The sequence below is a fragment of the Vipera berus genome (genome assembly GCF_964194415.1).
Source record: "Vipera berus genome assembly, chromosome: 3".
Classification (NCBI taxonomy): Eukaryota; Metazoa; Chordata; class Lepidosauria; order Squamata; family Viperidae; genus Vipera; species Vipera berus.
Window position 1 is genome coordinate 151,564,010 of NC_138204.1, and position 72,089 is coordinate 151,636,098.

Here is a 72,089-nt window from a genome sequence, read left to right on the forward strand (position 1 = left end):
GTCTGTAATTTTTAACTTGAGTAGCATCCTGGTCTTCCTTCGGAATCAAAGAGATAAAAGCTGTTCTCCAAGACGGTGGCACCTTTCCCTCCCTCTGAATTGTCTGAAACAGTTCCTTTAACGGCTTTATCATCTCAAATTGTAAATTTTTATAATAGGCTGCAGTCAAGCCATCCGTACCTGGCGCTTTATCCAACTTCAATTCCTTAATTGCTGTAAGAATTTCTTCTTCTGTAATCAGTTGATTAATCCCCTCTTTTTGTACTTGCGTAAGAACTGGGATGCTAGCATTCTCCAAATATATATCAATATCTTTTACATTAATTTCCTCTTTAGTATATAATTTCGAATAAAAATCCACAAAAGCATCCTTAATAAGATTCTGTTGAAACACAACCCTTCCTTTATACTCAATCTTATCTATATTAGAGGCCCTTTGTTTTTTCCTCAGTCTATAAGCTAACCATCTGCCTGGCTTATTAGCGTTGCAAAAAGTATTATGCTTAGCAAACCGCAGATTGGTTGCCACTTGATCTGCCATTAATTTATCAAATTGTCCTCTTAGCAGTCTAATAGCCTCCTTAACCTTCACATCCTCTGGATTCAGAATCAAAGCCTTTTCTTTTTCCTTTATTTCATTCTCCAGTTCTTTCCTTCTAATTTCCACTGCACGTCTATGTCTATTATTCATATATATCAACACCCCTCTCATATATGCCTTGCTAGCATCCCAAACCATATCCATAGAGGTACCCTTATTCATATTAATCTCAAAAAAATCCTTCATCCGCTGTTTTCATTCTTCCACATTTCTCTGATTTCTAAACAAATTCTCATTTACACGCCATGAGCGCCTGTCTCTTTTCTCCTTATCAATCTCCAACCAAACTGGACTGTGGTCAGAAATAGTTCTTGCACAAATCTTCACCTTTTTAGTTCTCAAAAAAAAATCATTAGTCAACAAAATAAAATCAATCCTCGAAAAAGATTGGTGTCTATCAGAATAAAAAGTATAATCCTTCTCCTGCAAATGCCTCTCACGCCAAATATCTCTCAATTCCAGGTCATCCTTCATTTCAAAAAAAGATTTAGGCAATCTAGCATGACTTGGAATACGCTTAAAAGCTCCAGCCTTGTCCAACTGTGCATCCAAGACACCATTCCAGTCTCCCATAAGAATAAAAGATTTATAATCCAACTGGGTAAGCTTTGTGTGGAGTAAGCTAAAAAAATCCGCTTGTTGTTGATTAGGTGCATATAATCCAACTAGAAGCGTCTTTTTGCCTTCTAACAACAGCTCAATCATAACATATCTTCCATGCTTATCTACTTCAATTAAGTCTGCTGTTAAGGCACTTTTAACATAAACAACCACTCCATTTTTCTTATTCTCTGCAGAGGCAACAAATTGCGTACCCAGTCTCGAGTTCAATAAATACTTTTGATCCAAAACTCTAATATGCGTTTCTTGCAAACATATAACATCTATCTTAAATTGTTTTAAATATTGAAAAACTTTCTTCCTCTTCTGCGGTGAATTTAGTCCATTAACATTCCAGATTAGAAATTTAGTTGCCATGCATATCCTCCCAAAGCTCTTGGAGCACAGCTTTGATAGGACTAATTTCTTTAGGCCGTGCTCCTCCCACAGCTTGCGTACGTTGTGAAGAATCTGAAGACTTTTGCTGATCTTGTTCTTTTATTTTCTTTGCTCGTTTTAAAGCAGCACGCGTTACTCTTTGCTCTCTAGGATCATCCAAAGAAGTTGTATCTTGATCTACTCCAGGGCCACTTTCCTCTGTTTCATCCTCTTGATGTTCTCCTTCTCCCGATCCCTTTTCAGCTTCCAGAAGTGTTGATGGGGTTGCTTTTAATACGTTATTGTAGAAATCACACGCTTGCTTCACAGTAATCAGCCGATACCTTTTACCTTCATGCATCACCATCAGCCCATCTGGGATCTCCCATCTGAACCTTATATCTCTTTGCTTAAGCTCATGCACGAGAAATGTATAGTCCTTCCTTCCCCTTAAAATCCTTGGAGGAATTTCTTTTAAAACCAAGACTTCTTGTTCACCAATCACCACTTTAGCATCATAGGCAGCTTGTATAACTTGATCTCTAATCTCTCTTTTTGCAAAGTAGACCACCACATCTCTAGGCAATTTTCTCTGTCTGGCAATCCATGAATTCACCCGAAACACTTTATCCATAGCTGCTCTTATTTCAGATGCTGGCTGGTTTAATACCACTTCAAGAGCCTCAGAAATCAGCTGCTTTAAATCTTCTTTAATGTTCTCTTTTAACCCTCTGATTCTAACAGCAAACTGCATCTGGTAATATTGGGCTAGGCTTAACTCCCTTTCCATTTTGTCTCTTGCATTTTCATTCTCCCGTGCTTTTACTTCTAATATAGCGTTCCTTTGAGCCAGATCATCCATTTTTTCATCTAATTCTTCCACACATCCCGCCACTTTATGCACTGAAGACAAAATGTCTACCTTCATCACGCTGTACTTCTGTTCCATCCTCTCTTCCATTCTCTCCTCCAATTTCTCCAATTTCTCCTCCATCTGTGCAAATTTATCACCGATTGATTGATTGATTGATTCCAAAAGTTTATCCAGAGCATCTCGTAAATCCTTCGGTGTCAGCACTTCAGAAGGGTGCAACGCCTGTAGTGATGATTGTTGCACCGGCGAGGATCCACCGCTCCGAAGAGTTTTAGGGGGAGGTTTCGCCGCCATCTTTTAGTCCTCAATTATGACGCACTTTCACTTAAAGTTTAAAAAGTCCAAAAAGCTAGAAAGTATAGTAAAATAATCCTCTTCACCTTTCCCTCTTGCACCGCTCTGCCTGCTCCTTTAAATCATAGTTCTTTCCTCAGGCAGGGATGGTTCGCAGACGCCTGGCTCTGCTCCAAGAAGTTCGGAGCAGAGACGCCGGCCAGCTGGGAGCAACCCAGGCTTCGGGGGAGTTCAATCCTTCAGCCGCCCAAGCTCCAAGCTCAGGCGGCCCCGGAGAACTCTACCCCTACCTGAGACCTCACCCCCTCCTCTTCTCCCGAGGAGGGGGCTTCAATTTCGCCCGAACAGCTGATCAGCGCTGTTTCGGGCGAAAAAACAAACAGCTGAGCCGCGGGCAGCCCGGGAAGGCTGTCTTCGGCGCCGCGCCGCCACCGGAAGTCCGCAACCTCGGCTCTTTTATGACTCATGGACTTCAACTCCCAGAATTCCTGAGCCAGCTTGGCTGGCTTAGGAATTCTGGGAGTTGAAGTCCATGAGTCATAAAAGAGCCGAGGTTGCCTACCCCTGGCCTAGTGCAAATTGCCATTAATTGTGAGTCCACCAGCTGTTTGAATGCTAAAAAGCCATTTGTCCACAGATCTTCCAAACAAAATGAATTTTATTAATGCTTAGCCACTTAAACAATATAATTTGAATTTGCAGTTCTAGGAGATGATTTTGCTCCAGCTATTACCAGTCAAAGGTTTTTAGTGATCTACCGACAATAGTCAGATATCTATCAGATGACCAAAGGAAAGGGAGGGGTAAATCTTGTAGGTCATTATAAGCTTAATTATGGCATAAATTACAATATTCTTCACGCAGCCGTACCAGTTTAATTTCTTCCGAATCTGGTTTAGATGTCGGCAATTTTATTTTTAATATCCCAGCAATCCACCGAGTTCCGTTTTATGTCTGTGACTTATTTTGAGTGCAAACCGGTGCCGTGTTTCCCTCTTCACTGTAAAGCAAAAGAAAAGTTCGGAAAGGAATAAAGACTGAGGGTGGGAGGCTCGGCGTTAAAATCCGGAATCCCGGCATCTCGAAAGGGAATCCCCCAACTGATGAACCAATCGGCAAGGAGAATGCAAAACAGGGCAACCCCGTGCCTTTATGACCCAATGAGAAACTGGCAAAGTGTCCAAGGCTCTCGCGATTGGGAGACCTGGCAGAGGGAGTAGACCAATGAGTTAACGATCCAGGCTTGGCACGCTGAAAGGGCGGGGCTATGCAAATCTGGTTTGAAAAGCGAGCGGGAAATCTGAGTTTCGCGGGAGGCTCTTGGCGCGTAACCCTTCTCCCTTCTCTTTATTCATTGTCAGCGGCAGCTGCCGCTGCTTCCTGGAGCCATTTTCCAGCTAGCCCCACACAGCGGGAGTGGCCGCAATCCATCCGCCGCATCTGCCCATAATGCGGGCTCCTTCGCCTTAGTAACCTTGCCTCCTAAAGCTGGCTCCTTCTCCGGGATTCGCAGCCTGGACCATTTCGAGCCGGGCTCGGGCCTTAAGTAGCTAAAGACTAGGGAAGGCCCGGGGGGAAGGGGTGGCGAGCGAAAGGGGTGGGAGGAGACTCGGCTCCGGGTGCAGATCCGTACAAGAAGGATGCGGAGGGGACTCCACCCGCACGGCCTCCCTACTTAGTCGGCTTCGCCTCCCATGGATTCCGGAGGGACCCCCGCGGTTGTAGTCAGCCTCCCAGCTCGCTTCGCTCCTGCCGCCGCCAGCGCTTTCATTCAGTTCCACAGCAGTTCCGGGGCATCCGCGCTGGGTTCCAGTTTCCCCAGGGCTGATTGTGGCACGGCGGAGGGCGCTCGGCCTAATCTCGTGGGAGGCACCTCCTTGTGCTGTACCCCGCGCGGGCCCGCCGGACGGGCGGTGCTGGTGCATCCCGCCAGTGAAAGCGGAGGCCGATCCCTGGTAATTCCTCCTTCCCTGTCTCTGGGGCTGAGTTTCCTTTCTGCGCTGCGGTACGGGGGTGCTCCCTGAAAGAGGGGCACCGTGGACGCTGTCGTCTGTGAAGTCTCCCCCAGTGCCACAAACTTTTTATCTTTTCTTTCCTTTTCTTCTGGCGGGAAGACATCATGGCCCAGCAGCCGGGGGTGGGATTTGGGACAATTAGGGCGCCCCCAACTGATTGAAATAAATCTCGGGGGGTGGTAGTTGTCCTCCAATTAAGGGGGGGACCACTGGGGGGGGAGCAGTCTCCTTCCTTTGCCTTATGGCAGGAACAAAGAGGCCGGCGTTGCAAACGGCGCACTGGAATGGGAGAACTAGGGATTAGGGGCAACTGGCGGCGTGTTCGTGTGAATGCGCGAGAAGGCCGGCCGGGTTTCGACCCTCCTCTCCCCAGCGGTGGGGTTCAGGGTCTGAGCAGGCAGCATGGCCGTGGGGAAGAGGAAGGCTCTCTGTCCCGCTGGTCGCTTTTTCTCTTCACCCCCGGACTCGGTGGTGACGTTTCGCACACGTGCGCCGAGGCCGCGTTTGTGACTGGGAGCCGGGCGAAGGAGGGAGAGAGGGAAGGAGGGGGTGCTGATCCGAGCGGGGGAGGGGGGACACACACCAGAGCCTTCCTCTGGCCTGAGCAACCACACAGAACTGCACACATAACACAACAGGGTGCGCGCCTGTGCCCGTCTCGCCGCCTCTCTCGCCTACAGACACGCGGCCCTTCCCGATCCTCAACTCTTGGAGCTGTCGGGAGGGGGGGCATTGTTAGGCTTGGAAATGCCCCTGCAGCAGGTAGGTTAAGGAAGCGTGGGGTGTGTGTGTGTGTGTGTGTCGTGGGGGCGCAGTTAAGGTGCTGGCTGCAACAGTCGCTCCCCGAAGTGTGAGCAGATTCCGCTTGCCCAACAGAAATTCCCTCAAGCAAATGCTCCCTCTTCTGTTTCCGGGGAGGGGCTGTGAAGTTGGGGTACTAAGTTACCCCCCCCCTCCAAGTGTCCCCTCGCTGCCCTAGGTATCCCTTCTGCTAAAATTACCGTTATGGAAACCCCCGTTCTTCCTCTTCCCCCCCCCTCATGTTTTTCTCTGGAGTTGAGTTCTGGCATTTCTGCTGTCACTGGAGATGGCTCCCTCAAAGTTGGCCGGTTCAAGTAACTGCTTCAGGCCAGCCACCGTTGCCTGCCTGCTTATCCTATATATTTGAAATGTCTTCGTGGTTTGGGTGGGGTGAGGTGGGTAGGCTTCGAAATGAAGCCTTCCCTTTCTTGTTCCTCAACTTTCACCCCACCCCCACCCCTCCTGCTAAGTATAATTTGATTATAATGTCTTGGCTGTTACCTTGAGGAGGGCAAAGGGTAGCTGGGGGGGTTTGGGTTTGGGGGGGAGGGGGGGAATTAGTTGAAAAACTAATGTGTGAGAATGTTTGGGGGTTGTGGAATAATTTACTCCTTGCACCCTCTCTGCTCCTTTCTGAAATGGTTCTTGGAGACTTTTTTTTTTCCTTTCCAATTCCTGCTTGTTACAACAAATACACTTGTCATCCGACCTGGTAGTTCAGAAGTTGAAATGAAAATTTGGGTAAAAGCGCCGAATGGAGATACTGGAGATATGGGGGAAAACAGAAAGAAAATAATGGTTTCCCCTTTGGGCAAATGGGAGGCAATAAAGGTAAGCAGAATAAAATGAAAAGAATAGGTGTGGTCTTGAATTCTAGGCCACCCCATCTCGGGCCTTGCTCAGAAACCTTTTCTGGGGAGGCTTATTAGATCCATGGCTTTTCACAGGTACAGTTAGAAGGCTACACAGGTTTATTTTGCAAAGCTTCTTCACAGCAAGCATAGGCTGTTGGTCGTGGGCCTTTACATTCCTTTTTCTCTTTCCCCATAATATATGGTTTACCTTTTGTGCCATACTTTGAAGCTAAAAGGCCTGTGCCTCCATATGACTGTTTTTTTTTAATTATTATACCTGTTTGGTTTGTCTTGGCTAGGGAAATTCACTCTAGAGAAGACTGTAGCCAGACTACAGTATAGAGGAAGAGCAAAAAACAAATCATACATTGTTTGTATCATAGGGTTGACACTTGAGTGAAACTGTCTTGTTACTTAAAACCAATTAAAGTAATTAGGGTTACACTAGCATCTTTTTTTTATAAAAATGCCTATTCAGTTTTATGTTTTTGTAATAAGAATAAAAACATGAAACAGTAAAAATAGAAAAAATGAAAACAAGAAAGCAGTGATTTAAATTTCTTTCCTAAAAAGTATGATGTGCATTTCTGTACATGGGCTAGAGATGTGATATGAAAGAAAACCCTGATGACACAATCAGAGTTATGCTAGTAAATAATTCTAAACATATCTAAATTGTGTTGAATATTAGAAAATTGTTTGCTTAACTCTTTCTGAATATTTATTGGCTCAATAAAAGTACTTTGTATTAATCCAAGTTCCACTTTTATAATAAACTGTGTTGTATGGGTTCCTAATATGGAGACTTTCAGATGTTACTGAATCAAGACTTCTTTCTACTGGCTGTGCTAGTTACGGCAACATCTGGAAGGATGCACATTATGCATTCATGAATGGATTAGTGTGAGATATTCATTTTTATATTCACAAGTTACGATTTAAACAACCTATGACATAGTGGATGTATAAACTTAAATCTGTTGAATAACATGACCATCTGCTTAGGATATTTGTTTCTAATAGTGGGGTTTGTGCAGATTTTTTTTAAATTAAAGAACAGTCAATTTATATTCTTATGGCAGTGTCCTAAATTGTAGCTATTAAAATTAGTTTAAAGCAAATGTACAATCTATGTTGCAGTGCTCCATCTGTTCAGACACACTATTTCTAATCATCATGGCCGCCATGATAATTTAGGTCCTGTAATGAAGAGTAAGGTATCCTTGTCCAACTTGATGTTTCCCATATATGTTGTAATTTCCATACTCAGAATTCCATTATAGTTCCATTGTGTTTAGAATGACATTGGAAGTACTAGAAATTATTTGCAAGACTATGTCTCTCCATCTCTGCTCATCTCACCAGATCTAATAGAAGGGGCATGGTCTAAATCCCTTCTATCAAACAGTATCTTGTACCCTGAAGTCATACTTTCTTAAGGAGACCACCTGCCCTATGGATCAGCATTCCCTCTAGAGATTCAGATGGCCTCCACCATGTTTGGCATTGAATACATGGCTATTTCTCCAAGACTTTGGGTCAGGAATTTAAATCAGCTCTGCTACTGCTGGTGTGCTAGTTTGTTTGTTTATCCTTGGGCATCAGAGTTATATGTTGTGAGGTATTTTTGTTCTTAACCTTTGTACCTTGCCCAGAATCACCTGTGTGATCAATGACCATATAAATCACACAAATAAATAAAGCAGTTTTAGCCATAGTTTACAGCAACAGCTTTCAAGGTACCCTTGAAGGACATGTCAAGAAAAATCTTTACACTGAGTTTGAATTGCATATACCAAGAAACAGAGGGGCCCAATGGCTCAGTGGTATGATGGTGGGCTTGTTGGCTGGAAAGCTAACAGCCTGGGTTCAAGACCTGAGCACCACACAACGGGATGAGCTCCTGTTACTTGCCCCAACTCTTGCCCACCTAGCAGTTTGAAAGCATGCAAATATAAGTAGATAAATAGGTACCATTTTGGTGGGGCGGTAACAGCATTTCGTGTGGCTCAGTGTATAGTCATGTTGGCCAAATGACCATGGAAGTGTCTTCAGACAACAGTGACTTCCTCAGCTAAGAAATGGCAGTGAGCACTGCCCCCTAGAGTCGGACACGACTGGACAGGGTATTTTTACCTACATACCAAGAAGCGAAGAACAACAGCCTCACCAAAATGAAGTATAGATAGTCCTCAACTTAAATCTGTTTGAAGTTATGTCAGATCCAGAAAATGGCCTGCCCATCCCCAAAAGCTGCCCCATAGGGAACAATGGGTTTGCTTAATGACCGCTTAACAACTGCTGCATAAAATGTTGTAAAATTGGGCACGGTCAAGTGGTCATCTACTTTACAATTGTCATGACGTATGACTAAAATTGTGGGCTCAATTATAGTCATAATTCAAGGACTATTTGCATATTAACTAGGGCATTACTTTTCTATTTTGCTATCTTTGTTGTATATATTTACATGCACTAAGAAAGAATAACTAAATATTTGGTCTTTCCATATTTTTAGCAACTGCTTCAGGATGACTTTCTGCTCTAGAGATGAATAGATGCTGAAAAAATGTATGTGAACATAAATGCCAAAATATGTCCATAAAAATGGGATTCTATATGCATATTACTTGATAGATGAGGAACAGAGGGGACATTCAGGGTCAATGTTCGAATTCATATGGATGAATTAAAGCAAACATCTACCATAGTGGTGTGACAGTTTCAAATGTTAAAGTATTTAGCTTATATTTCCTCAGATCAAGTAAAGTGCTGATTACAATCTCGCAATATGCGTTTTTCTAATTTGGTGGAAAATGATTATTGGGATCAAAGAATGTTGCTTAGGATTTTAAAATGTCAGCTTTGCAGACAATTGCACAATACATAGATATTAGCAGATCAGCAATATCAAAATTAGTCATCTGTGATACATCACTGACCGAAAAGTGGGTGCAGAGGAGAGCTACTGTACATTTTGCAGAAGCTTCCTTCTTTGGCAATCTAAAGCACATATTTGCAGATCATCAGGCAGATGGTTATGTTCATGCTTGCAATAAATTGGTGCAAATACCCAATAAAAAAGGTTCTTGATGCTGCCAATACTTCTCATAGAAATTAAAGAAGGAACAGGATTTTTGACCGTCTCTAATCTTGCATCTACCTGTATCTATGTACAGATACATATAGAACTAAGATTTCTGACTGAATGATTACAAATTGAGAGTCAAGTAGTTGTAAGTACCACTGGAAAAGTTTAATCACCCAAATAAAAGCAGCTTCAGCATCCAGTGGATATGCTTGCTTCTCATGTTTACCTAGGAATAGCTTAACTGTGGTTTACTCAAACTTATTTTCAGTTTTCTCATGAACATAACCATAAACTAACTATGATGTTTGTATAACCCTCTAGTCCAGCGGTGTCAAACTGAATTTAATTGAGGGCCGCATCAGCATTGTGGTTGCCCTCAAGGGGCCGGGTGGGTTTGGCCAGGGCGTGGCCTACTGGGTGGGCGTGGCTAGAGTGCGTATGGCCTACTGGGTGGCATGGCCAGCTCTACATCGTTCGCATCAAGGGTGCCTATGGGGGCCTGGGCAGGAGCGGGACAGATCTGAAGGTCTCTGGAAGAAGGAGGGTCTCTGGGCCAGGGCCAAGGCAGTGGGGGCCGTTCCCTCACTGTTTCCAAGATGGCTTAGCAGGCCACATGAAACCACTTCGCGGGCCGGATTTCCCTTTAAAAATTCTAGAATGAAGAATATGCTTTACTTTATAGTGAGTCTGTCCTGCCACTACGAGGGGTCCGGGTGCCTTCTTAGGGGGAGGTCTTAAACTCCCTAAGTTCTTGAACTCCGATAAGGTTTCCAGAGGCTGCAATGGAAAACAGCATGAACTTTTCCTAAGAGCCTGTTGTTGTTAGCTGCAAAGTCGTGTCCAACCCATCACGACCCTATGGACAATATTCCTCCAGGCCTTCCTATCCTCTACCATCTTCTGGAGTCCATTTAAGCTCACGCCTACTGCTTCAGTGATTCCATCCAGCCACCTCATTCTCTGTCGTCCCCTTCTTCTCTTGCCCTCAATGTTTCCCAGCATTTAGGCCAGACATGTCAAACACAAGGCCCTGGGGCCGGATCCGGCCCGCGAAGTGGTTTCATGAGGCCCGCGAAGCCATCCTGGAAACAGTGAGGGAACGGCCCCCGCTGCCTTGGCCCTGGCCCAGAGACCCTCCTTCCGCCAGAGACCCTCAGATCAGTCCCACTCCTGCCCAGGCCCCCATAGGCACCCTCGATGCAAATGATGTAGAGCTGGCCACGCCCACCCAGTAGGCCATATGCACTCTAGCCACGCCCACCCAGTAGGCCATGCCCACCCTGGCCACACCCACCCGGCCCCCTGAGGGCAACTGCAATGCTGATGTGGCCCTCAATGAAATTGAGTTTGACACCCCTGATTTAGGCTCTTCTCCAGCGAGTCCTTCCTTCTCATTAGGTGGCCAAAGTATTTGAGTTTTAGCTTTAGGATCTGGCCTTCTAAAGAGCAGTCAGGGTTGATCTCCTCTAGGACTGACCAGTTTGATCGCCTTGTAGTCCAAGGGACTCGCAGGAGTCTTCTCCAGCACCAGAGTTCAAAGGCCTCAATTCTTTGGCGCTCAGCCTTTTTTATGGTCCAACTTTCACTGCCATACATTGCAACTGGGAAGACCATAGCCTTGACTATACGCACTTTTGTTGACAGGGTGATGTCTCTGCTTTTTAGTGTGCTGTCTAGATTTGCCATGGCTTTCCTCCTGAGGAGCTAGCGTCTTTTAATTTCTTGGCTACAGTGCCCATCTGCAGTGATCTTGGAGCCCAGGAAAATAAAATCTGTCACTACCTCCATTTCTTCCCCATATATTTGCCAGGAATTGAGAGGGCCGGATGCCATGATCTTGGTTTTTTTAATGTTAAGTTTCAACCCACGTTTTGTACTCCTTCTTCATCCGCAACAAGAGGCTCTTTAGTTGTTCTTCACTTTCTGCCATTAGAGTGGTATCATCTGCATATCTTAGGTTGTTGATATTTCTTCTGGCAATCTTAATTCCAACTTTTGATTCATCTAGCCCTGCCTTTCTCATGATGTGCTCTGCATATAAGTTAAATAGGCAGGGCGACAGTATACAGCCTTGCCAGACTCCTTTCCCAATTTTGAACCAATCAGTGGTTCCGTGTCCAGTTCTCACTGTTGCTTCTTGGCCTACATATAGGTTTCTCAAGAGACAAATAAGATGGTCTGGTATGCCCATCTCTTTAAGAACTTGCCACAGTTTGTTATGATCCACACAATCAAAGGCTTTAGCATAGTCAATGAAGCAGAAGTAGATGTTTTTCTGGAACTCTCTAGCTTTCTCCATGATCCAGCGTATGTTGGCAATTTGATCTCTAGTTCCTCTGTCTCTTCGAAATCCTGCCTGTACTTCTGGTAGTTCTCGATCCACATACTGCTGGAGTCTAGCTTGTAGGATTTTAAGCATAACTTTACTAGCATGAGAAATGAGTGCAATGGTGCGATAGTTTGAACATTCTTTGGCACTGCCTTTCTTTGGAATTGGAATGTAAACAGATCTTTTCCAATCCTGTGGCCACTGTTGAGTTTTCCAAATTTGCTGGCAAATTGAGTGCAGCACTTTTACTGCATCGTCTTTTAAGATTTTGAATAGCTCAGCTGGAATACTGTCACCTCCACTAGCTTTGTTGTTGCTCATCTTTTCTAAGGCCCACTTCACTTCACATTCTAGGATGTCTGGCTCGAGGTCAGTGACCACCTCATTGTGATTATCAGGGACGTTAAGCTCATTCTTGTATAGTTCTTCTGTGTAATTTTGTCACCTCTTCTTAATCTCTTCTGCCTCTGTTAGGTCCCTGCCATTTTGGTCCTTTATCATGCCCATTTTTGCATTAAACATTCCCTTCATCTCTCCAATTTTCTTGAAAAGATCTCTGGTCCTCCCTATTCTATTGTTTTCTTCTATTTCTTTGCACTGTTCTTCTAGCTATTCTCTGGAATTCTGCATTCAATTGGGTGTATCTTTCTTTTTCTCCCTTGCCTTTCGCTTCCCTCCTTTCCTCAGCTATTTGCAAAGCTTCCTCAGACAGCCATTTTGCTTTCTTGTATTTCTTTTTCTTTGGGATGGTTTTGGTTGCTACCTCTTGTACTATGTTGCGAACCTCTGTCCATAGTTCTTCAGGCACTCTGTCTATCAGATCTAATTCCTTAAATCTATTTTGTCACCTCTACTGTATATTCAACAGGGATATGATTTAATTCATACCTGAGTGGCCTAGTGCTTTTCCCTACTTTCTTCAGTTTAAGCCTAAACTTTGCAATGAGAAGCTCATGGTCTGAGCCACAGTCAGCTCATGGTCTTGTACTGACTGTACTGACTGTATAGAGCTTCTCCATCTTTGGCTGCAGAGCATATAGTCAATCTGATTTCTGTGTTGGCTGTGTGGTGATGTCCATGTGTAGAGCCGTCTCTTGGGTTGTTGGAAACGAGTGTTTGCTGTGACCATCGTATTCTCTTGACAAAATTCTATCAGCCTGTGCCCTGCTTCATTTTGTACTCCAAGGCCAAACTTGCCTGTTATTCTGCTTATCTTTTGGCTTCCTACATTAGCATTCCAATCCCCCATGATGATAAGGACATCATTTTTTGGTGTTAGTTCTATAAGGTGCTGTAGGGCTTCATAGAACCGGTCAATTTCATCCTCTTCAGCACCGGTGGTTGGGGCATAGACTTGGACTACTGTGATATTGAATGGTTTGCCTTGGATTCGAACTGAGATCATTCTGTCATTTTGAGGATTGTATCCCAGTATTGCTTTTCCTACTCTTTTATTGACTGTGAAGGCTACTCCATTTCTTCTGAGGGATTCTTGCCCGCAGTAGTATACCTGGTCATCTGAATTAAATTCACCCATTCCTGTCCATTTTAGTTCACTGATACCTACTGTAAGATGTCCATGTTCAGTCTTGTCATCTCTTGTTTGACCACGTCCAGCTTTCCTTGATTCATGGATCTTACATTCCAGGTTCCTATGGAGAAAAAATCTTTACAGCATCGGACTTTCCTTTCACCACCAGACACATCCACAGCTGAGCATCCTTTCGGCTTTGGCCCAGTCACTTCATTCTTTCTGGCGCTACTAGTACTAGCCCTCTGCTCTTCCCCAGTAGCATATTGGACGCCTTCTGACCTGAGGGGCTCATCTTCCAGCGTCATATCTTTTTGCCTTTTGGTACTGTCCATAGGGTTTTCATGGCAAAGATACTGGAGTGGGTTGCCATTTCCTTCTCCAGTGGATCACGTTTTGTCAGAACTCTCTGCTATGACCTTTCCGTCTTGGGTGGCCCTGCACGGCATAGCTCATAGCTTCATTGAATTATGCAAGCCCCTTTGCCACAACAAGGCAGTAATCCATGAAGGGGTCCTAAGAGCCTAGGGAGCTTTAATTCCACTGTGACCAGGTTAATTATCTTTACAATGGGAAAAAGTCCCAAGAACTTTGGTCCTAGCTTCTTACTAGGTACTTTGAGCCGTAAATATTTAGTTGATAGGTAGACCTTTTCCCCAACTTGAAATGTCCTTTGAGGAACCCTTTTTTCATCTGCCTGTTTTTAATAGGTCTTGGAAGCCTTTTTTAAAGCAGTTTTTGTGGTTTTCAAAACTTCTTCCCACCCCCTCACCCATTGATCAAGTGTCTGAGAAGCGGTGGGCACCTGGGGGTATTTGGGTATCGGGCTGAACTCTTTTCCTGTAGCTGCTGTGAACAGAGGTATTGTAAGCCATCTCTGCAAAAGGCAGGAGGTCAGTCCAGTTCATTTGTTGATAATCCACATAGCATCGGAGATACTGCTCCACCATTGAGTTTGCAGATTCAGCCGCCCCATTGGTAGATGGATGAAAACCAGATTATAGGCCTTGAGATGATCCAGTTAGTTTTAAGAAAACATCTCCAAAACCTAGCTGTGAACTGCACCCCCCTGTCTGAAATTATTCGTTTAGATGCGCCATGCAGCCAGTAGATGTGTTTCAAGAACATTTTGGTCATTCGTTGGGTGGACGGGAGCCCTTTGCAGTCGATGAAGTGAGCCTGTTTTGAAAACAGATCTATCACAGTTCAGATGACTTTATTTCCTCTACTTTCAGGTAGATCATCTATAAAATCCATAGCAATTTCTTCCCATGGTTGAGAAGGGTCTGCTACTGATTGCAATTACCCAGGGGGTTTCCCTGGAATTCTTTCCATGGTGGCACATACAGCAAAACTTTGAACATAGTTTTCTACGTCCCGTTTCAATCCCAGCCACCAAAATTGTCGGCAGATGAGGTGTAGAGTTTTTAAATACCCAAAGTGCCCAGCCTGTTTTATGTCATGTTCATGTTGGAGAGCGTTAAGGCAGAGGGTCTCGGGCAAGTATAACTTTCCCCCCTTGTAAGCCAAACCATCCCTGCATGTTAGGGAGGTTTGATTGTCCTTGAACCGTTGGTCGGTGAGGAGCTCTTGTTTTATTTTTTTTGCCTCAGGGTCATCGGGATTAGGGGCTTTTGGAGGTAAAACTGTACATGGTTTGAGTTGAGAAGCAGTTTGTGGATTGGAGATAATTGCCTCATTAACCTCTTCACGCTGGCTTTTGTACTGGGGCAGTCTGGATAGAACATCAGCTAAAAGGTTTTCCCCTCTCTGTATGTATTTTAGAGTGGAGTTAAAATGGTTAAAGTACTGCGTCCATCACACTTGTTTCAGGGACAATTTGCGGGCAGTTTTCAGTGGTTCTAGATTTTTGTGATCAGTCCATACCTCGAAAGGCATCTTGCTCCAATAATAATAATAATAATAATAATAATAATAATAATAATAATAATAATAATAATAATAATAATAATAATAATAATAATAATAATAATAATAAGAAGAAGAAGAAGAAGAAGAAGAAGAAGAAGAAGAAGAAGAAGAAGAAGAAGAAGAAGAAGAAGAAGAAGAAGAAGAAGAAGAAGAAGAGGAGGAGGAGGAGGAGGAGGAGGAGGAAGTTGGAAGGGACCTTGGAGGTAATCTAGTCCAACCCCCTTCTCAGGCAGGAAACCCTATACCATTTCAGACAAGTGGCTGGCCAGTCTCTTCTTAAAAACTTCCAGTGTTGGAGCATTCACCACTTCTGGAGGCAGGTTGTTCCACTGGTTAATTGTTCTAACTGTCAGGAAGTTTCTCCTTAGTTCTAGGTTGCTTCTCTCCTTGACTAGTTTCCATCCGTTGCTTCTTGTCCTGCTTTCAGGTGCTTTGGAGAATAGCTTGACTCCCTCTTCTTTGTGGCAGCCCCTGAGATATTGGAACACTGCTATCATGTCACCCCTCACCCTTCTCTTCATTAAACTACACATACCCAATTCCAGCAACCGTTCCCTATATGTTTTAGACTCCAGTCCCCCAATCATCTTTGTTGCTCTTCTCTGTACTCTTTCTAGAGTCTCAACATCTTTTTTACATCATGGTGACCAAAACTGGATGCAGTATTCCAAGTGTAGCCTTACCAAGGCATTGTAAAGTGGTATTAGTACTTCACGCTATCTTGATTCTATCCCTCTGTTAATGCAGCCTAGCACTGTGTTGGCTTTTTTGGCAGCTGCAGCACACTGCTGGCTCATATTTAAGTGATTGTCCACTAGGACTCCGAGATCTCTCTCAGAGTTGCTACTATTGAGCAAGGTACCACCTATACTATACCTGTGCATTTGATTTTTCCTGCCTAAATGTAGAACCTTACTTTTTTCACAATTGAATTTCATTTTGTTAGATAGTGCCCAGTGTTCGAGTCTGTCCAGATCCTCCTGTATCTTAAGCCTATCTTCTGGAGTATTGGCTATTCCTGCCAGCTTGGTGTTGTCTGCAAATTTGATGAGTTCCCCATCTATCCCCTCATCCAAATCGTTAATGGAGATATTGAAGAGCACTGGGCCCAGAACAGAGCCCTGGGGCACCCCACTACACACTTCCTTCCATGTAGATGCGGTTCCATTGAGGACCACACGCTGAGTACGGCCTGTCAGCCAGCTACAAATCCATCTGGGGGTGATGCTATCTAACCCACATTTTTCTATCTTATCAAGTAGTAGGTTGTGATCTACTTTACAAATGCCTTACTGAAGTCCAAGTAAATTATATCTACAGCATTCCTCTGGTCCACTGGTTTTGTCACGTGGTCAAAGGTGTTCGCTGATTTGTTGTTTGATTATCTTTTCCAGAATCTTCCCAGGTATTGAGGTCAGGCTGATAGGTCTGTAGTTTCTTGGATCTATTTTTTTCCCTTTTTTGAAGATGGGAACTACATTAGCTCTCTTCCAGTACTCTGGTAGTTCCCCAGTGCTCCAGGATCTTTGAAAAATATAGTTCAGTGGTTCTGAGATCACGTCTGCCAGTTCCTTGAGAACCTTGGGGTGTAATCTGTCTGGTCCTGGTGATTTGAACTCGTCTAGGCTGGACAGGTGCTCACTTACCATTTTCTTGCCTATCTAAACTTGCGTTTCTATTCTATTTTTTATGGCACTGGTTTTGGTAGGTTGGACTGTTTTTTCCCTTTGCGTAAAGACAGATGCAAAAAACGAGATAAATAGTTCTGCTTTCTCCCTGTTGCTTATCACCTTCTTGCCACTTTCCCCCACTAATGGACCAATCATTTCCTTAACTTTTTTCTTGTTTCTTATATGTTGAAATAAGCTTTTTTTGTTATTTTTGACTTTGGTCACAAGCCTTAGTTCATTTTGAGCCTTAGCTTCTCTCACTTCATCTTTGCAGGCACGGGCTGTTTGCTGATATTCTGTCTTAGTTATGTGCCCCTCTTTCCACTTCTTATACTTGTCCTTTTTATCTTTCAGTATATCAGAGAGTTCTTTATGCAGCCATGCTGGTTTCTTTTGAAAGCTGTTATTTTTCTTCTTTGTTGGTATTGTGCTAGACTGGGCCTTTATTATCTCACTTTTCAAAATTTCCCAAGCTTCTTGAGTTGTTTTCCCCTTTAGGATTCTCATCCATGGAATTCTTCCCAAGGTCTCTCTAAGTTTATTGAAATTAGCTCTTTTAAAGTCCAAGACTCTAGTTTGGCTGTATTCTATTGCTTGTGCTTCCATAATGTTGAATTCCAATATTGCATGATCACTTCCCCCCAAGGTTCCTGTGGCTTCGACACTTTCTATCATTTCATCTCTGTTAGTGAGAATTAAATCCAATATGGCTAATCCCCTAGTTCCCTTCTCTACTTTTTGGAAGAGAAAGTTGTCTGCTAGGTTTGTCAGGAATTTGTTAGATCTTCCACTTGCTGCAGAATTTGTCTCCCAGTTGATATCAGGGTAATTAAAGTCCCCCATTACTATTGTGATGTGCTTCCTACATACCTTAGTTAACTGACTAGCAAAAAGTTCATCTATTTCCTCTGCTTGGTTGGGCGGTCTATAGTATACACCTATGGCAATGTCATTTCCCCCCCCTTTTATATTGACCCAAATACATTCAAGTTTACAGTTTTCATCATTGTTGTGCTCTATTTCTGTAGAGATAAAGTTATTTCTTATATAGAGAGCAACTCCACCTCCTCTTTTGTTTAGTCTGTTTCTTTTAAATAATTTAAATCCCTCTAGCTGTGTGTTCCATTTGTGGGTTTCGTCCCACCATGTTTCCGTAATGGCAACAATATCATATCTGCCCTCATTTACCTGAATTTCTAGTTCACCCTGCTTCTAGATAGTGTCTTCAGTTTAATAGAGCCCAGCAGATTGTAAAAGCCTCCTTTTCCCACACAGCCCACCTCCTCTTGCACTTAGTGAATTTTTAGAGGTGTAAACACAGGGTTGTAGGATCTCACTCTGGTTCTTTTGTAGTAGTACAGCTCCGATGGCTACGTCACTGGCTTGAATTACAAAGGACTTCCCTGGGCAGGGATGCTTTAAGACCGGTTCAACAGCAAATAGTCTTTTTAAGTTCTCAAAAGCAGTCTGACAATTCATAGTGCATGCTAGTGGTCGGCCGGTCACGGCTTCCCTCCCTCTTTGCCTGTTTTTAGTAATTCTATAAGGGGTAGGGCAATTTCGGCAAAGGAGAGGATGAATTGATGGTAGAAGTTGGCATATCCAACTGCCGGCGGATAACACCCAGGGAGAGGGCCTTTTCTGTGGGTGCGCCTGCCCTCTGGAACCAGCTGCCCGTGGAGCTCAGGACTGCCCCTGACCTATGCTCATTCCGCCGGGACCTGAAGACTTGGCTCTTTGAGCTCACTGACCCAGGCTGAGAATTTTAACTGGGGTTTTATTTTCAGGGATAATTTAATCTTTTAATTCTCTTTTAACTTTGTATTTTATATTGATGTGATTTAAAAATGCCCTGTAAACCGCCCTGAGTCCTTCGGGAAAGGGCGGTATATAAATCTAATAAAATCTAAATCTAAAATATCCTAGGAAGCTTTGGAGCTGCTTGCGAGTCTTTGGGGGCTGCCATTCAATTATGATTTTCACTTTGGTCGGGTCCATTTCAATGCCCTTGTTGGAAATTCTGTAGCCAAGACAATCTAATCGGGTCTGGTGAAACTCACACTGATAGTTTGACATAAAGTTTGGCATTCAACAGTTTCTTTAGCACTTCTCTCACTAGTTTTACGTGGTCAGTCATGTTCGTGCTGTATATCAGGATGTCATCAAGATACACCAGAACCCCTTTGTGTAAATGGACATGTAGAACCTGATTAATCAGCTGCATGAAGACAGCTGGGGCCCCCTGTAGTCCAAACGGCATGACTTCAAATTGATAGCTCCCCATGGGACAGTTAAAAGCAGTCTTCCACTCATCTCCCTCCTTTATCCTCACCCGGTAATATGCCTCTCTCAGGTCTAACTTAGTGAAGACACTTCCCATTGCCAGGTGGGTTAGTAAGTCCTTCAGGAGGGGTAGGGGGTATTTATTTTCTACACTCACCGTGTTCAGACTTTTATAATCTACGCAGAGACAAAGTGACCCATCTTTTTTCTCTTTAAACAACACTGGGGCACCCACAGCAGACTTGGCCCGTTCAATGAATCTCCTCGCTAGATTTTTGTCCACATATCACTGCATCTTCTCCATCTCAAGGGGGGACATAGCATACATTCTCGGTCATGGGAGTTTGGCTCCAGGTAACAGTTCAATAGAGCAATCATTGGGTCAGTGGGAGGCAGGGCATCACATTCTTTTTCACTAAATGCCTCCACTAGGTCCCAGTACTCGCTGGGGATGAGTAGCTTGCCTGGTTGCGATAAGGTCACCATATGCGCTGGCTCATTGGATGGGCTAAAGTCTCCCATAACGTCTGTTGAATTAAGGGGGGGCTGGGGTCCTATAGGTAACCTCACAGTCCTCATTCCCTTCTCCCACCAGATAAATGGCTTCCATTTGTTCAACCAGGCTAATCCTAGGATTACAGCCTCAGTCATTTCGGAGCCACTAGGAAACAAATGAACTCCCAGTGCTCACTTATTTCTAAATGTAGGGGTTTTGGTCAATTGCGTGACTAAAGCTCCTCTCATTAGGGAGCCGTCGGCTTGCTCAAACCTCACAGGTTTGGAGAGCAGCCTTGCTTGTATGCCCGGTTTCATGGCAAATGACAAGCTAATAATGTACCAGGAGCATCCAGAGTTGACTAGCACTTTTAAATCTACTTATGCACCCGTCTTAGGGATTATAAGTTCGGCAGGTAGTGAAAAAGGTGGGATGTGTCGACTCACCATCAGGTCGTTCTGTCCTTCGTTGTCACTGTCGTAGGAGGGTAGAGCGGCAGTTGGTCTGGCTTGAGTCTTGGCACTCTCCTGCATGGGGGCCCTGACTTGGGCAACAGGTTCCTGTGTGATCCAGTTGGATTTCTCTTTCATTGGCTGCTGGGCAGGTTTTTTCTCACTGCTGGTCCTAGTCTACTTTGCTGCTGAGGGTAAGGGACTGGGCAATTCGCTGCTCGATGTCCCTGTTGTCCGCATCGAAAACATAGATGGACTTGCAGGTGGCCTGGGATTTTCAGTAGCCGCAGTGGTTGGAAGGGGGGGGACTGCCATTTGAGCTGCTCTGGTCTCGACTTGGCTTCAGGTGGGGGTGGCTTCTTATAGCGGGTGAGCTGAACGTCCAGACTTACTGCTGCTTGGTACCATCCTTGCAGCTGATCAGGTACTGCTCGATAGATTCAGGCCTGAGAGAGGTGGTCATCTAGTCCCTCTTTGAAGTGATTGACTAGGGATTGCTCGGGCCACCTCTCTATTCGTCAAGCTATCTTGCAAAACTCTCATACGTATTTCAGTGCAGGCCTGCCAGTTTGCTTTATCTTGTGGACTTGCTCCTCCACTTTGAGGGCAATGGATGGGTCCTCGAATCTTGCTCTCAGTCCTAGGAGGAAGAGATGGGGGTCTTCCAGCTTGGGTGCTTGCTCATTATATAAATTATTCAGGCACTCGGATGCTTCTCTTTCCAAGCTGTACGTAATCACATCGACCATAGCAGCAGAGTTCGGATAGAAATAGGCACAGCGGTTCAAGTGAGAGCGCACTTGGTTGAGGAAGAAGATTAGCTTCTCTGGATCTCCATAGAAGGTTGCCCTGAGGGGTGGTGCCATCAATGGTTGCTGGCTTCCCCACTGTGGCTGTTGCACCCCCAACTGTTGCTGGCCTCCCCATGGCAGTTGCTGCATCCCCAATGGTTGCAAGCCTCCCAATGGTTACTGAACATTTGGGGGATGTTGCCACCCCCACGGCTGTTGCTGCACTGCCGGTGACTGTGGCATCCCCAATTGCTGTACGACTCCCACAGGTCTCAGCGATGGCTGTAGTGGCGCCCCCAGTTGCTGTAGGCCTCCCAATGGTTGCTGCATGGGCAGGGGCTCTGCCATCCCCACTGCTGCTGTTGCAGGGGGTTGTGATCTCCCCAATTGCTGTGGGCCCCCTTGTGGTCCCGGAGGGAGTTGTTGCTGGATCCCCATTGGTTGCTGTACATTCGGGGGCGGCAGCCATCCCCACTGCTGCTGCTGTACTTCAAATGATTGCTGACCTGGCGGCTGCATCACCCCCGGTTGTTGCAAAGCCCCCATCTGCTGCTTCATATTTGGGGGCTGCAACCACCCCCAGCTCGGTTGCTGTTCTGGCAAAGGCTGCTGGCCCCCCAACTGTGGGGGCTGTAGCATCCCCCATTGCTGTATGGGCCCTGGGCTGGGTGGTTGATAAGCGCATCAATCCGGAGATTGGCTGTCCCAGCGACGGCTCGGGCTCTTATCTCAGTGGTTATCTGGGCTTTTGGAGGGGCAATGACTGGAGCTAACTCTGTGGGTCTAGAGGGCCTGGTAGGTGGTTTCGAGGATGGGAAGGCTGTCTGGTCTGCACAGGTGGGACTGGGGCTTCCCCTTGTCAGGAGCTGGTGGCTGCCTCGCCAATCATCATGATTGCTAGCATATGGGGAACGGGAAAGTTGTTCCCCACTTCTCATCTCTAGCTCCTCGAATCTTTCCACCAACTTCTCCACTGACTGACTATTGGTTGCGGACAGGTAACTTCCACTCATTTGAGTCCTCAGTAGTAGACGATTTTGTAGTTCTCCACCGGTCTGGGGAATGCGACGTGTCAGAATCCCTTCTTAGCAGCTCCACCTCCCCTGCCTTTGAAGCACTTGCGGGTGGCAAGGCCGTCTCGAGGTGTCTGGTGTCTTTGCTGGGTAGCATTCATTCCGACAACCAGGTCAGCTGTCCTTGCAGCTTGGGCTTTGTCCCCAGCTGGGAGGCCTGAAAAAGTTCTTTCTCCACTGGCTTGCTGGCTGTCACTCCCTTTTCTAGGGTAGCAGCCACTGCCGGGGTGCTGGTTTCAGGTGTTCTCTCTTTCTCCATGCTGAGATCTTCCCCGAATCTTTGTCGGCTTATCCCTCAATTCTAGGGACAGCAACGGGCTCGGGACCCCAAGATAGTTAGGAAAAGGTTTGAGTTTTTGGCTTAATGTCATGGTTCCAACAGATGAAACTCTTCAAAAGAACTTTGAGGCATTGTTTACCTTAAAGAATCTTTATTCGAGAAGCATAATATCGACACTTACATAGTTGAAGCCAAAAACTGAATTCCCCTCCCTTGGGCACATAGTATCAAAGCAAAATTTCCTTCTCCAATCTGGGCTCTAGTTGCCCAGAGTTGCTGCTGTGAAACAGCTAAAAATATATGTCAGAACATATAAAATTAAGTAAAACAATACTTTGACTTATTTTCATTTGAAGGCATAGTTTAATTGCATCATTGGATGTATATAGAGGATCTGTATAACTTCAATAATCTCATTTATAACGGATTTTAATATCTTTCCATCACACTTGAATCTTATTTGTCTCTGTTCTCTTTTACTAATGAGATCCTATGTTAACTTTAAATGTTGTGATTTCTCCCACTTTTTAAAAATACGTCTCATCTTTATTTTCTTCTTCTTTTTCCTCCTCTATTGACATTTCTGATTCAGGTGCATTTCCTTCTTTGTATTCTTACTTGAAGTTGGAAAGATGTTTTAAGTCATCATTTGTCCTTTTGATTGTCTAAGACTTTCATCCTTTCATTTTTCTTTGGTTAACATAATAGCTTGTTTTAAAGCTGACTTGGATGTCTTCCTGTTTAAAACTTTGGAAAGTTTTTTGGTTGATTGCATTTCTCCATTTTTTTTATTTAATGATTTTAATGTCCATCAAGTAATACACAGCCTATGTTTAAGTTGCTTGAAACAGTGTTAGCAATAAACAGTTGTCTTGACCTATTTCTTGCATTATCACATTTGTCCGTTTTAAATATTCCTATAATTACACTTCTCCAAATTCTGCATTTCAGTTACCTATCACTATATCCTTCCTTGATGTTGTATTTAGCACTTCTTGCACTGTGCCATAGTGCCATATTTGTAACAGGCAAATATACTAGCATTACAATGATGTTCAAGGAACTCACATAAGTCATTGAAGTTTCTTCCCCTGAGAAGATCTAAAGTGATAGATAATATTTTTATTTTTGAGAGTTTGATTTTTCCTGGCAGTAATTAGAATGGAAATGCAAGAGAATGGTAGAATATATATTGTGGACACTGCACTTTGAAATATATAAGAGAATAGTAGTATTATATATTTATTTTATTATTAAATTTATATACTGCATATCTCACTTTGGGGGGCAACTTTAGGTGGCTATATAGCCAAAAATTACAACCCAAATGAAACTTCTGGAGGAATTGTTTTTGTGTCAGTAATTGAGATGGAAATGAGATACAGTCCAATTTTAAAAAAATATGATCTAGGATTGGCAACAATATATTTGGCAAAAGCACTTTAGATAGTACCCCCAAAGGTCAGAAAGAATACATTAAGAAAAACAGAATATAGCCTGCAACTTGTGCTAAAACAGAGAAAGTTGTGATTAATCCTGATGTAATTCTAAATTACTTAGGATTAATTTAACTCTATTTAAGTGATTCTTATTTTTGGATTTAGCAACACAATCTACTGCTTGCAATTCTCTTTCAGGATTATAAACAAAATACAGTTCGAAGGTTTACCCTGAAATAACCAAATACCATTTTTAAAAATTAATTTCCTGCAGAAGTCAATTAGAAGGGGAAAATGGATATTGAAATAATACTGTATAAATAATGCAGTTTTGCTTTAAATTAAGATTTTTATTTCATCTTGATGAGATGCTGAAGAAAAAATAGGATGCGTAGGGAATGGGCAAAGATACAAATCCTATAATGTTATATATAAGGGATGGAACTTGAGTACATTTTTACAAAATCTTGGTTTGTTGATGATATCCCTGAGTGTATAGCACAATAATATAATAATTGAATGTGGAATTATATAAACTGTCAGCAACAAATTTCTGTATTATCAATAAAGAAAACTGCCTTGTGTCACAGCCCAGGAAGGCTGTTAGAAAATCAGTAAATCTTCAGTAAATCTTGCTAAATATGAGAATTGTGGTGGAAAAATTACTTTAAATCAAGGCAACTGGTGGAAGTAGCATCAATGCAAGAAAGAGAATAAAGCTCTGAAGCTTGTGAGACTTTTTCTGTCTTAAGATATCCAGATTTCCTATATTAAGATATCCAAAAGGTGCTCCACATCATGAAAATGTAAAAGATAAAGTAAGATAACCTTTATTGCCATTTTTTACTGTGGGCACAACGACATACATCAAAAATGAAATTTAGTTGCCCGTTCTCAAAGTGGAACACATACATGACACACACCTAACCATACTATATACACATATGTGTAGATCCAGACCCCTACATATACATAACAAATAAATATTAAATACTGTCCATCTTGAATAAAATAACGGAAGGAGGAAGCTTGAGAGTTCACAAGGTTAATGCTGAATGGAATAAAACTACAGCTGAATCGATGTTCTGCTGCGGATACCATGGAGCCCCCTCCTCCCAGAAGGCAACAATGAAAACAGGTCGTGAAGAGGATGTGCAATGTCCCAGATAATCTTACGGACCCTGCTCAAGCAGCACTTCATTGCTATGTCCTGGATGGAGGGGAGGGAACTGCCAATGATCTTTTCAGCCATCCTCACCACTCTGCACCACCTTCCTATCTGAAGCAGTGAGGCTTCCAAACCAGACTGTGATGCTGTATGACAGGATGCTCTCGATCGTTCCCCTGTAGAAAGTGGTCAGGACAGGGGAAGGAAGGTGTGCTTTTCTCATGTGACGCAGAAAATGCAGGCGCTGCTATACCCACTTCACCAGTTTCTCACTGTCGAGCGACCAACCCAGCCTACTCGTTAGCTGCACACCCAGGAATTTGATGCTGGTAACTATCTCCACAGGTGAATCATTTATGCACAGAGAAGTGTGGCTGTGCCTGCCTTTTCTGAAATCAACAATGATCTCTTTGTTTTTTTCGGTATTTAAAACAAGGCTGTTTTCCTTACACCTGTTCACCAACCCCTCAACCTCCTTGCGGTAAGCTTCCACCTTGTCATCATGAATAAAACCCACTACTGTTGTATCATCTGCAAACTTCACAATATGGTTGGTGGCAAATCTAGCACAACAGTCATGAGTCAACAGGGTGAACAGCAGCTGACTTAGGACACAGCCGTGAGGAGAAACTGCTTAAAAAAATGGTATTAGAGGTATTTGTTCCAACTCGCACGTATTGGGGCCTGTTGGTAAGAAAATCAAGAATCCAGTTGCACAAAGGTGTTTAAGTCTAAAAGACCCAGTTTGTCTACTAGATGCAGGAGAATGATTGTGTTAAACGCCGAACTGAAGTTGACAAACAACAAATGCACGTGAGTATATCTTTCCTCTAAGTGCTTCAAGCTCAGATGGAGAACAGAAGAAATAGCATCCTCCATGGAATGATTTGGTCGTTAGGCAAACTGAAGCGGGTCAAATGCTGGTGGGAGGCCGGATACGATAATGTTTTTGTCAGCTTCTCAAAGCATTTCATAATGGTGGATGTCAGTGCAACCAGACGGTAATCATTGAGGCCTGTAATTGTGGACTTTTTTTGGCACTGGCAAGATGATGGCCATCTTAAAGCATGATGGGACCACTGCCTGCTGCATTGAGAGATTGAAAATATCTGTGAGCACACAAGGCAGCTCATCTGCGCATTCCCTAAGGACATGTCCAGGGATGTTATCTGGGCCTGCTGCTTTCCAAATGTTAACTTTCTGCAGTGTCTTCGGGACAGAGGTGACATCAAAGCTTAGCACTTGCTTGTCAGGATGGGGCACAGCTTTCCTAGCAGGAGTGCTATTTGATGCCTCAAATGTTCAAAAAATGGTATTCAGTTTGTTTAGGAAGTCTGTGTCATCCTTGCATCTTGATGGAGTCGCCTTGTAATCCGTAATGGCCTGGATCCCTTGCTACATTCGCCTGGTGTTTTTTGGGTCCTGAAAAAAGTTCTGAATTTTCTGGCACTTGCTTTGCACTTTTTATGACACTTTTCAGATTTGCTCTGGCTGGTCTAAGTGCCAGCATGTCACCAGATTTAAAAGCCACATTCCATGCTTTCAGCATCTTGCGGACTTCATAAGTCAACCATGTTTTTTCATTCGCCCTCACAACATTGCTTTTCAAGACACAGACATCTTCTATGCACTTTTGGATATATGCAGACACCGTGGTGGCATACTCCTCAACATTTGCATGTTGGTTATCAGTAGCTGCTTCCTTAAACATGCCCCAATCTGCACTCAAAGCAGTCTTGTAATACTTCTATAGCTCCCTCTGTCCAAACCCTCACCTGCTTTACTGTAGGTTTCACTCTGACTAATAAAGGTTTATGTGGTGGAATAAGGAGCACTGAGAGATAGTCAGAAGAGCCCAGGTGAGGGCGGGGGTTAGCTTTGAAAGCCTTCTTGATGTTAGAATAAGCAAGATCCAGTGTATTGTCCCCTCTGGTTGCAAAGTCCACATATTGATGGAAATGTGGCAGGGTAGCTTTCAAATCCACTTGGTTAAAGTCTCCCACTGCAATAAATGTGCCCTCTGGGTGAGTAGTTTGTAAGTCACTGATGGTATGACAGAGAGCCTTCAGGGCCTTCAGATTTCCTATATTAAGATATCCAAAAGGTGCTCCACATCATGAAAATGTAATGAGTCTCGTATTTATTACTAGATATTAGTGTGGTTCTCTCTTCAAAATGGTAGGTTATCATAAAATACCATCAATTTTTGATAGTTGTATTTGGGGGGCGGTGCTGCCCAGACCACCAAAAAGGACTGAGAAGCTCCCTTAGGGTTCATATTTCCTACTTTTGGAAAAATATACAAATCAAGTGATACACAGTTTCAAAATTGTCCTTTCAATATGCTACTATCCCGTGTCTTTTCTATTTGAGAGTGATAAGTGGGCAGAGCAGTGATGTGATCTCAGTCACATTAAAGGTAAATGTAAAGGTTCCCCTGCACATGTGTGCTAGTCGTTTCCGACTCTAGGGGCCAGTGCTCATCTCTGTTTCAAAGCCGAAGAGCCAGCGCTTGTCCGAGGACGTCTCCGTGGTCATGTGGCCGGCATGACTAGACGCCAAAGGCGCACGGAACAGTTACCTTCCCACCGTAGTGTTCCCTATTTTTCTACTTGCATTTTTACATGCTTTCAAACTGCTAGGTTGGCAGAAGCTGGGACGAGTAACAGGCGCTCACTCTGTTACACGGCACTCGGGATTCGACCCACCAAACCGCCGACCATCTGATTGACAAGCTCAGCGTCCTAACCCACTGAGCCACCACGTCCCTTTCAGTCACATTGGCAGGGCTAAATTTTTTATGTATTTCAGGATTATTATTTTTTTACAAAAAGCAAATGATTGTCTTAAACCTGGTAAAAGGTTCAGGAATCAGCATTAATCTTTTAAACTTCTCAAAATCTGAAAAAAAATTGGGAATGGGAAGATGAATAACGAGTACTTTAAGCCTAATTTGCCACCGACCATAACTCTAATCTTCTAATAATGGAAGGAAAAAAAAGACAAATTTTAGTTCTATCTGGGATCCTGGGAGACCACATGCAGCCTATATGCTTAGGTTTCCACACAGATCAGCTATATGTCTATGATGTATGTCAAGAACACAGAGTAGGACTAATTTACTGACAAAAAAAAATATCTATAAACAGGTGCAAGGGCTATCTTGGATGAATGGGTGGGTCAATAATACTTTGCCCCATAGTCTGTGACTTTCATTTCTGCCTCTTTGGAACTCACAGACTTAATGAAACTAAAAACTTACTCCCAGTTTCAGTATCATTATGTGAGACTTAAAGCTGAAAATAGGTGACCGGGGAGTTGGGTGGTATTTGAAGGCCACCTTTGATCTATGGATGACTGTGATTGATATAGGTGAACAAATGTATGTTGCAACCAGTATATGTAGTGATCAAATTCATCCATCCATGAGTCATACATGAATTACTGCAAAATCACAGATGAGTAAACTTAAGGTATAAGTATTCTTTTGTTTCGGTTTAGTTTTGCTTAGTTCTGTTGAACTCCACTCGAGCCATTCTCCTTTTATTGTCCAACTATGATAGACATAATTTCTTAAAAGCATCTGTAGTGATGCTTATCTTTAATTAAAATAAATTTTCCTTTCAGTATAAGGTTCGATTAAAACTTCAAGAAATTAAATATACCCCTGATTTTAAAACTTGATAACTGTCAGCTTTGAAATGAAAAATCTTTCCTAGGTGCATTTTGTATTTGCCTGTGGTACCTAGAGATATGCCAAAATCTATTGAAAGAGAAATTTGAAATTATTATTGAAAGAGAAATTATTTAAGCGAAAGGAAAATTTCATTTTAAAGTGTTCATTATTTAATCATCCTTGCTCTATCTTTTCACATTTGGAAATTATGCCATATGAATGTTTTGCCTAATAAGTATTTAAAACCAAATATTTTGATGTAGAAATTCCAAACTATCTTTTCTCACTGCTCCTGCTGTTTGGTGCAGCTTCTCAGTATCTTGTGTTGAATGCAGTTTTGTGACTTCAGTATAATGAAGAGAGGGAGACGGAAGGGAGAGATTAGAGTATGTAGTATTATTTCCCAAGGTTTATGTTGTGAGATTCCCACTTCATTAGGGTTTTTTTGCTTCTTTCTGAAATATAATTTCCAGAAACTGTCTCAAACAGTACTCTTAGAACATATATTTTAAAGTATATAGGCATAAAATTATATTCTGAAACTTGAAATGTAAAATCAAAGTTTCAACATGAGTCAGAGTAATACATCTCTAGTTGTTAAATTACAAGACCATAGGAAATAAAATTGTTTTAAGTTGCTAAGTATCCAGAATACTAAATGGTTTCGGTTTTGCTCCAGAAGCCATTTTAGGTAACTTAAACTTATTCAATTGTTTACAATCTTAAGGAAGAAGCCCAACAAGAATGTAAAGAATCGTTTTCCAGTATTGACAGTACTGAACATCACTGAGGATGATACTACAGTGAGGGGGGAAATTATTTGATCCCCTGCTGATTTTGTATGTTTGTCCACTGACAAAGAAATGATCAGTCTATAATTTTAATGGAAGGTTTATTTTAACAGTGAGAGACAGACTAATAACAAAAAAATTCAGAAAAACGCATTTCAAAAAAAGTTATAAATTGATTTCCATTTTAATGAGTGAAATAAGTATTTGACCCCTTTGTAAAACATGACAATATTTGGTGGCAAAACCCTTCTTGGCAATCACAGAGGCCAGACATTTCTTGTAGTTGGCCATCAGGTTTGCACACATCTCAGGAGGGATTGTGTCCCACTCCTCTTTGCAGATCCTCTCCAAGTCATTAAGGTTTCAAGGCTGACATGTGGCAACTCGAATCTTCAGTTCCATCCACAGATTTTCTATGGGATTACGGTCTGGAGACTGGCTAGGCCACTCCAGGACCTTAATGTGCTTCTTCTTGAGCCACTCCTTTGTTGCTTTGGCCATGTGTTTTGGATCATTGTCATGCTGGAATACCTATCCACGACCCATTTTCAATGCCCTGGCTGAGGGAAGGAGGTTCTCACCTAAGATTTGACAGTACGTCGCCCTGTCCATTGTCCCTTTGATGTGGTGAAGTCCTGTACCCTTAGCAGAAAAACAGCCCTAAAGCATAATGTTTCCATCTCCGTGTTTGACAGTGGGGATGGTGTTCTTGGGTTCATAGGCATCATTTCTCCTCCAAACACAGCGAGGTGATGCCAAAGAGCTTGATTTTGGCCTCATCTGACCACAACACTTTCATCCAGTTCTCTGAATAATTCAGATGTTCATTGGCAAACTTCAGACGGGCCTGTACATGTGCTTTTTTGAGCAGGGGGACCTTGTGGGTGCTGCAGGATTTCTGTTTTTCACTGTTAAAATAAACCTACCCTTAAAATTATAGACTAATCATTTCTTTGTCAGTGGGTAAACATACAAAATCAGCAGGGGATCAAAATAAGAAGTCAGGATATATTCATAAATATTGGTAATGAAGCTGCCATTTGATACTGGTAACAGGGAAATGGAATAATATATCACTGATCTCTAAGGTGCCTTAAATGAATATGTTTTTTTGCTAAACTGTGTAATTGTGTTTTATTGTCAGAATATGTAATATAAAACTCAATGGCTCCCTAAATGGAGATCACACTGCAGTATATGCTTATTGGGGAGCAGGGAGATGATCAGTAGTCAACCATTCCATCTCTCAAAGGTCCCAAACCCAGGCCTGAGCCCAACACAAAAACAGATATTAGTTTAGTTTAGTTTTATTCGATTTTTATACTGCCCTTCTCCCGAAGGACTCAGGGCGGTGTACAGGGCAATAAATATAAAAGCGAAATACAAAAGTTAAAAGACAATTAAATATTATGCCCAAATATAAAACAATAATTAAAAGCCATATTAAAACCCCAACCCTAACCCATCAAACCAGGTCAGATTGATCGAATAAATAAGTTTTTAGATCGCGCCGGAAGGAGCGAAGGTCGGGGGCCATCCGGAGCTCAACCGGCAAGCGGTTCCACAGGTCTGGCGCGCCCACAGAGAAGGCCCTCCCCCTGGGGGCCACCAATCGACATTCTTTGATCGGAGGCACCCTGAGGAGGCCCTCTCTGTGGGAGCGCACTGGACGGAGGGAAGTTGACGCCGGCCGCAGGTGTTGCCGTAGGTAATCCGGACCCATGCCATGTAGGGCTTTGTAGGTCATTACCAACACCTTGAATCTCACCCGGAGGACAACCGGCAGCCAATGCAGCTCGTGGAGCAAAGGTGTAACATGGGAGTATCGGGAAACTCCCAGCACAACTCGCGCGGCTGCTTTCTGCACCAGTTGGAGCCTCCGAGTGGTCTTCAAGGGCAGCCCCATGTAGAGAGCATTACAGTAGTCCAGACGAGAGGTCACGAGCGCATGAGTGACTGTACGCAAGGCATCCCGGTCCAGATAGGGCTGCAACTGGCGCAGCAGGCGAACCTGGGCAAAGGCCCCCCTAGTCACAGCTCCAATATGCTCTTCCAAAGAGAGCTGTGAATCTAGAAGGACCCCAAGTTGCGTGCCCTATCTACGGGGGGTAATAGCTCACCCCCCATGGCAAGAGATGGAATAATCTGAACTTCCCGGGATGCCGGCACGAACAGCCACTCAGTCTTGTCAGGGTTGAGCCGAAGCCTGTTCCTCCCCATCCAGACCCGGACCGCCTCCAGGCAACGGGACATCACGTCGAGGGCATCGCTGGGGTGGTTTGGGGTCGAAATAAAAAGCTGGGTATCATCAGCATACTGATGATACCCAACTCCAAAACCACGAATGATCTCACCCAGCGGCTTCATATAGATGTTGAACAGGAGAGGCGAGAGGACCAATCCCTGAGGAACTCCACAAATGAGAGGCCTCAAGGTCGACCTCTGCCCCCCTGCCAACACCGACTGCGAACGTCCCATAAGGTAGGAGGAGAACCACTGAAAAACTGTGCCTCCCACTCCCAACCCCCTGAGACGTCGCAGCAAGATACCATGGTCGATGGTATCAAAAGCCGCTGAGAGGTCTAAAAGGACTAGGACAGAGGAGCAACCCCTGTCCCGAGCCCGCCAGAGATCATTCACCAGCGCGACCAATGCCGTCTCCGTGCTGTACCCGGGCCTGAAGCCCGATTGGTGCGGGTCTAGATAATCAGCTTCATCCAAGAACAAAGGGAGCTGTTGCGCCACCACGCTCTCAACAACCTTCGCCAGAAAGCGAAGGTTGGAGACCGGACAAAAGTTGTTTAATATTGCTGGGTCCAAGGCAGGCTTCTTGAGGAGGGGTCTCACCACCGCCTCCTTCAAGGCGGCGGGAAAACTACCCTCACTCAGAGAAGCAGTTATCACTGCCTGGAGCCAGCCTCGTGTCCCATCCCGGGCCGTATTAATCAGCCAGGAGGGACACGGGTCCAACAAACACATGGTGGAGCTCAGCTTCCCCATGATCTTGTCCACTTCTTCAGGAGTCACAGGATCAAACTCCTCCCAGATAACATTGACAAGACTGCCCGTATCCTCATCGTCAGACTCTGCACAGTCAGAGTCCAGACCGGTCCGGATCCGGGCAATTTTGTCCGACAGATATCGACTAAACTCCTCGGCACGACCCTGCAAGGGCTCCTCCCTCACCTCCTGATTAAGGAGGGAGCGAGTTACTCTAAACAGGGCGGCCGGGCGATTATCTGCAGACGCGATGAGGGTGGCACTCACACCCGACTATCTGGACCAAGGTGGCCTCCCGCGGACATAAGGTCTCCCTCACAATTACTGCTACTCCACCGCCCCTACCCTGAGCCCGAGGCTGGTGTAGCACCCAGAAGCCTGATGGGCAAAGATCAACCAGGGGGACACCGCCCTCTGGGCCCAACCAGGTCTCCGTAATGCAAGCCAGGTCCGCATGCTCCTCCTCAATCAACTCACGAATGAGAGGAGCCTTATTCATTACGGACCTGGCATTGAAGTACACGAGCCTGAGCTCAGGTGGCTGCTCATCCTCGCTCCCGGTACCACGGGACGAAATCAGAGGGTCTGAGTGCATCACCGCTTGAAGGCAGCGGGGACGCACTCCCAGATATTGATACGGCCCTCTGTTCATGCACCTGCGGCCATTCCCGACCGCCGTGGGAATAAGCAGTCCCACACCCCGCTCCGGGGCCCCGTAGGCCCCCAACCCAACCCCCACCACGGCGTGATCAATGTCCGGCCTGGTCTGAAAAACGGTGGAACCCCCCGTTTCCAACCGAACCTGTAAACCCACCCCCCTCCCTAACCCCACAAAATATTTTGCTAAAAAACACACCAGGGGCCTCTTGTTAAATTTGCGATAGAGGCTCCTGTCCCTGCCCAACCATCTCTCAGGGTCCCAATAATTGGGCCCGTCATCAAGAGGAACGATGGAAAGGAAGGTGGGTCGCGCCCAGGAAAGGGGGGCGCCCCTGAGTGCAAATAAGTCTGTGCTGGAGTAGGATAGATAAACCATTGTCCGGGTAAGTCCAGTCAGGCAGTCCCATAGTCCCTCAGTCTGGAGATGAAAACTGGAAGGTCGAAAATGTCCAGTCCACCAGCTCCCTGCCACTGAGCTGGGTACCATTCAGGTGACATCCAAAGTAGAACAGGCACCTCCCTCTCACGAAGGGCCCAAATCTATCCTGAAATGGACAAAGTACCAACCCAAATAAGGCATACCTCTCTAGATCTCTCACCTCTAGGGAGGCAGCAGATGGTATAGGTTGGTATAGGTGATAATACATACGAGCCGCCCTCTCACGGAGGCTCGTCCAAGACCTTCAAGTCCAGTAGGGTCATAGGGGGAGGAGGAAAAGAGCAGCAGTTATCAGGCATAACCTGGAGGTAACAATATTCAGGTTGGAGAGCACGGTTCTTCTCAAGGCGGGGAGAACAAAGCAGGGAGAACAGGAGAAGCCGGACAGCAGATGGATGGGCCCCAAAGCAGGCAGCTGAAGTCCAGATGGCAAAAAACATAAAAGGCATAACTAACCCATATCGTCTGGTCAGCCACACACACCGCCAAAAGTCGGACGGTCCCACGCCAGCCGTAGGTCTCCCTGGCCGAAAACAGGTGAAAAACAGCCTCAGATAACCTCCAACAGACCACGCAGAAACCACGAACTGGCAAAACGCTCCCATTCCGCTCACTGCCTGTCACTCCACCGCTCTACCACAACGCCGAGTCAACCTCCATTACAGAGCATACGGGGGTTTCGGAGGCCACTCTAGGCCGTGGCTCTATCGGCTCCGAAGATCACTACTCGGAGCCCTCCAAGCCGCGGTTCCTCCCAGCTCCACCGGGACCTCCGAGAAGAAACGCCGAGGCTCTCAGATGGAAATGGAGGGCTGCAACTCCAACGACGTGCCGACCTTTCTTCCTTCTCAGCTCATTCGTCCCTCCGAACCTCGATACAGAGAGAAGACATCTCTGCGGGCTCGTTGGACCCCCGGAAGACCATTAAGGATGCCAAAAACTGGGAACGCTCCACGGAGCTCAGCCCAGCACGTCCGCCATCTTGGGCATGCGCATATGTCAGGATCAAGGAAACCTGGTTTATTCAGGCACACTTTGGCATATAAAGTGCAAAGCAATTGCAAAACAAAGTCAGTGCTGGGAGCTACTGCCTCTCAGCACGCTAAATAAACAGATCCCACCCAGACCCACCCCAGACCCACCTAACCAGCATCCGGAGCAATGATTGTGAGCACCCAGCTCACAGCAGCAGTCCTCTGCCTCCAGCAAGCAGCTTGGCTCAGGCTCAGTTCCCTAGTAGCAAGGCAAGTGAGGTTCAAATTCCCTGCCGTTTTCTGTGCGGGATCAGCTGTGCAGTGGACTGCCGAACAGCTGAGCCAGCAAACCCGGAAGTCCTGGCCGGCAGCCATTCACTGGCATGCTGGTCAGGCAGCAGCCGGCTCCCAGCCACCTGACCACGATCACCTCTCAACTGAGCACCAGCCATCAGAGACAGCTACAGGGGGGATGGCTGTCACTGCCGCTACCACTAGTCACTGCCGCCACCGTCACTCCGGCCGTCAACGAGACACCGCCCCCCCCCAGTTAGTGGCAAGCCCCGCAGGGCTTGACACCATCATGTCAGGTAATCTATATGTCTAGAGGTAGATTTTCAATTAGACAGCTATCACCACTCCCCTAACAATAATTATGTCATCCCTCTATGAACCTGTAAGAACAGATGCAATCAATACCCTATAGTTGCAAAACAATAGCAGAGGAATGAATGGATGGAGAAAAATAATTTAAAAAATTGGTCATAGCAACCTTAGTTTCCTTAGAAAATTTGAGCACACTTGCTAGACAAGTGTCCAAAAGCATGTTTAGATTTACAGTATATGGATTAGCTAATGTCTTACTTAAATTGAAATGAAAAGAGCAAAAAATAGTTTGATCAGGGCTGTGCACAGCTGAAAATGTTACATCAGACTGCAAATAGAAAAATTAAACAATCTCCCGAGGACCAATATTTTCCCTATTGAACTTAAATGCTCAGTGTAAGTCCTTCCTAAAAAAGGAGAAAAAACTGGCAACAAAAGAGACATGCAGAAATTAATTCACTCCATCAAGAAGAGAGATTTCTTTCACTTCTGGCAAATTACCAGAGGAGTAAGTACACCACTCACTTCCCTTCTAGTCTGTCAATCAAGTGGAATTTTAAATGTGGCAGTGTTTTACATGGACTCTGGTAGTAACACAAATGAGAATGAGATAAATCTGGCCCAGGAGTGAAATTGGTGTCCTGTCTTCATGCAAGAAGTAAGCCATTGCTCAAGGTGAACAAAGCTGTAGCTGTTGATTGTTTTTTGCCTGAAATAATAATAAAGAACTCCAATTAGAATTAGTATCTCTAGCTGACCAGATTGGTATATTCCAAAATACAGGGCTGGCAATAATAACAATACTCATTTATAAAAAGGGAAATAGAATGATCTTTGCAATTATAAGTCTATGAGTTCCCCTGAAGGTTAGCAAACTATGTGCTAAATATTTAAACCATAAGCACTAATACTGGACAGCGACAGAACAGGTAGGATTCAGAGAAGGGAGGTTAACAAAGATCACATTTTGGTGCTCTTATCATCTTTTACAAAAATATACCTACAAAAAGAAAACTTTGCAGCCTTTATAGATTTTAAGCATGCCTTTAACCCAATTTCAAGAAATACCCTAAACCACGGGTCAACAACCCGCGGCTCTAGAGCCACATGTGGCTCTTTCAGCCTTCTACTGCGGCTCCCAGTCCTCTTCCACCATTTGCAGAGAGAGAGACAGAGAGAGGCACTTGCGCTTCCCTTCTCTCTCTCTCTCTCACACACACACAAACAAACACACACTTTTACTTACTTAGTGGGGGAAGAGGACTGGCAGACCAAGGGCAGGAGAGAGCCAGCCCAATAAGAATGTGTGTCAGCTTGTCGGAGAACAGCGTGAGGCCAGCTGGCCAGGTGAGCAGAAGATCGGAGAGAGGGAGAGGGGGAGAAGAGAGAGAAAGGGGGAGAGGAAAGAGAGAGAGAGAGAATATGAATATATGTTGTCCTTACTGGACTTTTAGTAAAGAACGTTTAATGAAATATTTTGATTTTTTTAAAATTAAGAGATGAGGTATGGGGATAATTATGCGGTATTTAAAGATGGTAGACAAGCTACTAAAATTATTTTCACCTGTTGGGATGAAGGAGAAAGGTGTTTTTTCCCTCTTTCTCCGGCATAAAAATTTGTTTTCTTCGTAGCAGTCCATTGATTTCATAAATGCAACACACTATAGTTTTTTCATACATAGCAGAAAGGTAAAAAGGACATGGTGGCTCAATGGGTTAGGACGCTGAGCTTGTGTCGATCAGAAGGTCGGCAGTTTGGCGGGTCGAATCCCGAGTGCCGCGTAACAGAGTGAGCGCCTGTTACTCGTCCCAGCTTCTGCCAACCTAGCAGTTCGAAAGCGCTTAAAAATGCAAGTAGAAAAATAGGGACCACTACGGTGGGAAGGTAACAGCGTTCCGTGCACCTTTGGCATCTAGTCATGCCAGCCACATGATCACGGAGACGTCCTCAGACAAGTGCTGGCTCTTCGGCTTTGAAAAGGAGATGAGCACCGGCTCCTAGAGTTGGAAACGACTAGCACGCATGTGCGGGGGAACCTTTACCTTCACCTTAAAGGTAAAAAAGGATATATGCAGTGTTATCTTCATTTTAGATGTCAAAAGGGTTTTGTGGCTCCCAATATTTTCTTTTCTGTGAGAAACGGGTCCAAGTGGCTCTTTGAGCGTTTAATGTTGCCAACCCCTGCCCTAAACAATAATATTGCAAAAATGTCAAATCCAGTTTAAACCTCTGGCTGTCTGTATGATTAGCCATAATAATCTGGATAATGGACATCGTAGTACCTGGAGACAGCAGAATAGAAGATAAGATCTGGAGAAAACCACAAATTACAAAGACCTGTAAGTTGAAAAAAAGTTGCAAAAGATAGTGCCAATAGCATAGGCACCTTGGGTGCAATCCCAAAACATCTGGAGCACAACGTGAACATCATTGGCATAACAAAAACACCAGTCTAGTGCAAAAGGCAGCTTTAATTGGAACAGCTTACATCCTGCAATGTATCTTTAATACCATCAAACAACACCTACCTGGTCCAGGTCTGTAGGAAGGGCTCAGTACAGGTAATCTTAAACTTACAACCAGTGATGGGATTCAAATAGGTGAACAACCAGTTCTGTCTGTGGATGCCGCTTCCAGAAGTCCATTCTGGGCCTGGGCAACAAAAAATTAGCTACCGGTTCTGCCAAACTGGTGCAAACTGGCTGAATCCCACCACCGTTCATTTAGTGACCGTTCAAAGTTACAGCGACACTGAAAAAAGTGACTTATGACCATTTTTCACACTTAGAACCATTGCAGCATCCTCATGGTGATGTGATCAAAATTCGGACGCTTGGCAACTGGCATGTATTTACGATGATTGCAGTGTCCCAGGGTCATGTGAGCCCCTTTTGTGACCTTCTGACAAGCAAAGTTAATGGGGAAGGCTGATTCACTTAATAACCATCTTACTAACCTCACAACTGCAGTGACTCACTTGATAACTGTGGCAAGAAAATTGTAAAATGGGGCAAAACTTAACAAATGTCTCGCTTCATAACAGAAATTTTGGGCTCAATTGTGGTCTTAAGTCAAGGACTACCTGTAGATGGACAAAAATGCCAGATCCAGTCTAAACATCTGTCTGACTGCGACCAGCAATAATAACAACCCCTCCATGGAAACATCATGGGGGAGGGGGCTTGTGATGCTCTGTTTAAGTTGAGATCTGTGCTGGCAGTAGTGTATTCTATCAGAAGAGTCACCCATCCCAGACAGGTTTTAGCAGAAAAGCCAGACTAAGTATATCTGAGAACTTATTTAATAGTAGTAAAACAGAAGAAGAATCCTGTACTAGATAGCTTATTGCCTGCGTCAGATGTTAAGAGTTCCAAGGCATCTGTTGGTAAGGGGAATGGGACTCAAGAACTATGACTGGGGAATCGGGGCCTAGCTTTGTAGGATTACTGAAAGAACAGCAATGCAGACAAAAGTATACTGTATTTGAAAATTACACCATTATCATTTGCAATGATAAACTGGAACCAACTAATCCGGCTTACTTAAAATGAATGTTTGAACTGTGGAAAAGAATTTATCCATACTCAAATGTCATTGAACAAAATTTAGCAGGTAAAAGGAGATTCATTACAGAAATAAAATATTAAAGGATGCAGGAGAGGAAGAGAATGTGAATTGTGAAAATGGATGACCCAGATAACCACTATTCAAAATACAGAGGAAAAAGCTAATGTGCATGACAGATTTTTTTTTTTATTTTTTAAATTCCATTTATATCCCGCCCTTCTCCGAAGACTCAGGGCGGCTTACAAGCTTAGCAGTAGCCTTCATTCTATGTATATGCCTGCTTATTAGGGCTTTCACACACACCCCAAGCGGCATTATTACAAAGTCAGCTTAATTGCCCCCAACAATCTGGGTCCTCATTTTACCTACCTCGGAAGGATGGAAGGCTGAGTCAACCTTGAGCCTGGTGGGCTCAGAAGGAGTAATAAAAAAACAAGCCAGGTCTACACTGACACAACCTGTGAAGTGACCCCCTCACAAGGAAAAAAAATGGAAGATTATGGCATATGCAGAATTATCAGCAGAAAGACAAGACTTCCAGCACTGAAAGTTAGTGTCCCAAAAGAGACCTAGTACCTATAATGATGGAAGTGAATAAGTACAGACGTGGCAGTTAAGAAGAAATGGGTATTGAAATTAGAAAACCAAAAGCAAAATCATATTTAAGTGGAAGATCAGACTGAAGGGCAAGATAAAGAAATTAAGATCAGATGCAAATATTTTAAATTACACAAAAAAGCAAAAATTGAAGAATGTAAGAATCAAGAATTAGCACCAATTTTGGCTGCTCAAGAGCACACTATTGGAACTAATGCAATCAAGGCCAGAACTGAAAATTCATCAAATGATTCAAAGTGCAGATTGTGTAAAGAAGAAGAAGTTTAGAAACAACACAACACAGTTGCCAAAATCATTCACCACAACATCTAAAAGTGATCATGTGCCACTAACGAAAAAGATAGCGTGAAAAAATAATTGAAATGAGCAGGTTAAAATTTCCAAAAACAAGTTGACAAAGAATTGGAGAAAATCACAAAGTATCAAGATCTGAAAGCCAGAATTGAATATTATGGCACAAGACAACTATGGTGGTCCCAATGGAAACACACAAAAAACCTGCATGGCACTTAGAAAATCTGTGCATTGACAAAATTTCCATCTGCCAATTACAAAAGGCCACGCTGTTTAGATCCACATATATACTATACATCATGAGATCTTAGGTTCTGGGGAAGAACTCAGTCTGTATGAAGGTCAACACTACATGTTGGAATATGATTTCACATTATTGTGTATAATATAATGATAATAGGTCTCAATAGATTGAACAAAAATGCCAAATACAGTCTAAATATCTAGCTGACTAGGAGGTGACCAACCATAACTACAATAATAAAACTATGCATGGGCAACTTCTTTTTCTAATGCCAAAGTTATATGCCAACGCAACTTTAAGAGTGAAGTATAAGCCTCAGGCTTTCCTCTGACACAATATTGTAAGTGTTCAGAAAGATATATTCTTCCCCCTCCACTCTTTATATGCCACTTCAGTGATGGCCCCATATTTTCATGCTACTAAACTAACATGGCACAAATTCCCGATACTCCTCTACATTGATGATGATGCTGGAATATCACAAACCTATTGGACTGAAAAGAGCAATGGTGGTGATATTTTATTGTTGCAAATGAAATCAAGTGGTATTTAATTTTCAGGAATCTAAAATCTTTGCCAAAACAGCCACTCAGCATTTCTCAACAGTAGAAGGCATAAAATAGAATGGATTTTTGCCTTTAAATCCTTTGGGTGTTTTTATGCACCACTTCAAATTTAATAGGCAGATTCTGCAATTGTGCTAGTTACCTTGTTTTTAGATTTTGTTCTCACATTACTGACTATACAGTAGCATTTTAGGCTTCTACTTATTAATATAGTGTACCTCATGTTATACTTTTATTATAAAGATTCTGTGCTATGATGGCATTTTATCTCATCAGTTTGATTGGTCTTTCTTGTATTTTTAAAAATCTTGCTGCTCATTGACTAAATGTTACTACTACTACAATATTAATTCATTGTCAAAACTATTGCAGTTGTTATCTTGATTTAAACTGGAAAAATCTGAGCAAAAAATATATATCCCAGATACTGCCTTAGTCTTTCATTTTCATAAACAATTTTTTTAAAGATACTTCACTGTAATTTATATTTGAACAATAAATCAACATATGAATTGACTCCTATGTATTATCTGAAAACATGCAATTCTGAAAACTATATATAAAAAAGCTCCTGGCTGAAAAAAGTTGAATTAGTTTAGCAAACTATTCCCTATGTGAATTGCTGAAATGTGTAGCATTTAAATGAAAATACAGATATTGGTGAATTACAGATTTTTGCCTAAAGCAGATGTTATTTCCATAATGTATATTTATTCGGTTTGCATGTAGCATTGGCCTGCATTTTTTTAAAATATGAAATTATAATGGAAATGCTTATTGGCTATTGTAGAAGGCATAAGTGTTTTTAATTATAGCAACTATACTATGGAAAAAAAATACTCTACTACCATTCCTAAACAGGTGTCACAAGATGTGAAAGAATTAAAATTCCCAGAACCCCAGTCAATATGGAAATTGATTTTGTTTTCTGGGGTTTTTATTGTCAATTTATATGGAGGACATCCCAGTGACGATCGATGGTTATTTTAAAATATTCAATATTGGAGTTGCAATAAGTAAAATCTTTGACTACAAACATTGCTGCTTAGATTTCTGCTATCTATGGTAATTAAGTGTTTGCATTTTCAGTTCATAGCTGACAGTGGTGTTTTTAAAGTAATGAGTCATTACAAAAGCTGCCTATACCTCTCTCAGAGCAGGCTACAACAGTTCTGAAGTTAAACTTTGTGGATTTTAAAAGCACATAGAAAACAGTATATTCCAAAACTGAAATTCTTTCATTGCTTTCCATCATTCCCACCATGAAACTGCAAACTAACGAAAAAGCTCAATGTCTTGGATCAATTCTGCAACGCTCTCTACATGGGGCTGCCCTTGAGGACCACTCGGAGGCTTCAACTGCTGCAGAATGCGGCCGCGCGAGTTGTGATGGGGGCTTCACGATACTCCCATGTAACACCTCTACTCCGTGAGCTGCATTGGCTTCCGGTTGCCCTTCGGGTGAGATTCAAGGTGCTGGTGATAACCTATAAAGCCCTTAATGGCTTGGGTCCAGGTTATCTGAGGGAACACCTGCTGCCGGCATCAAGCTCCCTTCGTCCCGTGCGCTCCCACAGGGAGGGCCTTCTCAGGATACCGCCGGTTAGGGAATGCCGGCGGGTTATTCCTAGGGGAAGGGAAGAGCATTCTCTGTGGGCGCGCCTACCCTCTGGAATGATTTACCCGTGGAACTTAGGACCGCCCCCGATCTGTGTTCGTTTCGCCGGGACCTGAAAACCTGGTTTTTCGATCTATCAGGCCTGGACTGAAGGGGTTTTAGCTTTTTTAAATGTTGTTTTAATTGGGCTTAATTAATTTAATGTATTTTAATCCTATATTATTTTTATATTGTATTTAATCTGCCCTGTAAACCGCCCTGAGTCCTTCGGGAATAGGGCGGTATAGAAATTTAATTTAATTAAATAAATAAATAAATAAATAAATAAATAAAAGGCAGAAATTGTAATTTCTTTTGAAAGAGGCAGAATTCTATTATACTTAAGGGATAATAGTAATGCACATACTATCTTAAAAACACTGGAAGTTTTTAAGAAGAGACTGGACAGCCATTTGTCCGAAATGAGAAAAGGTATTCTGCCTGAGCAGGGGGTTGGACTAGATGACCTCCAAGGTCCCTTCCAACTTTATTATTATTATTATACCTGGGGGAAAACAAATTGGCTAAATAGCACATTTAGAATTGTCTGTGGGTAAAGTCTCCTGAAATTCACAAATAGTAAACATTTTTTCTACTTATGAAATAATTAAACCAACGTAACAGTGGACATATGACAGGAAAAGATGTTTACTGACAAGTTGATTAGTGGGGAAACTTGATTTGAATTTGCATGTTTGAAGTGTTTAGGATGATCATGTTTTCTGGATGACTGTTCTTGATAGGTTTTCCATTTCTACACAACCTTTGTTTTAGATGTACAGTTGGACCTCCTTGAAAAGGATTCAGTGAAGCATTTTTTAGTTTGCTGTCTTTACTGTACTGTTAGAATACTCTTGCAACACATGTCATTGCTTGAGTATGCTTGAATAAATAAATGAATTAAGACTTCACCACTATTCGTAAGTAACTCTACAAAAAGGAATTTAAAGCGATGTGATTAGGTCAGAATATTTCACACTGAAACCTGTTATCTGTTAGAATATTCATAGATGTTTTTTGTTGCATCTAGCAATTGTTTGGTATAACCTAGCAGTGGTTCATCAGTAAGTCTTGTAGGCCGATAATCTGTCTTTGTTTTAACCAGATGTCTAAGAATAATATTCTAGGCAAAGAAATTCAGGACTATTCTTTCCTATACATGTTTTACACAATTAGTTTGATTTTTAAAACAAAGCATAGTAGCCAGACTGGAGCTTTGTCTTGTGAGAAAACAGTTGACAGCCAAAGATCTAAAAGTTAAGCAGCTATAAAACTTTTGGTAATATATCAAGCAATGCTCTTGCTGCAAATAGCTGAGTTAATAGGGTGTTTCTTGGAAACATGTTGATTTAGCAATTTCGGTGCCAATTCTCTTTCTTGCATGTGTGTGTTTTGTATATACATGTTCACAAAAGCACAGTGTCTTTACTATAAGACACATGGAGATATTTGAGATAATACATTTATGATAAAATCTAGGATACCTCATTATTAAATGTGATTTTATTTTTGGCCCTTAATATTTAGTACTCTGTTGGTCACATGTTTAGTGTATCCTTTTAAATTAATATATGGTCTAGTATAGACCACGTGTCTTGGTACTAGTCAATGTACCTTTAATACATTACACTTATTAATATTATTTTTATTTCAATATCGTGTTTACATTATAGGTCACATCTCAAAGTTTGCAATATGTGGCTGATCTTGTCTGTGCTTTTAAACTAAATAGGATTGGGCCTGGTTAGTACTTGGATAGAATACCTCCGGGGAATCCCAGGGTTATAGTCTAGACTGGGAAGTTGAAAAACATTCCAGCAGAAGAAGACAGTGGCAAACAACTGGCTATTGCCAAGAAATTGCATGGATGTGTCCATGTAGTTAAAAAAATAAAATGTACAATTGAGAAGGTAGGATTGAGCCTGCCCTATCTATCAGAGTTGTCTTGTTGTAACCTGGTTGTTCTGATGTAGGTAGCACAATGTAAAGTTTATTGAAGATGATGGTGCCTTCATTGTAAATGCACAGAAATTTGATCAGTTTGGCTTGTTTTAATTACATTGGAATGATCTTTCAGTCAAATAGAAATTGAAAAGCTCCCATATGGACAGGCAAAAAGATCAAAGCAGAAGTTTTGCAAGTCTTACTTAGTGTTTAGACTGCAAGCAACCCAGTACCTAAAATACTTTCAAAATATAGAAGAGTATTCATTTTGATGATTTCCCATCTGCAATCGATGGTATATCTTGGAAGATCCTTCATAAGGAAAGACTGTCCATGTAGATATGGGACATAGAAACTCTTGCTCATTTTCTTTTGTGCTGCTATCTGTCACAATTAATTTATTGTATTTTTATTACAAATGTAGCTGTGCTAGCCCCCTTGATGCAAAAAACTCCAAATGCTCCAGATTGTATCCATGTAAAATATCAATTTGAAAAATTACCTGGAAAGTACCAACGTTCTACCTAATAGTATGCTGAATGCATACTATGCACCAAACTTATCTGGAGAAATATTTTAGGATTTTTATTATATTATGGATCTCATGGAAGTTGATTAGCATTGTGATGATAGCATTTAGATTGTGGAACTGACTTGCTATTTTAATAAAGAATTTGATAACTGCTTTGGTAAATTTTAGACTTAAATGTTCTAGTGCTTTAAATTTTAAAATATTAATATTACAGTACATTAAAATACAAGTATATTAAAATGGTATAGTACTTTTTGGGCATTTTACAGGTACAGTATGTAAATTATTGCTCTCTCAAAATATTCTGAAGATCACCACATAAATCAGTGTTGTGCCATGCGGCAGTTATAGGCATCATCACACACTAAAATTAAAAATATTGAAATTATACAAGTTTTTCATATTTCATACCTGAAATCTTGCAGGATTGGGGCAGTAATGTCAACAAAGTGAAGCATATGATAAGCTGAAATGTAAAATATTTATTTCATCACACCGGAAACCAGTTGCAATATCCTCATGGATCTCATAAGGGTCTCTAGCTCATTGGAACATTTCCTTAGGATGGATGGATAGATAGGTAGATAGATAGATAGATAGATAGACAGAGGGGGAGAGAGAGAGAGAGAGAGAGAGAGAGAGAGAGAGAGAGAGAGAGAGAGAGAGAGAGAGAGAGAGAGAGAGAGATGACAGACAGACAACCTAAGTTATCACAATTGATTTGGACTACAACTTCCAAAATCCCTAGTGCTCACTTGAGAATCTGGAAGTTGCGCTCAGTGTCATCTGCAAGTGGAATATTCCTGTCTAATAGATGCAGGAATTTGTAGGCAATCAGCTTCAATCATATAACAGTTTTCTATACCACAGAGGGACCAATGAAAATAATAGCTTTTCTATAAACACGACAAAATAAAACTGAGCTTGCATTTGCTCTGATGCTGTTGAATTCTGTTTCTTTGGCAGGCAAAACGAAGATTGGAACTAGAAGAACCTGGACAGCAATTTCTACCTGAAGGATTGAGAACTCCAAAGGGAAAAGGCAGAGCGGCAACAAGAAGTCCAGAGAGTCCAAAAAGTAAGAATACCTGTGCATAACTATATAAACTGCATTTAGTTTCTTACACCCTGTTCTTGGGTAAATTGAAGCTTGTGAGTGAAAAGTAGTTAATTTTGTTTGCAGAAGAGGAATCAAAGCTCTAACAGACGCTGAAGTTTTAGCCATGAAAACTAGTCAAACTAAGTACAGGTAGTCCTTGACTTACAACCATTTCATTTAGTGACTATTCAAATTTACAATGCTATTTATCTTTATTAGACTTGTATACCGCCCTTCTCCCGTAGGACTCAGGGCGGTTCACAAGGTTTTTAAAATAACAATACAACAATTACAAAAATTAAGAACAGTTAAAACGATTACATTTAGACCTTGAATAAATATAAAACCCCAATCAAAATCCAATTTAAAAAGGTACTTATGACTGCTTTTCACACTTGAGGGCTGTTGCAGCATCCCCATGGTCACATGACCAAAATTCAGATGCTTGGCAACTGGTTCATTTTTATAATGGTTAAAGTGTCCTGGGATCAGTCATCATCTTTTGTAATCTTCTGACAAGCAAAGTCATTGGAGAAACCAGATTCATTTAACAACCGTGTTATGAACAACTGAAGTGATTTATTTAACAATTGTGGGAAGAAAGGTTGCAAAATGGGGCAAAACCCGCTTAACAACAGAAAATTTGTGCTCAATTATGGTCATAAGTCGAGGACTACCTGTATACTGCTAAGGTCAAACTGTCTAGGAGTGCTATCTAAGGTACTCGCATAGTACCTTTGAATTCTTTTTAATAAAATGTTATACCAGTTTTCAGAATTGGCATTAAATACTTTTTATTTCCAGCTCCCAAATCTCCTTCAGAAAAGACACGGTATGATACATCGCTTGGTCTTCTCACAAAGAAGTTTATTCAGTTGTTAAGCCAGTCTCCTGATGGTGTGGTAGATTTGAACAAAGCAGCAGAGGTCCTTAAGGTACAAAAAAGGAGGATTTATGATATTACCAATGTTCTGGAAGGCATTCATCTCATTAAGAAAAAATCCAAGAACAACATTCAATGGATGTACGTATCACATTTCTGTATTTTTGTTGCATTCTAGGAAAGTTGTCTGCTTCTAGTTTTCAATTTTTCAGTTGTGGTGGTAAAATTATATTTAGCTTAGTTTTGAATTATTATTTTGAAGTTGTTTTTAAGAAGGAAGAGGTAAAGTAAAACTCACCCTTAATTTTGTAGGGTATTCCAACATGTGGGAAGGGGCAGGCGACAGTTTCCCTAGCCTAGACACACATAAATTGAGAACCACAGTCTATTAGACTTAACAAAATATTTTATTCAGGACAAAGGTCTGCCTACTTGTAAAACATTTAGAACACCTTGGCTGACCATCCATACCAGGCTTTGAAAGGCTTTCCGTGCTCCTCAGAATGCTAGATAGGGAACTTAATAATTGTCTTTGAAATGTTTCATGTACATTTTGATGGCTTATTCAAAGTTGCAGAAATAGAAGGCAGAGCAGCCTTTTCTGTACGTGTTCTTATGCATTGTAGTTTATGGCACTAAACTCTTCTGGAATTAAGAATGCCATACTGAAAGAAAGTTCTTCATGTATACTGACTGTTACATTGGTTTTCCATTATTTCCCCCCCCCCCTTCGTCTTTGGCCTGTCGTAACATTTATCAACATCCACCAGCTATTTAAAATTATTCCCTGAGGCTATTCCTTTACTGAATATATTGTTTGCAATGCAAAGTTTACTTCATAGTTCCTGCTCTTAATACATGGGCTGGGCTCAGACATCCTAGTGAGCCATAGTATGTGCGATATGTGAACTATATTATTATATATTAGATATTTAATTCCACCTTTTCTATGTATAACTCAAGATAGTGAACATTCTGTGTCTTCTATTTTCCACCTCAACAACAACCTTTTGAGGAGGGTTGGGTTGAGAGAGAATCTGGCCCAAAGTCACTCAGTTGGCTTCCATAACTAAGGGAGGCCTAGAAGTCACAGTCTCCTAGTTTCTTCACCAGCACCCTAACCACTGGACCAGACTGGGTCTCATACTAGCTTCGTGCTTTGTGAAATCATGGCTAATGGCTTTAGATGATTGAAGTACTGTACTCACCCGGTTTGTATTATTCAACAAATCAGGATCAAGCAAGGCTTGATCTGATGCAATTTATGAATCCAGCCATTGTATTATTTGTATATTTATGTCCCCTCTTTGTCATATGTATAAATAACTCAAGGAGACAAAGGTACCTAATGCTTTTTACTCCTCCTATTTTCTCCACAACAACCTTGTGACATGTCTTGGGCTCAGAGAGTATGATTGGCCCAAATTCACAGAGCTGGCTTTCATTGCCTATGTTTGGATTAGAATTCACATGGTTTCTGTACTGGTGCCTTAGCTAGTAGAGCAAGCCAGCTTTCTTTATAAATAGTTATTACATATATAATAATAATTTAAATGAGCTTGTATTGAGTTTTTATTGAATAAAAATACCATTCTAATTTTTATTATTTGAATATTACAGGTAAGTCTTTACATGTTTGTAGTTATTTATTACATTTTATATGCCGCCCATCTTACTATCGAGCAACTCTGGTCAGCTTACAGTGTCCTAAATAACAATATAAGACAATTAGAAAGTCAAAAGATTAAAAAAGAAAATGGGCATCAAATGTTTAAACATTAAAATGAACAACACACTGGATAACAATGAAAAATATGTAAAGGGGAAGGAAGTGGTGGGATCTTCTCCTAATCTACTAGTCACCCCCAGAATGGATACCCCCATCAGGGACCCAAGACAGATGGCAGAGCCAGATTTTCAGGCCCTTTTAAAAGGCCAATAGGGGAGGGCAGGTCTCGTCTCAAGGGGCATGATGAGCCAGAGGGGGGGGGATCCTTGACAGAAAAGCTTCTTCTCTTCCAGCTACAATTTTTTGGCCAGAGAAAACCCAGCATGCCTCTTCCCCCAGAGCCAGTGGGGTAGGCCAATCTCCTTGGAGTGAGACACCTCCTCTGATAATCTGGGACCATGCCATAAAGGCTATAAAGATAATAAATTTTATATTGATAAAATATAAATATTGTATTGATTCTTTTGTCTCCAGTAATGTTTTTTGTTGGGAGTAGAAATTCTGTAGGTATTATTGTTATTTTATTTCATTTTCAAAGAAAGCTGTGCAAGTCCATGTGTTCCTCTTTTGCTGTTCATATTAATAAATTAGTTCTTCCAAAATAAGGAACAGCTCGATTAAGGAATGAGACACACCTTTCCTCAGACTGGAACTCTTGTCATGTGTTCCACGCACCGTTTGCTCATTTGTTTTTAAAGGGGCTGCAGTCTATCTGATTTCGGGGGCATGTTGGCACACTGTCAAGGCTTGTCAAAAGAGGTAGCAGAACTCAGCCAGGAAGAAAAGAAGTTGGATGAATTAATCCAAAGCTGCTCTCATGACCTCAAGCTTCTAAAAGATTCTGAAGATCGGAAATATCCTTTTATAGTGAATGAAGATACACTTCTTTAATAAATATACTCTGTGCTCTTCATTTTTATTTATTTTTATTTATTTTTTAGGTTAAGGCCAGTGTTTTTCAACCTTGTAACTTTAAGATGTGTGGACTTCAACTTCCAGAATTTTTTTTTAAATTCCATTTATATCCCGCCCTTCTCCGAAGACTCAGGGCGGCTTACAAGCTTAGCAGTAGCCTTCATTCTATGTATATGCCTGCTTATTAGGGCTTTCGCACCCCCCCCAAGCGGCATTATTACAAAGTCAGCTTAATTGCCCCCAACAATCTGGGTCCTCATTTTACCTACCTCGGAAGGATGGAAGGCTGAGTCAACCTTGAGCCTGGTGGGATGCGAACCTGCACTAATTGCAGGCAGCTGGTGTTACTTAAGGAGGCATTAGCCCACTGCTCCACCAAGGCTCTTCCCCAACCATTGTGCTTTCTTAAAGTTATGTAGGTTGGAAAACATTGGCTTAGCCCAGGGGTAGGCAACCTTGGCTGTTTTATAACACGTGGACTTCCAACTCCCAGAATTCCTGAGCCAGCATAGTCATAAAAGAGCCAAGGTTACCCACCCTTGGCCTAGCCTAGGCTATAGGGCTGATACTTGGCATATTAGTGATCAATTGCATACCTGGGTCCTGTCCTTGGCTATTTTAAATATTGCAAAATATCTGCAAAAGTGTCTTTCAAAAGGCTTTCCACAGAGAGTCTGCCGCTTAGTTTGAGCACAAGACTTTTGTCAAGCTGCTGAAATCTAAGAACCACTGCTGCATTTTTGGGATGGGACGGAGCCTGGCAGTGAGATTCCAGATTGTAATTTGTTTACTCTCCAACATAATCTCTACACACATACATAGCCATGATTTTTAAAAAAAAAAATAGTTTTAGCAAGATAATGAAGGTAGGTTAACGGGAGACAATATAAAAATGTCTACTAAAATATCTACTTTGGTTTGCTAATTCTCAACAGCTGCTCAGCAATTCTTTAACGCTGATTACATTAGCATATGTTAGGTATGAAGATATTCAAGAAATTAGGAGCTTTAAAGACCAAACTGTCATACTTGTCAAAGCTCCTCCAGAAACAAAACTTGAAATGCTTGACCCAGAAAAGGTAAAGACTTACTTTATTACATAGCAGAATCATTTTTCTTTTCTACATTCTAAAACTAATGTTTATTTGTCGGAGTCATTTAATGGAATAAGTTTTTATGGGTGACAAAAACTTTCCAAACTTCTATGTTGTTTACAATCATTTTTTCTGTTATATGCTTGCTTATTGATGGATTGATTTTTATTTGTTTTTATCTGCCTTCATTTTCGTTTGGCTCAAGGCAGCATACACATCTAATGCTCCTCTCTCCTACTTTCCCCACAATAACAACCCTGTGAGGTGAGTTGGGCTGAGAGAATGATTGGCCTACCAAAATCACCCAATTAACTGATATGCCTAAATGAAAAACAGAACTCATAGTCTTCTAATTAACTTTAAATAATAAAGTTTCCCTCTACTTGAACTCCATTCCTGGTGAATGCATGGATGCCTCCATGGTGCTTTTTTGGCAGCAATATAAAGGTAGCTTGCAGTTGTTTGCTTCTGGAATGACTGTTCAGTTTTGCTTTTATAAAAGCCATGGACTAAAAAGGTAAATCAGCCGAAGTTGTGTAGATAATGTCAAACTGCTGGGAATTTCTTCCTATGTTATGCTCTGTTTTACACATTCCATTCCCTGAAATGCTGATCTACAACTATCCTTTCCGAACAGTTGAAATTGGACTTCTTTCTATAGCTAATATCAGGCTTGTTTATATCCCCTGACTTACCATCTTATGTCTACTCACTCTACATCAAATCACCGTTACTAATGTTCTTTCCTTTGTAACTACCTTTTGAAGGGGGAGGGGGTGCTGATACACAGCCCAAGGTTATCAGCTAAGATTTCTGGCAGAGGAGGATTTTAAGCTGGATCTCTAGTCCAAGACCAGTTCTGTAACCTCTGTGCCACATGTGATCCATGTTAAATAGCTATTTTTCATTGCTAGCAGCACCACTGCCATTTGACTTTTTCTTTGGCAGTCTCTGCTGCTCATTTATCTCTCTCTCTTTCTGCCTTCCCTCAACATACAGTAGATTATAAATTCTCTGGGATGGGACTTAGAAGTCAGATGCATACTGTGCTACTAGATATAGCAAGAACATTCCGTCTCAGTTCCATATTCCTGAGCAAACATGAGAAGATTATAAAAGTAGTTTTATTAGGGAGCCATACATTCAAAAAAGTGCTGCACCCAGCAACACGTTGGAAACCTTTTTTGTACCTGTATTGTTCACCCAAACTTTAAAATTCTGCTTCTTCTATTTTTTTTATTTTTTTTATTATATTTATATACCGCCCTTTCCCGAAGGACTCACGGCGGTTTACAGGGTGATTAAAACAAAAAATACAAAAGTTAAAAACAGATTAAAAAAATTATATCCGTCCCTGAACAAATAAAACCCCGGTTAAAATTAAAATTAAAATTAAAATTCTCAGCCTGGGCCAGAGAGCTCGAAGAGCCAAGTCTTCAGGTCCCGGCGGAATGAACGGAGGTCGGGGGCGGTCCTAAGCTCCACTGGCAGCTGGTTCCAAAGGGCAGGCGCACCCACTGAGAAGGCCCTATCCCTGGGTGTTGTCCGCCGGCAGTCTCTTACCGGCGATACCCTGAGAAGACCCTCCCTGTGGGAGCGCACTAGACGAAGGGAGCTTGATGCTGGCAGCAGGTGTTCCCTCAGATAACCCGGACCCAAGCCATTTAGGGCTTTATAGGTCATCACCAGCACCTTGAATCTCACCCGGAGGGCAACCAGGAGCCAATGCAGCTCGCGGAGTAGAGGTGTTACATGGGAGTATCGGGAAACCCCCATCACAACTCGCGCGGCCGCATTCTGCACCAGCTGAAGCCTCCGAGTGGTCCTCAAGGGCAGCCCCATTTTTTGAAGCAATTGATTTTTCTTCTCTCAGCCTTGAAGCTTTCCATCATCAATTCATTCACTAAATGGCTGCCTCTGACATGAGAATCGAGGCCTATGCTTTACCATCTTGAGCCCTCAGGTTGTGTTTAGAGCATCTTCTCAGTCAGCATAGCCGAGTCATCCAAGTTTACTACTAGTTGGGCTGTGCAAATCTTTTAAGGGCTGCTTTAAAGCCAAGCATCTCAATTGCTTATTTCACAAAGCAATGTGGTCCCCTCACTTCTAAGAATAAAGCAGCCGTGCTGTTTTCTTTGACTCTTGTATTATTTGGAAGAAGAAGCGCTATATGCACATGGAACACATGCACAGAAATCTTTTCCAGTAACTCTTAAGAGTTGTAAGAGAATGTAAGGCCTTATACAGTACTGATAAGTTTAGAAATTGAGAAAGTTTCATATTTTTTACACACTGGATTGTCCTCCCTTTTTAGTTAAGAGAACAGCTTTCTCAGCAGTTTTGTCAGTAAGAGACTGAGAAGATCCCCACTTTAGGAAACTCCATAAGCTGAATTGAAGGGGCGGGGGAGGGTAGTCCCATAGTTTGACCTCTGGTATCATTTTCAATACATCTTAGAAAAGAAACTCTGGAAGAAACTTAAGAAGGTGGTTTCACCAAGAACTTGACTGGGAGCATGAAAGACCTTGTCAAGGAGAACAGAGTCACCTCACTGGCCCAACAAGGCACATGAAATCAACCTTTTCCCATCCGAATTCACGTCTTCTGTTAGATCAGTTGTAATCATTTTGCAAACTTTCAGCCTGCATTGGGCTTTTTGTCTTTTGCAGATCAGTACATTAAGAATGAAAAATGTTCCAGTAGATATTTGTATATTGGCAAAAGGGATGCAGAAAACTGGAATTCTTTCTTGTTGCAGAATAAGCTGATACACTTATGTAGTACTGAAGGACCTATTGAGGTGTACTTGTGCCCAGAAGAAACGGACTACTCCAGCCGAATAAAAACTCAGGATCAGGATCACAATGGAAATATCTCAAGAAACATTTCCAAAGGTAATCTGAAGACTGGCGATAACCAAATATATACAGAGCTTAAAACTGAAATATAATGTATTGTATATTTTTTTTTAAATGCTAGACTTCTGAGTAAACTAAATAACTTTTTTCATAATTTCTTATTCTTGAGTACAAATTATAATGTTTTACTATATTACTTATGTTTATAACTATGTGTAGATTCCTGGTTTGCAACAATGCCAGTGTTACTCCCACTCTGGCATGCATTGTCAGGCACACAAAATTTGGCCATGCATGTGTGTATTGGTCGGAAAAATGAATTATTTACGATGATCATATTTGCAAATGGTCCCTGAGTAATCACTAAATATGGAGTGAGTGAATTAAGGTTTTTCCGCCTAACAGACAAATCATTTAATTTGGGCAATACCTAAACATTAACGTGCGCCACGGAATGTGTATGTTAAACTGTCACATTAAAAAATAGTTTCTACTTTGTCCCAGGAAACAGAATTTATCTATATTTGTACAAGTACCATAAGTAAAAGACTGAGAAAATTTCCACTTTAGGATCCTCCATAAAGCTGAATTGAAAGGCGGTGGGGGCAGGGCAATCCCATAGTTTGAATTTCTATAACCTGTGGTAGCTTTTTCAATAAATCTTGGAAAAGAAACACTGGACGAAACTTTCTGTGAAGGTGGCTTGTGTTTGCCATAAAGCAGACATGTCAAACACAAGGCCCGGGGGCCAGATCTGGCCCGCGAAGTGGTTTCATGTGGCCCACGAAGCCATCCTGGAAACAGTGAGGGAACGGCCCCCATTGCCTTGGCCCTGGCCCAGAGACCCTCCTTCTGCCAGAGACCCTCAGATCTGTCCCACTCCTGCCCAGGCCCCCATAGGCACCCTTGATGACAACGATGTAGAGCTGGCCACGCCCACCCAGTAGGCCATACGCACTCTAGCCACGCCCACCCAGTAGACCACGCCCACCCTGGCCATACCCACCCGGCCCCCTAAGGGCAACCGCAATGCTGATGCGGCCCTCAATGAAATTGAGTTTGACACCCCTGCCATAAAGCATCCACTCGCTTGGAAAGTAATTACTCTCTGGCCAAACCATAAGAGCTTAACTGGGAAGGCCAAAAAGGAGAAGGAAGCATCTATCACTTTCTCCTACACCCTAAGAGCTACCTTCGGGCAACTGAAGGAAAAAGAGCAGAGTTTTGGCACACTCTGCCCTTCTAGCAATGCATTATAGGCATGGCTTCTTCAAAAGCCAAGCCTGACATTGCTTTTCCTGAAACCTTTGTTCCCCAGATGGATATGCTATGTAAATGACAGTGGGTGGATACCTGAGTGAGGTTGAAAGGCCTGAAGCCTCCTAGAAATTACTGGAAGCTTTTTATTTTATATGAATTACACAAAAGGTTTTCTTGCAGGGAAATTAATTCTGTGTTTTGAGGGTGGCCACTAAGTCTTCATTTCTTTCAATATAACCTCAAGTACTCTGATTTCCCCCAAGGGGGAAGGGAAACTAGAGGTGGTGGTTTGCTTCATGTTGGCAGAGCACACACTAAAAGACAAGGTTTCTTTCTCATTCACCTAGCCTCTGTCTAGTTTTTCCCTGCATAGGAGGAGGATGGCAGGAAGATTGAGATTTCATGATTAATGCTTACCCTGATGTTTTATAATGAAACCCAGGTTTCAGATATTTGGTGTCTCTTTGGGTGATTAAGGAAGGAAAGTTGTCTTTAGTATTTATGGTAAATAATATGTTTCCTGTATGTGCTCTAATATAGAAGGTAACGTGGAATGTTTGAATTTCAGTTTGGTTTACAGTTTACACGTATAAAAATATGCATATTGGTTAGGCTTGTCAGATAAGGGTCCAAACTCCAAGTGGCTTCTAGAGAAGTACAATTTATTTATTTCCTACCATCTAGTGATTGTTCTGCATATTTGAGGTCCGTGTCTGGTACTCATGGCTGTTCATGGCTAAAGAATTAAAGAGCCACAGTGACTTCCTTAAGCAGGATTGTACACAATGGAAGAGGTGACCCCAGAGAATCTACTTTTGTAATTAGCATTGTCACTTAATTGTGTAAATCCTGCTTGTCACAAAACTATTGGTCCTCTGGACTTAAGCAGTTCCTGAGGCTGGGAGGTGTTGGGCTGCTGTCTCTTTCCATAGTAGCAAAGATAACTTTACAATAAGCTGTGTGGAAGGCAAAGCATTTATACCTAGTAATGTTGGAGAAGGTTTCTGTGTGCAAGTTTTGATATTTTGTTCTCTTACTTATAACAGATCTGAACTTTGATAACTCAGGAGGTCCTGACTGTTCAGAAAATGCAACGGCCATCTCCCCCTTAGTTTCTACCACTAATCTTTTGCAGCAGACAGAGGATCAAATTACTTCAAGTCTTGATGGGCCATTTGTAAACTTATTGCCACCTTTACTTCATGAAGACTATCTGCTTGGGCTTGATGAAGAAGAAGGGATTAGTGACCTCTTTGATGCTTATGACTTTGAAAAAGTACCTTCCTTGATGGATGGATTTTTATGCAGCTGATTTTTGTTTCTATTTTCTTTTTAAAAGTGAAACCAGAATACCTGCTGACATTCCACACTATATCTCCTCTTATCTCCTAACCCTTATTCCATTTCAAAGATTAGAAATTATAGTATTTCATATATATATATATATATATATATATATATATATATATATATATATATATATATATATATGTAAATACTTCATAAAATAGTGCAAACACAGAATGGCAGACTTTCTTATCAGAGTTACCTTAACCTTATACAGGCAGCTACTGATTTAGTAATTATAAAAGAACACACAGAGAATCGGAAGAAATGGTTAAGCCTATTTTATTCTGGTTTATTGTGTCTATAAGTTTCATAAAGGGCTAAAGAACTATTTTAGCCAAAAATAGCATTTTTTCCTTACAATTTCAAGCCGTGCCTTCTGTAAACCATGTCTGTTCAACTTTTTCATTCAAAGAGTAACTACAGAGAAGTATGAGATACACAAACAAAAATGTGAAATAGACTTCTTCCAAAGTTAACTAGAAATATTTAAATTCTTATCTGTGCTCAATTTTTGAGCATTCACCTATCGCTGAGGACATTAATAATTTTGAGTATGAATAGGCTTTAAAAATATTGCTATTCAAGATAGAACAGAGGTGCTGACCCCAGTGAATTCAATATATCCGGGTAAGCCTCTAAGTAACCTTTTAAAAAAATGAAAAGTTGTCCATATCAGCTGCTTTAGAAAGGGAGAGTAGGCAGTGTGGATTGATTCTAGCTTCTAGCTCTCTCTCTGTAGAATAGTCTAGTGGATTTTACCTTCTTTCCAAAGAGCTAGATTTATACAGCCCATCTTTGTATTTGACTGGTGAACTGCACATAGTATCAGTTTCTGCATGTAGTTGTTAACCCGCTTCACCTTCAGATGGCTGAAGATGATAATTTTCCCCACTGGGAAGAAATGTGGTACTGAGGAAGTCCCTTGCTATAATATAAAGCAAAGATGCACAGTTCAATTTCACTGTCTGCAAAGTGCAGTAGAACTGGCATGTAAGGTTTGTGGTACGAAGTGGGGCTCTGTGTTAAGTGCCTACTAGAATTGCACTGTGGGCTTTATTTTTTAATTTTTTTGTAATAAGTACTATTTAAGCCAAGCTTCACTTTTTCAGTACACTGTTTTTATTTGAGAAGGTTAGTTGCTTTTACTTCCCATTTTGGAAGTTGCTACAAAGCTGACATTTCACCCAAAGTCTAAATAATATACTTGTCAAGATTGTCTTCGCTGAATTTTAATTGATAACTCTTTGCTGATATAATGTGCTTTCTGAAAAATGAATAGAATTCATACATGTAAACATAGTTGTATGACATGTTGTCACTTTGGTTAATTAGTTGAATAGTTTAAGCAGTATACATTACTTTTTCTACATGATGCTTAAAACATTTCTAAAATGTTTGTTTTAAATAATATATGTGCAGGTTTTCTGGTACCATTGAAATGCTGCTACAGACACTCACAAATGAAATGGCTGAGTAATAGTATGAAAGTTGTATGATTGAGCCTTGGAAAATAATTGTGTAAAAATGCAACACCTTGAGAACTGTTAAACAGTATTAAGTGTGTTTTATATGTATACAAATATGTTCATAGTTAATTGGTTATTTAAGTTGTATGTTCTTAAGCTATAGTCATATAACAGTTTTGTACAATAGGAATGAATTTGTAAAGCCTGCAGAGTATTTTATAGTTAGCTTGTTATTTCTTAAAAAAACCCATAAAACCTTAAATCTGTAAATAAAAATGTAGTATTTAAGTATGTCATATGAAGAAACAGGAATTTGTGTATGCATGAATACTTTTATTATATGAAGAGGATCCATGGGTAGAATAAAATGAAAGGGAAGAAAATAAAATGACATTTTGTACAATTACATACTTCCCCCAGTGTATCAGCAAAATACTAACCTTAATATACTTTGATTAGTATAGTTCTAAATGTGTAAAATAATGTAAAAAAAAGCAAAAATAATTTTTCATCTGTAAAGGCTGTTCTATAGCTGGGACCTTGCCTAATTAAATGTAACTAACTTTTTAAATGGTAATCAATAAAGCTTTATATCAGTACATACTGTATTAGTTTTCTCCTGCGTAATTTTTTTATCTGCTTCAACTTATTTCAAATGCATTTTACCCCAAAGTAATGAGCAACGTATCCTAGTCACATAGAAATTGAACGGACTACCCATTGTGGCTAAGCCAGAGGAACTACATTCCAGCTGGCATTAGCAACAGTCAGACTTGCGCTCTTCTGTAGCTTTTGCTGTTCGCTAAATAAGCAAATAATAAATTCTGTAACTTAGATTACTGCCTATATTCATACATCAGAAAAAGATTAGTGATATCATGTAGCTCAGGGGTCCCCGACCTGTGGGCCATGGCCCAGTAGTGGGCCGTGGACTGCTGGCCATCAGGCCACAGGACAGGCTGTCCAGTGTGCACATGTGTGCGTGCACACCCTCTCATTTGCGCTAGAGCCGTGGCCGCAGGGCACAAAAATGCCACTGTTGCGCCTCAGGGCACAAAAATGGGACCCCAATGCCACGCATCAGCGCAAAAATGGGCAATGACAATGCACCTTGGGGCACAAAAATGGGCTGCTGCCGTGCTGCAGGGCACAAATATGGGTGCCACAGGGTGCAAAAATGGGCACCACCGCAGCGCGGGGCATGGAAATGGGCCACCACCATGCTGCAGGGTGCAAAAATGAGTGCTGTCACACTGCGGGGCACAAAAACAACCTGCCGCTGCGCTGCAAGGTGCAAAAATAGTTGCCACCATACTGCAGGGTGCAGAAACAAGGTGCTGCACCATGCAAGAACAGGGCAGGGCTAGTGAGTATCACGCAGGCGATAGCCTCACCCCAGTTGGTGGGTTCGTGCTCGTTGCCCCGTGCACACACATGAGCACATATAAAATGCTTCCCCCTCCCTTTTCCTCCGGTCCACCAACCAACAAAGGTTGGTGACCTCTAATGTATCTAGCACAAAACAGTCTATTCAACCACAGGTAGTCTTTGACTTAACAACCCATTCATTTAATGACCGTTTCAAGTTACAGTGGCAGTGAAAAAAGTGACCTGTCCTTGCACTTAACGACAGTTGTGAAATCCCCACAGCCACATGATCAAGAAATTCAGGCATTTGTACTAGTATATATTTAGGACAACTGCAGTGTGTCAGTGTCCCATGGGATCATGATTTGTAGCCTTCCCAAACGGGTTCTAGCAAATCAGTAGGGGAAGCTCGATTTGGTGAAAGACTGTGTGATGTGCTTAACAACTGCAGTGATTCTCTTAACCGTGGCAAAAAGAAAAAAAGTTGTAAAATTGGGTGTGATTCACTTGACAGCCACCCTGCTTAGCAACAGTAATTCTAGCCCCAATTGTGATCCTAAGTCAAGGACTACCTAGAATTGAATAATAGAATAGAATAATAACTTTATTGTCACCTTGAATGTACACTCATCGGCATACATTAAAATGAAATTTTGTTGCATACAGCTCCCAAAGGGTCACCACCTCCAATATGCACTACATAAATATGACAAAATACAGAATTATGCATATACCCACATATATTTTTTTAAACAGAGAAACAACAGTCTACTTTACCAGACGGATGGCACAGGGAATAAAGCTATTACAGAATTGGGTAGTCCTGCTAGAAATACTTTGAAACCTCCTCCCAGAGGGGAGCAACAGAAACAGACTGTAAAGAGGGGTGTGTGGGGTCTCTCTAAAGCTGTAGTTTATAGCCGAATGAGTTACGAAAATCCCAGATTGAATTAAATATTCTAACTGATTGGGAAACTAGATATATTTTTATTTTTAGTGTGCTGCTACAATGGTGGACTGCTGACTTGTATTTGGCTTCTGATCAGCAACCATTCCAATATTCTTTTCACAGGTACTATTATCCAGTTAGATCAGACATGTCAAACGCGCAAGGTCACGTGACATCACACAACGTATCGGGATGGTTTTGCCATTGCCGGCAATGGGGTGGGTGTGGCTTCTGCATGACACGTCCAGCCCGCGGGCCAGCAGTTTGACACCCCTGAGTTAGATGGTCACTACTCTATAGTAGATAACTGCATTTAGTTTCCTTTTTATAAGTGAAGACCCTTGAATTTATTATTTATTTATTTATTATTTAAACTTATATACCGCCCTTCTCCCGTAGGACCCAGAGCGGTTCACAAGGCGATTAAAACAATATAACAATACAAAAGTTAATAACAAATTAAAATAAATTAAACTATCCTTAATTAAAATCTAAAACCCTTAACTCTAATTAAAAAACCTAATTACAATAGGTTAAAAATTAAAAGTTCTCAGTCCTGGCCAGAAAGCTCAAAGAGCCAGGTCTTCAGGTCCTGGCGGAACGAACGAAAATCTGGGGCAGTCCTGAGCTCTACGGGTAACTGGTTCCAAATTCCATGAATTTGCCTCCATGAGGACTTGGAAATCTAAGATTATTAGCCATTCTAGATAAAATTGCAGCATGCTGTAGTTCAGCAACTTCCTAAGGTCCACAAATCACTTTCCCTTTGTCTCTGTTGAATTTCCATTGCTTTTGGTTTGATTCAGTCTATCAGGATATTTTGAATAATGTTTGCTTACCAAGTACTGATTATACCACAGCCTTGCATCACCCACAGATTTGATAAATACAGGTAGTCCTTAACTTACAACAATTTGTTCAGTGACCATTTGAAGTTGCAGCACTGAAAAAAGTGACATGTTTTGCTCACTTACAACCGTTGCATCATTTCCATGGTCACATGATGAAAAATTTGGGCATTTGGCAACTGACTCACATAATGGTTGCAATATCCAGCGGTCGTGTAAAATCACGTTTTGCAATGGGGAACCCAGATTCACTTAACAGTTCTGTTACTAATTTAACAACTGCAATGATTCACTGTGGTAAGAAAGGCCATAAAATGGGGAAAAGTCACTTAACTGTCTTGGTTAACAACAGAAATTTTGGACTCAGTTGTTATTGTAAGTCAAGGACTACCTGTATTCTGTCCATCGCTTCATCTGAGTCATGAATGAAAATCTTGGACAGCATGAGCTCTTGAACCCAATCCTATGGCATTCTGTGTCTTAGACACGTTTTTTTCAAGATATAAAATAAGATGAAGTGTGCTTTGGTGGGCTTCTAAACCCTTATAATTTTGCCTAAGCTTGACGCCAAAGGAACTATGCTAAATCCCAATTTCTAGCTGACTGACAACTGCCACAAGGTATCCAAATTTAGTAGAAAAAAGCACGAACGTTCTGCAAGGAAGAAAGTATTGTAGAACCAAATATCAAGTTGCTTAGCACGTACAAAGTAAAAATACAGGTCATGTTTATCCAAAAATCAGTGGATGGCTAAAGTGAGTCACTGATTAAAATCAGCCTAGCCATTTGATCCGTGCAAATTCATGACCGCCTACTCAAAAAGTCAGTCTTTTAAGCGAATAAATAATAACTATCTTTGCAAGTTATGCAATACTTCCTTAAAACAGCTACTGCAAGACCTTTGAACTCAGAAAGCCAGAAAAGGAAGAAATCATTCTGGTTGTGCTGTGCAGCTCTCTACAGGGTTAATCTTTTAAGTAAAGTGCTTTGGAGGAAGAGCATGATGTATTACCTTAAAGCAGCCACGGGGTGGGGAAGGCAACTGCTTTAAAAGTGTTGCCAATACTACACGTGCTAAGTTCCCACGCCCAAAGGAACTTTTGGAGGGGAAACCGAAGCTCACTATAGCGCTAGAAATCATAAATCCCAATGCGCAGCTTACCTAATAATTCATTTTTCATCCTTCGTTTCTATGAAGAATCTCAACTATCCAGGTCATGGCTGTCCCAAAATGTTTTCAAAAGGCAAATGAACTGGGGAGGGAGAGGGGGAGGGGGTTCCCCCTTGAAAACGTTTCGCTTCTCGTCCAAGAAGCGAATTCAGTAACTAAAGAAGCTTCTTGGGAGTAAGAAGCGAAACGTTTTCAAGGAAAAGAGAAACAGTCCAGTTGCCTTTTGAAAAAGCACCTTTGGGACTTTCGTTCCACGTGTCATTCCCTTCAAAGCTTATAAACGACGGCTGAAATCCTCGTTGCAGTTCTATTATTGTTTTTCATGCAACAGACGTAGACGCTGTCGATAAATCCAGTTATCTCGGAAATAAATACTGCCTAAAAATCGAGTCTCCCCCGGATTGAGGCTTGCCCCCCACCCCGAGGATGCCTTTTCCAATATTTCCATTTAATCCACAATCCTGGGGAGCCGCACGCATCTCCGGGGAAAGAGTTAACCCAGGGGTCTTCAAACTTGGCCTTTTATGACTGTGGACTTCAACTCCCAGAATTCCTCAGCCAACATACCTGGCTGAGGAATTCTGGGAGTTGAAGTCCACAAGTCATAAAAGGGCCAAGTTTGAAGACCCCTGAGTTAACCAGTCCTGACTTCGCCGAGTTCGAACGCGGACTTTCGCGGAGCGAAAACGAGCCGAGTTTGTTCCCTCCAGCATACCGTCGCAGCGTCTTCCTGTGACGTGTCAAAGGGCGTGGCCACAACATGGCGCAGTGCATGTGCAGCTGCTCGGAGCTGAGCTAGGGGCTTCCAGGTAAATTGTTTGCTTATTACGGTTGTCGCCGCTGTTAGCGCACCGCCGGTTGGGAAGGAGAGCTAGATTTCGTCTCCCGTGGGCTGAAGAACAGCTTAGCCCGGTATTCTGTTTCCTGGTTTCTGGTCGTTTTAGGGGGATATCCCTTTCTGGGATCTCACCCAATTGGTTGGGAAGCGACTTATTACGTATCTCTGAAGTAGATGGAGAAAACCTATCTTACGTGGTTGCTAGGTATCCCAAACGACTTGATAATACGTAATCAGATATGTTAGAAAATCGATAAATCTACGTTGGAGCGAAGGCAATGAAAATGAATGGCTTGTTTCTCCTTAGACTTCTTCTACGATATCCTCTATCTGCGACATGTGGGTCTCAACACTTTAAATCTGTGTTTTTTTAGCCTTAAAAGGTAAAGGATCCCCCCCCTGCACATGCATGCTAGTCGTTTCCAACTCTAGGGGCCGGTGCTCATCTCCATTTCAAAGCCGAAGAGCCAGCGCTTGTCGGAAGACATCTCCGTGGTCATGTGGCCGGCATGACTAGACGCCAAAGGCGCACGGAACGCTGTTACCTTTCCACCGTAGTGGTCCCTATTTTTCTACTTGCATTTTTACGTGCTTTCCAACTGCTAGGTTGGCAGAAGCTGGGACGAGTAACAGGCGCTCACTCTGCTACTGGCACTCAGGATTCGACCCGCCAAACTGCCGACCTTCTGATTGACAAGCTCAGTGTTCCAACCCACTGAGCCACCACGTCCCTGGGAACAGAAGCACCTTCTAAATCCCTGCTGGCTTGACTGCAGCTGATTACTTTCTAGCAGCCAATGGCAAGACCAGTCTTTGTTGTTGTTGTTGTTAGTTGCGAAGTTTTTACGAACTGCTAGGTTGGCAGAAGCTGGGACGAGTAACAGGTGCTTTCTCTGTTACGCAGCATTTGGGATTTGACCCGCCAAACTGCCAACCTTCTGATTGACAGGCTCAGTGTCCTAATCCACTGAGCCACCGCGTCCCTTTTTAGCCCTAGCAACTGTAAAATGTGTGGATTTCAAACTGTCAGGATTCCCTAGTTAACATGCAACCACTGTGTTGCAACCGTAAGACAGAAAGTAAAGAGTTTAGAGAAGCTGCAGCATCTTTTTTTCCTTTTCATCATCCAGTGGGCACAAATCTTTTTTTCCTTTTCATCATCCAGTGGGCACAAAGAGATGGAAAGGGAATAGAGCAGGAGTTAGAGAGTAAAGGGGATTTTGCCCAAGTTATAAGCTGTGAGTTATAATATTTTTTTAGTTGGTGCAGTTGTATGCTGAATGTGAGGGAGCTAAAGTCTAATATGGCGTTAAGATTTGTTCCATCCTTTTTAACAGGCTAAAGGCTACTGATAATTACTATAGATGTTTAAAGTATTAGGTTTGTTGACTGTTTTGTAAACCTCCAGGAGTGTATTGATTCAGTGATTTATAAATAAAGTGAATGAATGAATAAATTATTATAGGAAAGTGAATCACAAGTCCATTTGAAAGTTATATATTAAGCCAACTAAAGGTCACAAAATATAATTTAAATCTTTCAGTTCCCTTATCCCAGAGAAACAGATAAATAAAGTAATAAGGTGAAAAGGGGAGGTAGTCAGTGATGTGATTTGTTTTAAAACGTCTTAAAATAGAAGTAACTGAAGATACTTAAATTAATGCTGGCTGGGTGACTTGGGCCAGTCATTTGCTTTCAGGAAGAAAGCTGTGGCAAACCACTTCTAATAAACCTTGCCAAGAAAACTGCAGGGATGTGTCCAAGCAATTTCTGAGAATCAGACATGAATGAGTGGGGGGAAAAATATTTGTATGAAGAAGCAAACAATGAACATACGTTTCTAAGAGCACACATTTAAAGTACATTAATACTGTATTTAAAGATATAGAAAATACAAAGTTAAAAAAGATACCAATTATTCATATCTAAGGTAAATGTTCCCCCGCACATGCGTGCTAGTCATTTCCAACTCTAGGGGCCGGTGCTCATCTCCGTTTCAAAGCCGAAGAGCCAGCGCTTGTCCGAAGACATCTCCGTGGTCATGTGGCCGGCATGACTAGACGCCAAAGGCGCACGGAACGCTGTTACCTTCCCACCGTAGTGGTCCCTATTTTTCTACTAGCATTTTTACGTGCTTTCGAACTGCTAGGTTGGCAGAAGCTGGGACGAGTAACAGGCACTCACTCTGTTATGCGGCACTCGGGATTCGACCCGCCAAACTGCCGACCTTCTGATCAACAGGCTCAGCGTCCTAACCCACTGAGCCACCGCATCCCTTTATTCATATCTTCTTGCACTGTAATTATTATTTTGTAATTTTAAAACATTTATTAAACCAATTGATTTTTTAAAAAAGTTTATTTCCAAAAAAAATAATCCAATACATACAGTCAGGTCCAGAAATATTGGGACATCGACACAATTCTAACATCTTTGACTCTATACACCACCACAATGGATTTGGAATGAAACAAACACAATGTGCTTTAACTGCACACTGTCAGCTTTAATGTGAGGGTATTTACATCCAACTCAGGTGAACGGTGTAGGAATTACAACAGTTGGCATATGTGCCTCCCAGTTGGTAAGGAACCAATAGTAATGGGACAATTGGCTTCTCAGCTGTTCCATTGCCAGGTATGTGATATTCCCTCATTACCCCAATTACAATGTGCAGATAAAAGGCCCAGAGTTCATTTCAAGTGTGCTATTTGCATTTGGAATCTGTTGCTGTCAACTCTCAAGATGAGATCCAAAGAGCTGTCACTATCAGTGAAGCAAGCCATCATTAGGCTGAAGAAACAAAACAAACCCATCAGAGAGATAGCAAGAACATTAGGCGTGGCCAAAACAACTGTTTGGAACATTCTCAAAAAGAAGGAACGCACCGGTGAGCTCAGCAATACCAAAAGACCCGGGAGACCACGGAAAACAACTGTGGTGGATGACTGAAGAATTCTTTCCCTGGTGAAGAAAACACCCTTCACAACAGTTGGCCAGATCAAGAACACTCTCCAGGAGGTAGGTGTATGTGTGTCAAAGTCAACAATCAAGAGAAGACTTCACCAGAGTGAATACAGAGGGTTCACCACAAGATGTAAACCATTGGTGAGCCTCAAAAACAGGAAGGCCAGATTAGAGTTTGCCAAACGACATCTAAAAAAGCCTTCACAGTTCTGGAACAACATCCTATGGACAGATGAGACCAAGATCAACTTGTACCAGAGTGATGGGAAGAGAAGAGTATGGAGAAGGAAAGGAACTGCTCATGATCCTAAGCATACCACCTCATCAGTGAAGCGTGGTGGTAGTGTCATGGAGTGGGCATGTATGGCTGCCAGTGGAACTGGTTCTCTTGATGATGTGACTGCTGACAAAAGCAGCAGGATGAAGTCTGATGTGTTTCGGGCATTATCTGCTCACATTCAGCCAAATGCTGCAGAACTCATTGGACGGCGCTTCACAGTGCAGATGGACAATGACCCAAAGCATACTGCAAAAGCAACCAAAGAGTTTATGAAGGGACAGAAGTGGATTGTTATGCAATGGCCAAGTCAATCACCTGACCTGAATCCCATTGAGCATGCATTTCACTTGCTGAAGACAAAACTGAAGGGAAAATGCCCCAAGAACAAGCAGGAACTGAAGATAGTTGCAGTAGAGGCCTGGCAGAGCATCACCAGGGATGAAACCCAGCGTCTGGTGATGTCTATGCGTTCCAGACTTCAGGCTGTGATTGTCTGCAAAGGATTTGCAACCAAGTATTAAAAAGGGAAAGTTTGATTTATGATGATTATTCTGTCCCATTACTATTGGTCCCTTACCAAGTGGGAGGCACATATGCCAACTGTTGTAATTCCTACACCGTTCACCTGAGTTGGATGTAAATACCCTCACATTAAAGCTGACAGTGTGCAGTTAAAGCACATTGTGTTTGTTTCATTCCAAATCCATTGTGGTGGTGTATAGAGTCAAAGATGTTAGAATTGTGTCGATGTCCTAATATTTCTGCACCTGACTGTATAATAAAAACATTAACCCTAACATAATGCCTGATATGTTCTAAATGTTTACACTGAGGGGAAAGAATCGTAAAAGAGGGAAATTATCATCTCATAAAATACACTGTTTAAACACGGATGGCTAAACATTAAGCTTCCAGAATCAAATATATTTTCCTCTAAAAAATCAAGGAACACTAATTGAAGCCAGACACAGAATAATGTTTCAGGAAGTTGCACTTAAAATATGGCTAGGGATATTTAACAAGGTATTTTTAAAAGCTTATTTTGTTTTTCACATATTTTTTATTCAAAATCTACTCTTTTCTTTTTGTTAGCTTAAATCTTATAACCCAATTTAAAGGAAAAGGTACCAGTTGATTTGGATTTATCTGAGGTTTTGAATTTTCAAAAAGCAAAAGGTTCTCGGGGCATACTAATATGCTTTGACTAAACACTTTAAAATTACTTTTAAAAGTAAAATATTCACGTAATAGGCTAGTGATGGTGAACCTATGACATATGTATCAATGGTGCCACACCACAATGCTTTGGGTGGCACACCAGGATTCACCAACACTCAAGAACTATTTTTGAAAGCATGCCCCATTTTACTTGATTTTCAGAAGCTGCAGAGGCTGTGCAAGAATGGGGTGTATTCTTGCATGCCTCTGGATCCTCCAGAAACCATGTGAGAAGGCCATGATCTCACACAGTTTTTGGAGGCTGCAGAGGCTGCAGAAGAACATTCCCCAAAGATGTTTTCCTTTGCCAGTAATGTCTTTGGTGGTACATGTGATCACTGCTAACAAACTTCTGTTCCTTTCAGGAAAAAAATGCTGAAGGACCCAATACCGAGCAATATTAAGGTAAGGTTTTATTAGAAGATACTATCCCTAGCATTGTATTTTGTTTTGATGTGATTGTCATTTAGCTGTTTGAGAAAAATATATATATATTTGATTCCTTTCCTAAACAACAGCTTTTGAATTACAAGGTCTAAGAGTCATAGCCAGCCTGAACAACTGTCAGGAAATGTTGAAATTTAGTCCAAAACATTTAGCAGGCAACGTATTGACAAACTCTGGTTTATTTAGATAAACATAAAAGTACTTAATTTTCCATATTGAAAATTTTGTATAATCTCTTTTCCTTTGTTACTGTTTGCTAAAATATATATTGGCTGGGTTTATAAATCATACTAAAATTTTATGTATCGTCGATGAGTCTCAATGGCAGGGTTCACACAGTTTGTGAAGCAAAAAACCCTGCAAACTCTGTTATCACTTAATGTTATTGGTTCCAAAGCAAGTTGTGATGACACCAAAATGGCATTCATATTGTGACATCATTATGTAAATACACTGATTAGGTACTTGGCTCAGGATTTCTAACACAAATCATGACATTTTGTGTGATGTCATTCTTACAAATGCAGTTACCATAGCTATCGAACAAGTTTGTAGAATGCACTTATATATGGTTTAGGTTAAGCTTGGGTAATAGGCTTCTCCTGAATCAAAAGCAGATGATCAAATCTTTGGTTACTTAGACCTCTTCTTAGCTTGTGGGTTGTGTTCCGTCTCAAGTAGAGATGTGATTGCTAATCCCACTTGAAACAGCCAGAATAAACTCAAATAAAATGGGAATAATCAAATTACTTTATTCTCATGCGTCCAATGTCAATGTCAATAAGTCACGGTTACAGCAAAGGTCCATCCGGAATGCAAGGTTGTAATTTGGACCCATATCATTAGGTAAAAAAATGATGGAACTTTCCATCCTGTGCAAAGTTACATGTTGAAAATGGAGCTTGATATCCCAGCCACATGCCAGGGTTCATTCAGAGAGTTAATACAAAGACAAGGTAGGAAGTCCTGCCATAAACTATGAAATCTCCACCCACTTAACTAGCAAGCATGGTATTCACTATACAGCTAGACTACAATTCCCATAAGGCATCTCTTGAGGAAATAACGTGAAAAATGTGACGCATTCCCTTTTTTTACACTTACCACTATTGCGGTATCCCCATGACCACATGATCAAAATTTGTATGCTTGGCAATCGGTTCATATTTATGATGGCTAAAGTGTCCCTGGGTCACGTGATCCCCTTTTGTGACCTTCTGACAAGCAGAGTCAAAGGGGAAGTAACTGTGTTGCTAATTTAACAATTGCTGTGATTCACTTAACAAACTCTGACAGGAAAGGTTGTAAAAAGGGCAAAACTCACTTAACTGTCTTGCTTAGCAACAGACATTTTTGGTTCAACTGTGATTGTAAGTCAAGGACTATCTGTAGTATTGTCCTGTATGACTTTCATTTTGTAGTCTGGTCAACCTTGAAGGGCTGATATCATGGAAGAGGTTATCCTAACTAGGGCTGACCCAGCAGGGCTGCTACCATGTTGTCAGCTGACTAAGAAAGCACTGCCTGAGGAAATGTGGCTCGCCCACCATTTTGTGTGTGTGTGTGTGTGTGTGTTCAGCAAAAGCACTTGCTGAATATTTTTAGAACTATTGCTATGTAGTAGAAGAAATTTATCGATCCTAGTTAATCTGGAAAACATTTTATAAATCTTGTTCTTAAAATATGGTGCCGAGTTTCAGTACGGGGGATTTTTCAATTATTTTGAGATTATATTGGTTTTCCCTGAATGATCTCATTAATTGAAACTGTGGTTACCTTTATTCTTATTTTAAAGCTCAACTTTTTGACATGAACAGGTGGTTTACAGGAGGGGGGAGGGACATGGCAGGTCATTAGATGCTATATGCAATTTGCATTATGGTTCAGTTGATCCAAATTGCATAATTTATTTATTTATTTATTTATTTATTTATTTATTTGTTTGTTTGTTTGTTTGTTTGTTTTTATAAACCGCCCTTCTCCCGAGGGACTCGGGGCGGTGTACAGAATAAGGTAGGCATACAGAATGAACAATAGTGAAAAAAAACAATAGTAAAATACAAACTGGGACCCCAATTAGAGCTATCAGGCCAGGCCGGACTGCTGGAACAGGTAAGTTTTTAATTCGCGCCGGAAGGTGCGGAGGTCGGGGGCCATCCGGATTTCGGTTGGTAAGCTGTTCCAGAGGGCTGGCGCACCCACTGAGAATGCCCTCCCCCTGGGGGCCACCAGCCGACATTCCTTGAGCGGTGGCACCCTGAGGAGGCCCTCTCTGTGGGAGCGCACAGGACGGTGGGGTGCTGACATTGGCAGAAGGTGCTCCCGTAGGTAGTCCGGACCCATGCCATGTAGGGCTTTGTATGTCATTGTTAGCACCTTGAACTTCACATTATTTAGGCAATAATATTGTGATGTATGTGACATTATTGTGGCTTTTGCTGAAGACCTACAAATGGTTGCTGCTCTTTGCTCTTTAAAATGCTCTGTTAGCCTTGCAGAATTTGTGTGTGTGTGTGTGTGTGTGTGTGAGAGAGAGATAGAGATAGATATGGATTGTTGTACGCTACTGTTACAGGCATAAGGATCCTTGTTTTATGCTTTTTCTCTTCTGCCATATATTTCTATCTTCCAGAGAAAATGATTGCTGCTGGTGATCTTTGCCTTGAAGACATTGAAGATGTTGTGTCAGCACAAGATCCAACGCCGTTTGATCGTCAGTTCAGTAGAAGAAACATCATTCCTAAAGTCAGAAAACGCCAGTCACAAAAGAACGTGGAAGTGGATGATCCTCCCCCTAGAGATAGGTACACTTGTCAATGAAATGTAAAAAGCTGTGTTAAGTTGAGGCACTGGGCTCTTGAAAGCTTTAATATTCTTTATACTTGAAACAAATTGAAAACGTTTGTCATAATTTACCTTTCTTATAATTTGAAGTAGGAGTTTGCCATACAAAGTACGGTACCTTTAATTTTATTGGATTGATCTGTGTTTAGCATAGATAATTCTGCTTTTTACTTCTCAACTTCCAGGTGATAGAAGACATATGGGAATAAGGAATCTGAAAGAATGAGGCTAGAAGATAGAACCACATAGTGATAGAGATTATTCTGTTGAGCAGGAGACTGAAAGCAGAACCAAATGGTTGGAGACTTAATAGTTCTCTCTGTCTCCAAGTCTTGCTATACTGCCTCTTTGTGCGAGTAGGGGGTCTGTTCCCGGGAAGGATGAGTGAAAAATCTCAGGAGTTTATGCTAGGAGTGTATACTCCAAGCAGGGTCACCCAAGGTGTGAAGATCAGCTAGCTTTCTAACTAAAGCAAGCAGCTACCTGTATCAGGCAACAATGATACAGAAAGGTGCTGGGGGCAGTTTAGTGACAATGACAGAAGCATCACTTTATACTGCAATGGTAAACCGTTCCTATATTTTACCAAGAAAACCAAATGGCCAGATAAGATATTTGCAGTGCTTTTTCAAAAAAAAAAAAGGTGCCGGAACTCTCATCTTGGTGGGTGCAGGAGGCGGGGGTGGGTGGGGTGGGGTGGCGCTGCAGTCACGGGTGCGAGGGGTGTTGGTGGCAGGCTCCCCCCTGGGGTCGGAGCTGAAGCCGGCACGGCTGGTGCTGTGGGAGCAGCAGGGCCCGCTCTATATGGCGGGGCTGTGCTGGGCAGGCAGCGGAGGCGGGGCGGGCCAGGCGATGCAGGGCGGCCACTTAGGCACACAGGGCAAGGCAACGGTGGCGCAGGTCCAGCACCAGGTAGGTCACCAGCCTGGCTGACACGGGTGAGCACAAGGAAGGAGTGCACATGGACTCCACAGAACCCACCTCCCACTCCTTGTCCTCTCTTACTTACCTAGCTGAGATGGTGTAGTTGGGCAGCAGGGAGGGATGCAAAGTTCCTGCCTACTCGCTTTCGCTGCAGACAACTAGCCGGTGCAACATTTGCCAGCCAGGTCTTTTGGCGCACTCAGCAGCAATTCGTATTGGCTTTTGAAAGCCAATAGAGGGAGTAGCATAGCTTGTGCAAAAGCTTTTTTTGTGTGTGCAAAAAAAGGTGCCGGAATACCATTCTGAGCATTCTGTGAGAAAAAAAGCCCTGCTTTTATGTTTGAATCTTATGATTTTAAAAATATATTTTTTTCTATTGTAAATTGCCCCAAACCTCGCCATGTGGATTGCATACAAATATTATATAATTGGTAAATAAAGGTAGAACATATGTTAAATATACATCAAATGATAATATGCTTCCCTACAAAGTCAGTTCTTGCTCAATGACAGACCAAGGAGTTAACTCGGAAAGGCAAGAGGAAAATTTAGAAGAGATCTGTGCAACTTGTAGAAGGGAAAGGCCCACACTGATAAATTAAAAATCTTTGTGGTCTGCAAAGGAATGCTGGTGGGCTAATCAATGATTTGGTGACTAGAGGAGCATCTACAGTGTTGGAGCTTGTGGTCATGGTAAGCCATGGAGGCACTAGGCAACATGACTTTCAGGGCAGTGGTGATGATTTTATTACTTTTTTTTAAAAAAAAGTCTGTGCTCTGTCCAAGGGTGCTTGGTAGGCTGCATGTACAGGCCTGGTCTAGAATTTATTTTGGAACATTCAACTATCTAGAGTAGGGGTGTCAAACTCAATTTCATTGAGGGCCGCATCAGCACTGCGGTTGCCCTCAGGGGGCCGGGTGGGTATGGCCAGGGTGGGCGTGGCCTACTGTGTGGGCGTGGCTAGAGTGCGTATGGCCTACTGGGTGGGCGTGGCCAGCTCTACATCGTTCGCATCAAGGGTGCCTATGGGGGCCTGGGCAGCAGTGGGACAGATCTGAG

General features: G+C 42.1%; 2 protein-coding genes across 3 annotated transcripts in view; both read left to right on the forward strand.

Moving 5' to 3' along the window:
- Positions 1–4,387: 4,387 nt before the first annotated feature.
- On the forward strand, positions 4,388–55,671 carry E2F3 (E2F transcription factor 3; the record flags this gene model as incomplete). The annotated part of the gene is given in 8 exon segments (XM_081325387.1): positions 4,388–4,423; positions 4,427–4,702; positions 45,488–45,599; positions 46,425–46,644; positions 48,931–49,084; positions 50,083–50,226; positions 53,000–53,135; positions 55,406–55,671. Coding segments are annotated over 8 exon segments (1,344 nt in total).
- Positions 55,672–62,252: 6,581 nt separating this feature from the next.
- Positions 62,253–72,089, forward strand: part of CDKAL1 (CDKAL1 threonylcarbamoyladenosine tRNA methylthiotransferase) — a 315,714-nt gene continuing 305,877 nt past the window's right edge. For both annotated transcript variants that reach the window (XM_081325955.1, XM_081325954.1), the window contains exons 1-3: positions 62,253–62,320; positions 67,180–67,219; positions 69,894–70,065. In XM_081325955.1, coding sequence (XP_081182081.1) covers positions 69,899–70,065 — 167 coding nt within the window. In that variant the 5' untranslated portion in view covers positions 62,253–62,320; positions 67,180–67,219; positions 69,894–69,898. The remainder of the gene's footprint in view (positions 62,321–67,179; positions 67,220–69,893; positions 70,066–72,089) is intronic.